Source organism: Spermophilus citellus, assembly GCF_964194105.1.
Source record: "Spermophilus citellus genome assembly, chromosome: X".
In the NCBI taxonomy this organism is placed as follows: Eukaryota; Metazoa; Chordata; class Mammalia; order Rodentia; family Sciuridae; genus Spermophilus; species Spermophilus citellus.
Genome location: NC_138190.1, coordinates 145233017 through 145304584, shown reverse-complemented (window position 1 = coordinate 145304584; position 71568 = coordinate 145233017). Strand labels below are relative to the sequence as shown.

General features: G+C 46.0%; 2 protein-coding genes across 5 annotated transcripts; both read right to left on the bottom strand.

Moving 5' to 3' along the window:
- Nucleotides 1-25759: 25759 nt before the first annotated feature.
- CNGA2 (cyclic nucleotide gated channel subunit alpha 2) lies at nucleotides 25760-31488 on the bottom strand (the record flags this gene model as incomplete). Its single annotated transcript, XM_081277929.1, has 6 exons — nucleotides 31362-31488; nucleotides 31065-31157; nucleotides 30277-30447; nucleotides 29069-29176; nucleotides 27452-27558; nucleotides 25760-27162 (listed from the first exon to the last, which is right to left on the bottom strand). Exons 1-6 carry the CDS (start codon nucleotides 31463-31465, stop codon nucleotides 25760-25762), a joined length of 1986 nt encoding a protein of 661 aa, XP_081134055.1. The 5' UTR covers nucleotides 31466-31488.
- Nucleotides 31489-42759: 11271 nt separating this feature from the next.
- PRRG3 (proline rich and Gla domain 3) lies at nucleotides 42760-70815 on the bottom strand. Of its 4 annotated transcripts, XM_081276449.1 has the most exons (6): nucleotides 70293-70413; nucleotides 67403-67441; nucleotides 66234-66394; nucleotides 65631-65818; nucleotides 44140-44218; nucleotides 42760-43273 (listed from the first exon to the last, which is right to left on the bottom strand). In XM_081276449.1, the coding sequence occupies exons 2-6, from the start codon at nucleotides 67407-67409 to the stop codon at nucleotides 43142-43144; spliced, it is 567 nt and encodes a 188-aa protein (XP_081132575.1). In that variant the 5' UTR covers nucleotides 67410-67441; nucleotides 70293-70413; the 3' UTR covers nucleotides 42760-43141. The 4 variants fall into 4 exon arrangements, with proteins under 4 accessions (XP_081132575.1, XP_081132573.1, XP_081132572.1 ...); XM_081276447.1 differs by lacking the exons at nucleotides 42760-43273; nucleotides 44140-44218; nucleotides 70293-70413 and adding an exon at nucleotides 70560-70815 and having other exon boundaries at nucleotides 60278-65818; XM_081276446.1 differs by lacking the exons at nucleotides 42760-43273; nucleotides 44140-44218 and having other exon boundaries at nucleotides 60278-65818; nucleotides 70293-70405.
- Between the last annotated feature and the right edge of the window lie 753 nt (nucleotides 70816-71568).

The following is a 71568-nucleotide window of genomic DNA, read 5'->3' as shown; positions in this document are numbered from 1 at the left end:
GGTCCTGGATTCTTCTAGGCATGAAGCAATCTGACTGAGAACTTACTTTGTGTCAAACCTTGATCTAGACTCCAGCTTGAACTGCTAGGAAAGGTGAGGAAGACAGGGTTATAGGAGAAATATTGAGGATAGCATCTTCATAATGACATTAGTGTCTGTTTTAGTCAGCTTTTTCACTGCTGTGACTAAAAGACCTGACAAGAACAATTTCAGAGGAGGAAAGTTTTATTTGGGGACTCACGATCTCAGAGGTGTCAGTCCATAGACAGTCAGCTGCATTCCCTGAGGCTCCAGGTGAAGCTGAATATCATGGTGAAAGAGTGTGGCAGAAGGAATCAGCTCACATGATGATCAAGTTAAGGGTCTCCATTCTCCCCCAAACCTTCTTGCATTGTCTCACACATGAGCTTTTTGGGAACACCTCACATCAGACCATAGTGTTCATATAAGTAGAAACATCAGGGTTTAGGTGCTTGTTCTCTCTCTCTCTTTCGCTGTCTTTCTCTCCCCAATCCTCCCTCCTTTCCTGTTTTGTCAGCATGGGAGGACACAGGAAGAAAACCTATAAGCCAGAAAGGAAGCTCTCATCAGAAGCTGATCATGTTGGCACCTTGCTATTAGACTTTTCAACCTCTAGAACCATAAAATGAATGTTTGTTGCTTCAGTTACTCTGTCTATGGTACTTTGTTTTAGCAGCCCGAGTCTAATAAGACACCACCCCTGATTGGAAGCCAAAGCAGTGACATTGCCCAGCTCATCAGCAGCTCTGTGGACTACATGTGAATAGAAATATTAACCTCATTCTCCCAGGGAAGAAACTGAGGCCCCAAAAGCAACCTCCCTTGGTCAAGGCCTCATATCAACTAAGCCCAGAGCTGACTCAAACCCATTACTCTTAAATCCAAGTCATTTAATAGCCTAGTCCTGCCTCTCAAAGTGCAGATCAGGAACCACTGATTTTGAATACCCCGCAGAGGCTCTTAACCAAGCAGAATCTGGTAGGCTCCATCTCAGGCTTACTAAACGACTATCATATAGTAAACCCATGAATCTGTATTTGAACTGGCTGCCCTGTGGCTGTCAGGCTTCCTAAATATTAGAGAAGCTGCCATAATAAAAAGACCACAGACTTGATGCCTTAAACAAGAGAAATTGATTTTTCTCATTGTTCTACAGTCTAGAAGGTTGAGAGCAAGATGGCAGCAGGATTGTTTTCTGTAAGGTCTATGCCTTTTTCTTTATAGGGATAAAATGTTGATCCCTGGCTTCGGGTGGGCTGATCCAGGACTCTCTGCTCCCTCTTTAAATATTTTCCAGCCCAATTAAAGCCTTTGGCAACCCACAGAAAGCTGGGGCCCACTCTCCCTTCCATGATGGTGGGTATATACATGGGTGATGTGTGGTATGTAACATGGTGACTTGTGACAAAAAGTTCTTGAAATCCTCAAATGTTCAAGTCAGCTTCATCTATGTGTCTCTAAGAGCCTTAATTACCAAAACCAAGTGGAAGGCACACTTCCAGAGGCAGAAAACACACATCCATCACTCAGGCTCAGTGCCAACACAGTGAATACTGTCTTTCATTCCCTGCAGTGAAGAAAACCATCAGGAATCATCATCTCATGCCAGCTAATGTCTAGGATGAATGCATGGGGACAGCCCATCCTCTACTATACCCCATGCTTTTGGCATATAGTTGCAGAAGGGTGGTGCCTATGAGGCCTGGCATGAAAACTCCACAAGCTCCACCCAATAGGCCCTTTCAGCACTCCTCTTAGTCATATCTGAAATGCCAGCCACGCCAAAGTTCCAGGAACTAAAGAACTTGGCTCTCCCAGCTCCACTTCCTGGTTTCCCAGAGCTGCTGCACTAACAGTCTCATTTCCCAGTGCTCCTGGACGTGAAAGCATATGTGTGCACAAGCCCTGAGCATCCAGGCAGCCCTGAGACAGGACACAAGCTGGAAGCACAGTTTCAAAGAGGGGCCATGGACTGACTTTGAGAAGCAGAATGTGAGCTGCTGCACTTTGCTTGCTAGGCTGCCAGAGCTCCTGACTCCTGCTGGCTGAGGGAAGGTGGGAGGCCTGAAGGGGACTCTCCAGCAGTAACAGGGGTGGAAGGGAGGTAATGAGTATAAATGTAGCTCTACCAGATATGAGGCAGAGAGAAGGGGATGAAAATGTAATCTAAAGCAGGGACCCCTTATGCTGCCTGAAGCCACTCAGTTTGTTCATTCTGAGGTTGTTTGCAGACCTGCTGCTTGATCCAGACATAAGTCTTCTTTTTACCCTGAGAATGGAGGCAGAAAGTGGATTTATAAGGTCTCAGCTCCAGAGCACAAGCCTCTTCTGCAGAGGGCTTACTTATGCCCATGGGGCCCGCCCCAGCCAAGCAATTCTCAGCAGGCAGGAGCTGAGCTGATCCAGCAGCCAGGAAAGCAGCTGCTATAATACCACCCCAAGAACACAGCTGTGTTTCCCAAGTGGGTATGATATCATCCCGCGGGCATCTGGGATGGGATTTGAGAGCCCCCCTCCATCCTGCCTTTGCCTTATTTATGTGCACATCTGTGATCTTCACTTAACTGAGAGCCCCTCCAGCCAGCAATTGAAACCAATTCCTGTTTCTATCACACCCGCCCCACAGCCCACACCCCAGAACCTGGCTCTCACTTTATGATGGCTTGATATCTGAAAGGGAGCCCAGGAATCCAGGAAATCTCCGAAGATGAAGTGTGAAGTCAGCACTGTAGATGTAGGTCAGGAGGTCACTAATTCTTGGACAGGAAGTCTTTCCCCTGGGACACAGTTGTTTGCTGGGGCTGGGGCTAGGGCTGGGGGTGGTGTGAGAACTATATGATTTATAATCCAAAGGAGAACAGTTACTGGCTTCCTTCATCCACAAGGGATGCACAAGATTTTCTGAGGAAATATTAGGCTCTCCATAATGCTCCCACACCCATTTGGGCCTTGCCATTGGCTTTCCTCCTCCTCCTCCTCCTCCTCCTCCTTCTCCTCCTCCTCCTCCTCCTCCTCCTCCTCCTTCCCCCTTCTCCCCCCTCCTCCCCCCTCTTCTTCCTCCCCCTCCTCTACCTCCTGCCCCCCTCCTCTTCCTCTTCCTCATATGTATTGACTTTCTCCATTTTACCAGTAATATATGCTCATTAAGGAACATTGGAAACATTCCATATAAGAGAAAAAAGTAGAAAATGTCATCCACATTCCAAACACCCAAAGATAGCCAGGGTTAATATTTTGAAGTATTTTCTTCCAATATTTCCTTAATCTTTCTGAGAAGTAATGTTTTGTACATGTTTGCTTTATTTCTATTGCTTAGTGACAACTGACACAGAGGTGAAGAAGAGAGAGCAGAATAAGACAATGTAAATGTCAGGAGAGCTGCATTTGAGTCCCAGCTGCTCTGCTGATATGCTATGTGGTGCTGAGCATGGGCTGACCCTCTCTAGGCTTCAGTTTTCCCGTCCATATGATGGGGTATTGGATTAGATGGGTTCAGAGCATTTTTTCCAACTTAATGATCCTTCAGATTCACCAGGGAGTAGGAATGCTTCAAGGAAAGAGTGTTATTTGTACTGAAAAGCTCTGTTAATAGGTTTGGAAAAGAACATTCTAAGTTACCTCTGGTGATAGTTTTAGGAGAGGACAGACTGAATGGAAGAAAAGGTAAGTGCAAAGATAAAAATATTAAAAGACATAAGCTGTTCTTGGTGGACAGACTCTGTAGGATTGAGGTTTTATGAAATGACAGTGGGAGATACAAATGGGACCAAACACTAGATTCCTGGAATTGCTTCAAGGGAAGTTCCTCTGGGTCCAAGATGGTTCCCAAGAAGAGGGGGTCTGTGAGCCTCTAGTTTAGACTCTGGCAGTTACATGAGAAGCAGCAGACAAAGCCAGCTGTTGTCCATGCCAGTATGAGATGTCAAGGCAGGCAGCACTGGCCGTCCAAGCTGAGATGCGGGCTTGCAGAATCTAGGAAGGCTACAGTCGGGAGCCTAAGCATTCCATCCATTACAAGCATGGTACAAATGTGAGGGTAAAACATTCAAAGTACCCAGAATGAGAGAGAAAGAGTGGAAGCCCTGATAACAAAATAACTACAAAAAAGAAAGAAAAAGCACAAAAACAATGAACCAATGACCTACACATAAGTCCCAAGCTAATCCGGACACACTGGCAGATGAAGATAGAGATGTTTAAAGAAACAATATTCCAATGAAAGTAGGTGACTGGAGTAAGGCTCTGGGCATTCCCTCACCTACTTATTCACCAAGCATCTCTCTGGGGCCATGAATAGTCAGCCCTATGCAAGGCTGCTAGCCAAGCTCTTGATCCCCCCTGCCAAGACACAAATTTGTGAGATAAGCATATCAGAAACAGTGGAATATTGCCCTGAACTTTTTCCAATTTAAATAAGCAGTAACACAAGCCTCAGTATTCAAAAAGTTTGGCTTCTCACAAACATTATTAACTGGATTGAAGAAAATGTAGTCTGTATTTTTATTTATACAGAATACTTCGTTATTACAAAATATAATAAGAGAATTTCAGAGTTGAACTTGAAAGTCATTAAACCTCAAATGTTATTACCATGATTCAAATAGGCAAGCAAAAATATTTATTAACTCACTGTTCCTAAAAAGAGGCAGTTTTCTAAATGCAACTGGGGCCCCACACACCCATCTCCTACTTTTTGCCATTAAACCCCTAGGAGTGTTAAAGCCTCCCAAAGTATTACATTAAGTTATATTCCCAGAAAATCTCCCAGGATTTTCTATTTAGCTGGACAACCTTCCATATATGATTGGATAATTTGGGGGCATAGTTTGTTTGGCATGTCTGGAAGCTCTTTTCACCTATGAGGTGTTTGCTATGGCTCCTGGCTCACTTGCCTTTCCTTTTGTATAATAGCACAGAAGGAAGAAGAAGAAATGTTGGAACACATCAAAAATGTCCTGTGGCATTTTTTTCCTGAATCCTGTCACACCGTTTAGGTGGCTTCTGAAACTTTAACCTGTGTCCCTACATACAGAGAATTCTAGGATCCAGAAGCAGCTTCAAGTCTACTTCTCACATACCTACCATGAAAGACAGAATGTGATTCACCCATGACCCGCCCACCCACGTGTTTTGTGTCAACTAATCCCAAGAAAAATCAGTTACATCATTTGAAACTTTATTGGTGGCCATTTGGTTGTCCTTCCTCAACAGATTTGGAGTCTTTTTGGATGACTCTGATACCTGAGCATGTGATGGTGGTTATAGGGCCCAGAAATGGCCCAGGTAGTGGCAGTGGTGGTATTAGTAACAGCAGTGGTAAAAATGGGAAGGTTGGATGTGGCCCTGCCTATGTGGGTCAGTAGGGGGACATCTGCTTATCCCAGAAGGTCCTCAGTCCTGTCCCTAGACTGATGCCCTGCCTGCCTGCTTGCTGTCTCCCTCTTCTAAAATGCAGAGCCACAGAGCAGCACCAGCTTTTCACAGTGATAGTAAAGGCACCTTCATTATTATCTTCCTTCATTATTCATTTGGCCACGATGAGGGCTTCCCTGTTAACACAGGCTACGAATCTCCCCTTGCCTCTGTCTATAGCTATCGCTGTGCTGGCAGTTCAAACTGCAGATTAAATATCTATCATCATGCTGATAAATGGCTTCTGCAGTAGGGGTAGAAATGCCAAGCCACCTTAGAGCAGCCAGTGACTGCATATCCAGCCAGGCCATTCCAATACAGGGAGCTCAGGCCCAGGAGAAATCAGTTTGAGATCTGTGGCAATGTGCCCAAGCTCACCTCTGGCTCATCAGTTGCACAGGTCATCTCAAGAGAAAGGATAGTAGGGAAGTCCACCGAGGCCCTGTGCTAGCCAGCAGCTCTAGCACAGCTACCTCCACAACTCCTTTTGTTAATCCCAGCAAAAACAGGAGCTCTCAACACAGAGTCAGTGAGTCACAGGTGCAAAGTATAGGGTGGGGGCCCATGGCTCCTCTATCCCATGCCCCAAGCCAGTGGATGAGAGCAGTGGGCAGCCCGTGAAGAGGGACACTGACAAGCAGGCTCCATGTCTGTGCATTACTACAGTGTCTCTAGTAACCAAACTCACTTCAAGCACAGTGGGATGAATTCGCCAGTAAAATTAAAGAGTGCAGAGGCTCAGGCTGTATCTTGACAGCTTCATCTCGAGGGGCCCACTGTGACTCTCTTGCTTTGTGAGGGATTCCAGACTACCTCTAAAATTCTTGCTGCTTTGTAAGAGAAGAGACAGATACAGGTTTGTGAAGCTCCTGGGACCTCATTCTTTCCGAAACTAATTGGCAACTTCATCTCCAAGGCTTTTGCATCATTGCAATCTGGCCATTCTCACCCCTGGTGAATCATATCTCCTTGAGGGAGGTTCCCTTATGTCTCTGCTGCCTATGGGGCCACCAAATGCCACTGTGGTTCTGGTGACAAGCAGGAGGTGGATGCTGCAAACACCATGGTGCCAATGATATAAGGTCATGGCTCAGTTCCAGGCACAGTGTTGAGAATGGCTCCCAAAGGGTTCCATGTCCCTTCCCAGATTGATCCAGCTCTCCTGAAGACACATGTCCTCCATCTGTAGAACAAGGGAACTGCTAACAGGGGCAATACTCTGTGCAAAATTTTTTCTTCTTTCAGTGCAGGTCTTACCAATGCATGGCTCAGGGGTCATCTTATCGCCATAGGAAATTCTCTGACAAGGAAGTTGTTTGTTGACAGGATCTGGGTCTTCTTTAGGTCTTGAGGAAAGGTTATCAATGAATGAATGAATGAATGACCAACTAACAAAACAAATGAATAATCAAGAGTGTAAGGGGAAAAAGGCTTCTTGGACCCTAAAGACTACAACTGTCAGATCTTTAACTAGTACCTCTGGTTATCTGGTAATGTTTCCTTGGACTCACAGGAAGAATGTCCTCATAAGGCATCCCTGGCTGTTTGAGGGATCAGAGGTCACAGGAGACACTCTTTTTTAAATACTGACCAAGTCAAAACTTCTGATAGCTAAACATTTCCTCTAACTTGCTTTAAACTGATGGCTAATCTTAGAGTTTCCTTCTGGGGCTTACAGTAGATAAGCCACCATCCCTTCTCTCCAGGACAGATTTTCAAAGACTCCAAGAGAATATGCTCTCCTTCATGCTGAACAGTCACTGCACATATTTGTCCACTTTACCCATCCTGGTAGTTTTCTTTGCAAGTACCATACTTAGCCCTGTGGCAGTGAGTTCTGGAGTCACAGTGCACACTGGACCCCTTTTGAACTTCAGGATCAACCAAACTAGGAATTATTCTTCTGAGGTTTTTCAGAGTCTAAGCTCTTAAATCACAGACATAGATTTATTTAAAAAAAAACATAATGGCTTTGTATGAGACCCTTAAAATGCTATCTTATTGAGTTGGGTTAGAGGGCTATAACTAACCATGGCTATATCCTTCTCCCCAAAGCTCTGGCATTTGCAAATTTGGCTTTTTATGTTTTCACCTGAATCACTTATAGAAATGCAGGACTGATCAAGATGAAGGATAGAGTGCTGAGATGTGTCACATTAGACCTCTATTGAATGCTGAAAGCCAGTTCTCAATGTGCACTCTTCTGGAGTCATTGCTCAGGTAGTTGAGCATGTACCCAATGGTACAACCATTGAGCTCATATTTCTGAGGTCATTAAAATCTTGGATAGATAGCTACCAGTAGGGATTCTGAAAACACTGAGATTCCTAGAATGTTACAATTAGAAGGATTTTTGGTAATTAACTGTCCCTTTTCTTCGTTGAACAGGGAAGACAAAATCCCAGAGAGAGAAAGGGTTCTCATAGCCACCAAGGTAGCAAAATAGAATTACCTAGCTCTCCAGACCTTGCTGCAGGTTTCATTCACAAAGGGCAATGAGTATTGCCATAATCACCCAGAATATGTGAAGCTTCTTTCCAGTTGACATTAAAAATAAAAGCAAAAACATGCCATTCCACAATCTCTTCTCTAGTATAGTTGGTGGAGAGAGCCAGAAGGTATCCTTCCTTTTTATTCTAGTTGGCATTCAGTGTCACCTGGCTTCATGTACAATATCCTGGATGCTGCAACAGTGACCCTGATAATACAGGTGGGTGCACAATGACTTCTAATTATTGGTGGTGGGCTCTAAAGGAGCTTCCAGTGGCCCAGAGGAAGTCTAGACTATGGGTCATGTTGGGGACAAAACCCTCAGCAGATACTCAAATGGCCATTAGTTATTTTGAGCTTCCTTCTGAGGGAGAGAAGCCTCTGCGCCTACCTTTTGCATACTTTTCACAGATTGGGCCCCAATGGAAGAAAATGGATAGTTATAAAAACTTGCCAGTGAATTTTTTAAAAAATTGTTTGTAAAGAGAGAGAGATAGAGAGAATTTTAATATTTATTTGTTAGTTTTGGCGGACACAACATCTTTGTTTGTATGTGGTGCTGAGGATCGAACCTGGGCCGCACGCATGCCAGGCGAGCGCGCTACCGCTTGAGCCACATCCCCAGCCCAACCAGCGAACTTCTTAACCGGCTGACAAAATTGTTTTTTACTCGACTTCCCTTGGTATTTTGGTTTTGCTTTTTTTCCCACTTAACTTTCAACTTAAGAGCCCATGCATTCCCTTTAACTGGAAGGAAGAAGTAATTTATCAGAAGCTGAGCAAGCTGGCCCACCAACAGTACAGTGGGGCCTTTGAAACTTTCCCATGGGCATCATCCCTGACTTCCAAGGCTTTTGGTCTCTACCTGAGGCTCTGTGGCTCGCCCTGTCTTTGTCTGTTTGTCTTCTCTCGTTGTTTTGGTTTACTTCTCTCTCTCTCTCTCTCTCTCTCTCTCTCTCTCTCTCTCTCTCTCTCTTTCTCCTCTTTCATCTCTGTTCCTTTGTCTCTATCTCACTCTGCTTCCCTCTTTCCTCTTTCTGGTCCCTTTCATTCTGGCCCTGAAACCCAGAGATTCCAGAAGCACTGAGAATTTTCCTCCAAACTTATAGTTATGAACCTTGTCTTCAATTGTCTAAGTTTGAACAATGACTGTTATTAGAACATCTGGTGTTGAAGATTTAGCACAGGCTTTACTTGGAGCAAAAAAAAAATGACTCCTAGGCTTCAGAAAATGTAGAACAGGAAAGGAGAACTGTTGGAACTCCCTGGGGCTTCTCCTGGTGTGTGAAAATGCAACTGAGCATTTTGAAGGTGGCTTATAGTGAACAATGCCTGAGGCCAGATGAAGAAGGCAGAATCTTCATTTCCAGACAGATTTCTCCTAGCAAATCTGTTCCTTCAGTCTGCATTGCTCTACAAATTATGACAAAGTCTTTCAGCTTAGAGCCAGAGGCCTCCCCTGCACTCCATCTTTACCTCCTTCATTGCCACACATATGCCTTCTTCTTCCATGTCTTTGGCCCTTTGCACGTGTTGTTTTTTCACCTTGAATCCCCTTTCCTCCTATACTACCCAACCACCAAGACTGGGTAAAACGTGCTTATCTCCTAAGCCAAAATTGAAAGTGTCCTCAAATATTCAGCCACTTAACGACTATTTGTTGAGCATCTATTCTATGCCAGATACTTATCTAGCTACTGGAGGCCCAGTTTTGAACAGGGCAGACTCTGGGAGCTGGTAGCTTTAATTAATCAGGAAACAATACCAATAATTGCATAATGACATCTTAGCTATGAGTCATGTAAGGGAGAAATTGACCTAGTCTGGGAGGTTGGGAAAGCCTTTGTTATGCAGAGGTAGTTTGTAACTGAAACATAAATAGGAAGGATTATTTACCTTTCAGCCTGGCATAAGGAGGTAGTGTATATAGTTCTGGAAGAGGAAGGGAGTCAGTGGAACAAGAACATAACACAGGAGGAGCGGAGAAAGGTAGAAGATGAAGTCAAGAGGAGGGTAGGGTTTGAAGACCAGCCAATAGAGTTTGCTTTTATTCACTGAAGAAGAGTTGATATTTTACTCATCATAAAATGAAAACCACTATAATGTTCCAAGCAGGATTTAAAAGCTTTGTGAAGATCCCCCTGACTCCTATATATGAGATAGATTTGGATAACAGGGCAAGAACAGAGGCAGAAGACCATTTGTAAGGCTACTGCAGTCATCCAGGTAAAAGGTGGTAGCAGCTAGGACCAGGGTTGTGGTAGGAAAGATGAGGAAAAGGACATTTAAGAATTAGAGTTGACTTGACCAGTGAAGCTCCACATCATGTTCAACTACAAGAATGGGATCCTAATTAGAATCAGTTATGTTTCATGTATATATAAAATGCCAAAATATAATCTACTGTCATGCATATCTAAAAAGAACAAATAAAAATAATTTAAAAGTAATTAGAGTTGATATAATGTAAACTATACCAGGAAATGGAAGGGGTGTGGACAGTAGAGATAGTTATTGAGTGTAGAATCCAAGAGAGAAGGTCTTGAGTATGTTTTGGAGCAATTTGAATAGAACATTGCCACATAAGCTAACAGTCTTCAGTGCAGTAGAAGACACACTGTGTTCTATTCCCCATCCATGTATATTACTTCACCCCTGCTCAAACCCTATAAAGTAGATGGTGATGATATTTTACACGTGTGAGGTAATGGAATGTCAGAAATATTAAGCAATTGCCTGAGGAGAGGTCTGGGCCAGAGCTGGAAAGTAGATGACCTGACCTAGGAATAGGTCACCATGACACCTTGCCTTTAGATTCCCAGCCCTTGTACAATCATTAGTCTAACAATTATTCAGGAAGATCACACTGGGGTAGGGTCAACATGTAGGCCCAGGAGTCAGTCAGTCAGTCAGTCTGTCTGTCTGTCTGTCTGTCTCTCTCTCTCTCTCTCTCTCTCTCTCTCTCACACACACACACACACACACACACACACACTCACTCACACACACACACACACACACACACACACACACACATGTTCTTGTTCTATTTCTCTGGTGGAACCCTTTATGTAGTTAGGTGATACAGAAATAGAAGATTTATTGTAAAGAATTGACTTAATTAAGGGGCTAGCTAGGCAAGTCCAAAATCCATAAAACAAACCCTCAGGAAGGACAAGTTGGAACTCTAAAATAGAAGCAGATGCTTTTGTCACAGGTAGAATTTCTTCTTCCTCACAGAAACCTCAACTGACTGGTTGAGGCCCACACACCTTATCCAGCACCATCTCCTTTACTTAAAATTCAGCTCATTGTAGATGTTAACCACAGCTACAAAATACCTTTACAATAACACATAGACTCCTGCTTGATTGAATATTTTGGAACTATAGTCTGGCTAAGTTGACACATTAAAGTGTCAATTGATCACAGGCACCCACAATAGGAACATTAAAGAGTTTTCATTAAACAGGTATTGAGTGCGCACCAGGCCCTGAGTGTACAATAGTAAACATGCCAGATGATAAATCCTGACAACTCAGCCTGACCAAATCTTTGGTGATTGTGTCCCATTAGGAATTTTTACCTTCTATCTTTCCATTGATGTGAGACTTGTGTGTAACTCCAGAGTTGAAGCCATTTGTGATTTGTTCCTGAACTCCCTGCCTCCCTTCAGAGCTCAGCATGGAAACTGGCAGCTAGAAAATGCTTAATATGTGTTAATACAATGAAGTGAAGTGTTTGTGATCATAAGAGAATGCTTTTATGCTGCAAAGATCAGTCATACTAGGTATCTTAGCCAACATCCTTTTCTGAATCATGGAATCTTTTGAGTAGGACAGCCCCCCAGTAATCATTTCTTCTATTACTTTGACTTGAAATGGCCAATTTTCCTCAATACCACCTTCCCTTGGCCTGACCTGGGAGTCTTTATGCAGCTGTTCTTCTGTGGTCACACCCACCAGTAAGCCCTTCCACCCTCTGGATAATAGCCCCAGGAACATGTCCAGAGAACTTTGGCCTCTGATTTGGGAATTCCATTTTGGAGACCAGAAGGAACCCTTTTAGCCCAGGCCAGATTTTTCTAAAATAATACTGTTTGATTCAGTACTCAGAGCACAGAATGGAAAGACCTGGGCCCATTAAACAAAAAACTCTCCATGGATCATAGCTGCACTGGTGTCCTGACCCCCTGAGGAAATTGTGTAAGCCATCACCTCAAAAGGGAGCAGGAAACTGGGGAGCCAAGACAAGCAGAGGACAAACTAACCTCAGTTGGTGAAACAAGCACAGAAGGAGTAGCTCTTTGATCAGAGTCTGAGCAAAAGGAGGGTTTTCTGTTCTGCAGCCAACTCAATGCTGATGCCATGAGCTTGAGAATATAGTAATTAAGAAGATAGCATCAAAGGAACAAAAGCCATACAATTATTGAGAACACAAATAAATAAATGTTGATACGGATGTGGGGGAAATGTACACTCATATACATTGTTAGTGGGACTGAAAATTGGTGCAACCACTCTGGAAAGCACTATGGAGATTCCTGAGAAATCTAAGAATGGAACAACCATATGACCCAGATATTCCACTCTTTGGTATATTCCACTCTTTGGTATACATCCAAAACATCTAAAACCAGCATACTATAGTGATTCAGGCACATCAGGGTTTATAGCAGCACAATTCACAATGGCCAAGCTATGGAGCCTACCTAGGGGCCCTTCAAAAGATGAATGGATAAAGATCATATGGTATAGACAAGCAATGGAATATTACTCAACTATAAAGAAGAATGGAATTATGGCAATTTCTGGTATGGATGGAACTGGAGATGATCATGCTAAGTGAAATAAGCCAGTTCCAAAAAGTCAAATATTATATGCAAATAAAAAAATATATGTGGGAATTAAAAAAACAAAAAGAGAGAGAAATGAAAAAAAGAGTCAAAGCGAATTTCATCAAAATAGAGGAAAGATCATTAAAGTAGATAAAGGGGATTAATGAGGAGAAAGGAGGAATGGGACAAAAAGGGAAGAACAGTGAAATAAATCTGACCAAAGTCTCATATGTATATGCATGGATGAGGCATGATGGGTCCTGGCATCAGGTGTATTCACAGGATAGTAATTAAAAAAAATGTAAACTGTAAATGAATTGAAGAGGGGTCAGTGGAGTAGAGGGAAGGGCACAGGAGGAAGATGCTGGGAGTTCTGGGGGCTGATCTGGAGTGGGTTATGTGCCATGTTTTTGTGATAATATCAGTTTGTTCCCTGGTGTTGCATATAAGTAAAAAGAATAAATGAAATAAAAAATATATAAAAAGAATAAAGGCCTTAAAATAGCTATCAATTCATATAGAAGAAGAACAAAGAGGAAGACTTGTAATATCAGATATGAAGTTATAATACAAATCTGCAGTCATTTAAGAATTATAGTATGTACTGGTACAGGGAGAAAATTATGGCAAATGAAAATAATAAGCAGTATAATAGTATATACACATACATACATATATATACATGTACACACATACATATGATATATATATATATATATATATATATATATATATATATATACACACATATATATGCATACATATGTTGGAATCACAGATCAATCAAGAAAGGAATTGTTTTTGAATAAATAATGCTGAGAAAAATGGCTAGATCCCCATATTGCACCATATATAAATTGTGATTTCTGAGGAATTCAAAGCCCAAACAAAAAAAAAAGTAAAAACAAAGACATTGAGATAAAATATTTTTTAAAAAATGTGACCTTGAAAAGACAAGTATCGGACCTATACTAAAACCTTCAAATCATAAGGATTGATAGATCTAACCAAAATGATAAATTTCTGTTCACAAAATTATAACATAACAGTAAAAAGATAAATAACAGCTGAATAGTTTTGTTATGTTTACAAATGAGAAGGGATCAGTTAGCAAGAAGACAGGAGTCTAAATTAAGAAAGAATATAATAAGCAGTTTTCTTTAGAGGTCCTCTTTCCATCATCCCCAGCAGAATGGTGAAGCTAAATAAAAAACTAAGCAGTAGTTTGAAGTAAGTAGATGTATGTGCAACATGGACTGATCTCAAAATTATAGTTCTGATTTCTTTCTTTTTTTTGAAAATAAGAAACAGAACAAGATTTATAGCACAATAACATTTATGCAAATTAAAAACACATACCAAAAAACAACAATTTTATAAGAACACATACATATTCAGGGATTCATCTCAAATGGATGAAAGTGAGTGTGCATGGAGGGGGTGGAAAGGTGTGGGGACCTGGGATAAATGGGGAGAAAAAATTGAATGAGGGAGAGGCCTTGTACATATTGTGGGTGAGGCTGTCAGCCAGCACTAAAGTGAGGAGTAGATTTAATTCAACCCAATACCTAAAGTCCACAAATGTTTTAATGGCATGCTTTTCTTAATGAAGAGCAAAGGGAATGGGAAGTGGCTGCTTAAAAGGCATAGATTTTCCTTTTGGGGTGATAGAAATGTTATAGATTTAGACAGTGGTGATGGTTATATAACATTTTGAATATATTAAATGCCATTGAAATGTACATTTTAAAATATTGAAATGGTATGTTTCATGTTATGTGGATTTTACCTCAATATAAATAGAAAGAAGGAGAGAGAGAGAGTAGCTGACCAGTCAGGATTCCTCAGAACACAGCCTGATTCCCTCAACCCTGTCTCTAGTCTATTAGCCCTTGAGACCAACTTCCTCTCTGCAGTATAAGGTCCTCTTGGTCCTTATATGCAAAGCTATGCAAAGCTGTCATAGACAAACAGTGCCCAGGACTGAGGGCTGGAGGTTTGCTTATCAGACCCATGTCTGCCCATGCCTCCCTGGGTAGCTAGTTCTGGCCCTGTTTACCTCACAGATCCATTGTGATGATCAAATGCATTGATAGATGAGAAAGAGCTCACTGCCCGACAAAGTACTGCTCTGTGTGAAGGATTATTGGAGATATTTATGACCAAGCTGAATTGCTCACAAGGCAATTTTCTCTCCCTTATTCCTTCCTGACATGGCAGCCAATTTCCATTCCAGTGACTTGGGATTTTGAGGAGGCAATATTGCAATCCTTCCCCTCTTTCCTAGGCTTGCCAAAAATTCTATCATTCTTCCTGATGTCAAATTAAAACAACTGAGAGTCATGCAGTGTGTGGGTGGGGTGAGTTCAGAGCCTGTTACTCAGACACGGATGGCTACTCAAAGCTTGTTTCTTCCCAGAGTCCCGGGTTGGCAGCACACATGTGTAGGGTCCTTTCCATGCACCTACCAGACTGCATGCCCAGTGGCCTTCATCCTCACTCTTCCCAGAGATGCCTACACAGGGGCCAGCTCTGGCAAGGGTAGGATAGTTCCAGGCTGCAGGGCAAGATGATGGGTAGCATCAGGACATTTCTTTTTGGAGGCGCTACCAGTAGTTCTTTTTATGCATGGAGGTCCCTGAAGTGACCTAGTTGGTTCCACTCAGTCTCAGGTCTCAGGTCCACTCCAAGGTCTTGTTTCTCAAGTTCAACACCTTTGATTGGGGTTCATAGTCATGGCTAGAGTTAGTACTATGAACATTCCAATATATATGCATTTTGTTCCTTCATGAATCAGGCATCACACATGATATATGTGTGTTTTCCTATCTAATGCCCTTGAAACAGGTGACTGTTTTCACAGGGAGCCTTCTCACCTCTCTCCTCCTCTTTGTCAATGTTGCTGACCAAAGATAAACAGATTTTACTGTGTGTCTCCTCTGCTTTCAAACATGGCAAAGGACAACCTAACAGAATGCAAATGCCTCCACTTGGCTTTCATGGGTGCTTCAGTCAGCTTTTTCACTATTCTGACCAAAGGACCTGACAAGAACAATTTAGAGGAGGAAAAGTTAATTAGGTTCATGGTTTCAGAGGTCTCATATCATAGTCAGCTGACTCTTGTTCCGGACCCGAAGTGAGGCAAAACATTGCGGCAGAAGAATGTGGTGGAGAAAAACAGTTCAGGACATGGCACCAAGAAGCACAGAGAGGGCTCTGCTCACCAGGGACAAAAGAGAAACCCAGAGGCATATTCTCAGTGACCTACCTCCTCCAGCCATACTCTACCTTCTTTCAATTACTACCCAGTTAGTCCATTCAAGTGCACCAATGCACTGGGTGGGTTAAGGCTCTCATAACCCAATCATTTCACCTCTAAGCCTTCTTGCATTGTCTCACACATGAGATTTTGGGGAGACACCTCATTTCTAAACCAAAACAGTGGATTTACAAGATCACACCTCTGACTGCTTTTCCCTTTTTTTCTCCTTCCTTCTTCCTTTAGCCCTACAAAGCTCTCACCACTCTTCTGAATACACCAGTCTTGATTCTTACCTCACATTCCATATGCATGTTGTTTCTCTTACCAGAAATTCCATCCTGGTTCTCTGCCTAGAAAAGTACTCATCTTTCCACAGCTAGCCTCATTCTCCAGAGTCCCTACAGCACACATTTCCAGTATGGCTCTCATAATTCTCAGCATAGGGAGCAGGGCCCCAGTGATCTGCTACCAGGTTTGTCTTTCCAGGTATTAAATGTTGGACTGTCTTGAGAGGCAGATAAGCCTTTCCATCTGTCCTCACTCTGTTACCATGTGTCACCCGGATGGGAGCCCAGATGTCTTCCTTCCCCCCATCTTTTATTCCTCCCCTTTTTCCTTATATCCCTTATATTTTTCCTTTTTACCTCCTTGTTGTCATTTCTCCCTCCTTTCTTACTCAGAGCAGGTCCCAGTCTTACTTCTCCTCCAAATCCCTCAGTCCCAGGTCCACATTGAAGCCGTATGGCAGAAGTAAGGCAGAACCAAATAGTGTGTGTGGCAATGATCTCCCAGCTGGCCACTTACCATAGTGCCTACTCTTTGTTAATAGAGGAAAAACCTGCAAGTGTGGCTTTGCAGGACCACTAGACCCAAACCCAGGATCTTCCTGGATCAGCTTATGGTCACTATGAAATATTCACTCTTAAAATAGCAGACAGTATATTAAGCAGTATATCAATCAAAATTATTCAATACACAGCAAGATTTGAAAATAGACCAAAAAATAATGTTTCATCCAGCTCCAACTCAAAATCCTCAAATGTCACTAATCAGTGAGTATTCCATCTGGCTGTGATATTATCTCTGCAACCGGGTAAAAATCCCACCAGAAAGTAGTGTTTCAGGCCTGTGGTAGCTCAGCTGGGGACTACTGCTATCAGCTTGGATCTAAGGAGCAACTTTGGTGTCACATACCAGTGGTTACCAACATTTGGAATGGCCCTCTCAACAGTACCTTTCTGTAGACAATACCTGAAGCTGTCCTGTGCCACAGACTCTCAACCCTCAGCACATTTAGGCAGTCATTACCTTCACTGCCTTGTTTTGGGGCCAAGAAAAACTAATTTCTGTTCCACATGCTCATAACTGAAAAGGAAGAGCAAGACCATGCCTGCAAAAATGACCTGTGTTTCTGGGACTCTTTGCAGGCTAGGCTCCTCTTCCCAGACTCTTTGTTCCTCTACTGGCACACTGGTCCACATCTGCATCAAACTTGTTTATTTCCTGAACCCACTGCTGTTATGGACACAGGATTGTTTCTTAAAGAGTTCTGTGTTTATTTTATAGGCATACTAGGAAACACAGACCCATCTGCACATGTTAAAAATCAAGAACCACACTGAGCCCCTCATTCTTTCAGCAAATATTTATTGGCATCTACTCTGAGCCAGGCACTGAAAAAGGACAAGGCGTAAAAACAAAAGGTAACTTGATCAAGCAGGGCTGGAAGGGATCTCTGCACTCGCCTGAATCAGCAGGGGGCTTTTAAAAATCACAATGGGGAACCCCAGCCTTTGTAAAAGAGGGGACAAAATGAGGAGACACGGGCCTTGGTTTGGGGGGCCTGGAATAAGGAAGTGTATCCCAAATTGTTCCACCATTTTGAGAGGAGCCTCCAGCCCAGCTGCTCTTTCTAAGCACATTGCATATCCTGATGCTCGGAGATGAAATCGATCTGCAGAGGTGAGTCACAGGCAGACAGCCAGCGCAGTCACAGAGCCCTTGTCTGCATTCCCAATTTGCCTGCTCAGGTTGTCGCCTTGTTAATGCTATTTACCAAGCCCAGTGCCCACAATGCCTGTCTCCAGCCCCTGCTAGAGCCCTCCAGCCATTGTCCCTGTATGTCTGTCATATCTTGTCATTGCTTTTCTGAATCCAACAGGTCTGGGCAGCTTGTCTACAGATCTGCCTGCTCACACTTGTGTCCCCAGAAGCCAGGAAGGCCACCTAGAATCCCCAGACCTACCCCCTCCCAGAACTGATCCCGATCGTGATGTCTAATAGCTATACCCCTCTTCTCTTTCCTAGGTGAAGAAAAGGAACAGCTTCAACAACAGCTCTGTAGCATGGCATTCTGCTGCTCACACATGTGTCTAGAGTCCCTGGCAGTGAGAGAAGCGGGCAAGGTGCCAGGCTCCATAGAAGATGTGGGGATAGGGAGATCTGGGGAAGACACCCAGAGAGTTTCCTCCTGTATCCATGTCCTGTATCCATAGCTCCCATTCTCAAATTCCTTTTTACCTGAGGTCTTAGAGTGCACCCTCCCTGAAGTTCAGGTTGCACAAGAGAGCCCCTTCATCTGGGAGGATGGGCAAGGATTTGGAAAGCCTGGAGGGTCAGCTCCACTCATGGCGCACGAGCGCCCCCATTGTATTCTGAGCCTGGAGGTGGAACTGCATCAAGAAAGCTGTCTACAGCCTGAGGCAGCCTGCCCACCCACAGCAAGCCAGACCATGTTCCAGGCTGCTGCTAGCACCCACCTTAAGTATCTGCCCATCCTACCTCCTTAGTCTCTTAAGGCCTAAATCCTAAAAGCTGTGCCCCCTGCAGCATTGGACAGACCAGTTGAATATCTTGGTGATACTAGAGCAGTTCCAACCTCCCCAGAGCCAGAGTGTTCCAGAATGCCAGATCAGAAGCGCTCATTATACAGATCAGAAAACAGAGGCTTCAAAGACAAGGCAGTTCCTTGTTCACAGAAAATTCTAGGTATTTGTATAATCTCACCATGGTTCCATTCTAACTCAAGTCCTAAAGCCCCTGTAATCACTCGCTTCACCCTAGTGGACCAGATACAAGTGTTAGGCTATGCCCTAGGCACTCAGACCCTCAAGAATCAGAGGGTTGCCTATGGTTCCTAGGGATGCCTAGTCCTCTGGTTAGCCTCTGATTCTATCACTCCGGGAAGAAGTTGGAAAGGCCTGGATGTGGCACAAACCCAGGCTATGAAATCAAGTTGGCATTTAAATGACCTAACAACAAATTGCTCAATTTAATTTGCTTACTCAATCCAATAAAGGAGAAACAAGAAAACCCATCTAATTAAAAACATTGATCCATAGAAACTGGCAACTCCAAAGGCCTTGCTGGAAGTTAGCACTTCAACAAACTTGAGTGATGCAAGGGTATGAGTTGAGATAAGACAAAAATCTATTCTCCTCCTGCCCCCAGGAGGGCTGTAAATGGCCCTGAGAAACTCCTCACTTAAAATAAGCAGGAAACTGTTCCCATAAGGGAAAGCAATTTGTTCAGTTCAACCAGTGAGGAGAAGTTAATTCCAGGATATGTGAAACTCAACAAAGAATCAGGCTCCTGCTCCACTCCATCCTTACTCTTCAACACCCTTGCTTAATTGGCTTCATGGACCCAGCACCTCATCTTGTTTGCCCTGCCAACAACTCTGCACACTTCAAGACCTGGGGCAAACATTAGGTTCTCAGGGACAAATCTGTCCATGGGGAGAAAAGTAGCAGCTTGCTCAGACCCTGCTCAGAGCGCTGCCTAGTTTGAGTCATGTGGATTGGCAGTAGGTTGAGAGTGCTGGAAAGGAACAAGGCCTCACCAAACTTGGAGGAATCAAAGACAAGATGGTTTCACTGAATATAATGTCCCCTTCCCCAACTTTTCTACTATGCTCTGTGCTAGGTTTCCAGGAATCAAAATTTCCAACTCCTCAGTAAATGAAGATGTGGCAGACCCGCTTAGATTATGGGGCTCCTACCAGGCCCTCCATGAGCATGGCCCTCGTCCCAGCCACAGTGCCAAGCCCCTTTTGGACCCATGCTTAGCAAACCTTTTATCTAGAAATGCATCTTCATTGCCTTCCCCACTGGGCTTAGCTATAGCTGGCTTGGTGTTGGGCCCTAAATCAAGGCTAGATTGTCCTTCCAGGGAAATGTCTGCCTCAGAGAGAAGCAAAATCACCTAGTATTTGGCAGCTCAGTCTCCCTGCCAGGGGGAAGGTGACCTGCAATTGAACCCACAGCTAGTATGACACACCATTCCTCCTGCTGGGACCAGATGGCACCCCATGCCTGCCTACCCCAGCTTCCTGTTCAGGTTGAGAAGCTCTTTTTTCAGCAGAGCTCTCTACAAGCACACACGCATGCACACACGCACACACACACACAGACACACACACGCGCGGCCTTCCCCTGCAAGTAATTTGGCTACAGGTAGGCAAAATCAATCACACAGACCTGTCCCCAAGGAAGAGGGGGGAAATCCACAAATAAGCATGAGTGTTGGGACAAAACTATATACCTGCTTTTAGAAGACCAAAGAAAACTTCAGGGAAGATGTAATATTAGAGGTGAATTTGAAGGATGAGAGGCATGTTGCAGGCTAGAGCTTAGGGGAAAGAACTAGGAATAGCTGAGTTTCTTGTGGGCTGGCTCCTGGTGGGTTATGGAATGCCAAAGAATCACAAACAGCTGCAACATACCCAGGGCCATGAGAACAAGCAGTGATGTGAGGTTGGGATGCAACCTAAGGTTTTCTTTGAGACTAGGGAGGGTGATCAGTACTTATGAGGGGAATCAAAATGGGAGATGAGATAGCATATCATGAAGAGGATGTTCTGAAGACCAGGAGCCAGACACAGCAAGATAGAGAGGACAACAACTGTGAGGCTGCCAAGACAAGAGAAAAATCTGTGTATGCAAGAAATCAAAGGGAGCTGGAGAAAAGCATCGTGAAGGGAAAAGCCATTGCCATTGAGCAAGACCTGGGGACCACAGGCAGGAGTTTGAATTTTAGCATAAGAACAATAGAAAAACACCAGAAGTTTTTAAGCTGAGGAGGGATGGAATATGATTCTTGTGTTTTCAACACTCTGGTGGCCAAGTGGAGAATGATTTGCAAACGAGAAGAAAGACTGGAGCCAGGCTATCACTCTGTAGCTGTTCAGGGAAAGAGTCAGTGGTGACCTGGGCCACAGCAGGGCCAGTGGCGGTGGGAGATATCCATGGATTCTGACCCCACTTTGAAAGTTAAGCATATGATATTTTCTCACTGATTGGATATGAGAGATAAAGGGAAGAGGCTTCTGTGATTTTAGCCTGAGTAACTAGGAATTTTGTGCCATTACCAACATGAAGAAGATGTTGGGGAGAGGAGTAATTAAGAGTTGAGTTAGGCTCATGTTAAGTTGGAAATACCACTGTGGTGTGGAATAGACATTTGGAAACACACTACCATCTGGGTGCTACTTTCATGCACCATTGGAACAATTATTTACATCATCATTTTCTTTAAATCAATCTTAAATAGGTTGACTTTTTTTTTTCTTAAGCTTAATGCTAAGCAATACTATCCATACCAATCAAGAGTTTTGAGAACTACTAGTATTTATTTTCTAAATATATGTTAAAATAAGTACTGATACAGTCATAGTGTTCAGGTCCCCTTTAAATTCAATTCTGGCATTTTGTGCTTCCCCATCCTCCAGCAGGGTCTGTGTACCTAGCATGCACGGGGTCCAACTGGGCATTTGGCCTTCAAACTCAGGAAAATCTGAGGAAATTCGAAGGAACTACAGTGGTGCATTGTAGAAGAGAGACTGGTCCAACAGTTCTATAAACCCCTGTGGAACAGCCACCTAACCGCCCCCACAGGCTCTGCTCAGTCCACTGCTTGAAGGGTGGTGGGCGGTTCACAAAGGAGAATCCACCCTACCCACTTTTCTGAGGTCCATGCGCCCTCTGGTGGCTGGGTTCCTTCTTGTTTGTGCCTTAAGGACTTGTTTCCAGGATATGGAGGGGGGAGGGGTATACATGTCTTAATCTCCCTCGGAGGGAGGGAGTGGTCAGACTAGCTTTAAGCTCCAGATCAAAGAATATATAAATATTGCTAAGGCTTGGACTCAAACTATGCTGGGATGGGGGTGTGGTGGGCGGGAACCAGGGCTTTTGTTTTGTACAGAAGGTTACAAATGCAGAGAAAAGCAATTTGATGACCACATACAAATAGGGCAATTTACCTTTGGTGAGTATTTTCAGAGGAAAATAAAAAACATTCCAATTTTAACATTTTTTTTAATTAAGAGCAGAGAACATCAGGCTGTGCTGAATAAATACAGCACATAATGGAAAATGTACTTCACTTCTTATATTACAGCCAGTTACAGGAGAGAGGCGGGGGCGTCGACCAGCCACAGACAGGAGAGAGTCATGCTCTTACAGAGAGAACAACAGGGAGGGGGTGGGTGGGGGTTGGTCAGAAACAGACACTGTCTAGGCTGACGCACAGGTGCTCACATGTACAACCACATCATGTTCACACAGATGAACAAACACCACACACAGGCATGCAGCCACACACACACACACACACACACACACAACACAGATTCTCTCACACAAACTTAAGAGAAAATGGACATTCAAGGTACAACAAAAAGTTGTGGGAGATTGTGCCCAGCAATGCTGGGGAAAGGGAATCTTGGGGCGCGGGAGGGGCGGAGGAGAGCCAAACCCTATAGTACATGTATTGAACCAGTGGGGTCCCCATGTGACCCAGAGGGGCCACCTGCTTTGCTATAGGGATACCAGCAAAGACTAGATTCAAGATTCAATATCCACTCCATGATGTGGGCTGGAGGTGAACACCTATTGGGACTGGGCTGCAGGTGAACCAGGCTCCAGGGAGAAATATTACAGATTTCTTGCTAAAACTAAGGCAAGCATTTTCAATTTTCTGGCCCTAGTGCTATCCTATTTCTGAAAAAATAGCATCTTGTCCAGGTTCCAACAATTGGTGAAAACTGAACTTCTTAGTGAACCCTAGCAACAAGTACCTTGGCAAGCAGCTGGCTGGGTCTCCAAGGATTTTTTCTATTGGCTGTGCCTCTCTTGAGGTGGAGGGGCTTAGGAGTCTTTTCTTCCATCCTAATACCCAAAGGGTATCACACAGCACTGTCCCATCATAAATACCATTTTCCTGTTGTTGCCACCCTCAGGTATCAGGACCTGGACCTGGGTAATGTTACAGATCCTTCCAGGTGAGGTTTCCCCTGGTAAGACTTATTATTGTAAGCTAGGAAAGAAGCCAAGAAATCATGTTAAATTTCAAAGTCTGACTAGAAGAATTAATTCACATAAAAATGAGTAGTGACACCCAAAGCCCAAGAAACAAGAAAAAAAACTAGACAAATTGGGCTGCAACAAAATTAGAAATTTCTATGCATCAAAGAACACAATCAACAGAGTGAAAGACAGCCAATAGAAAGGGGGAATATTTTCAAATCTTATCTGATAAAAGGTTAATATCTATAATGTATTAAGAACTCCTACAACTTGACAACTCAATTAAAAATGGCCAAAGAACTTGAATAGACATTTCTTCAAAGAAAACGTACAAATGACCAAGCATGTGAAATACTCTCAAAAATCACAACTCATTAGAGAAATTCCACTCAAAACCACAATTAAGACATAGTCTCGTACAGATTATGAGGACTACTGTCCAAAAAAAAGAAAATAAGAAATGTTGGTGAAGATATGGAGAAATTGGAAGAAAGTGTATGCTGTTGATGGGAATGTAAAATGGTGCAACCGCTGTGGAAAATGGCATGGAAGTTCCTCAAAAAATTATTAATAAAATTATCATATGATCCAGTAACTACACTTCTGGGTTAATATACAAAAAAAGTAAAAATGGGGTCTCAAAGAAATATTTGTGCACCCATGTTCAGAGCAAGAGTATTCAAATAGCCAAAGGGTGAAAACAACCCAGGTGATCATCAACATGTGAATGAATAAACAAATGACATATTTGTACAGTGAAATAATATTCACTTTTAAAAAAGGAAGGAGATTCTGAGATACATTACAACGTAGATGAATCTTGAAGACCTTATGCTAATTGAAATAGGCCAGACACCAAGGACAAATACTCTATGATTGCACATATATGAGGTTACTAGAGTGATTAAATTAATAGATAGTAGAATGGTGAATACCAGGATCTGGGACAGGGAGGAGAAAGGAGTTATTTAATGGGTACAAAGTTTTAGTTTGCAAGTTGAAAGAGTTTTGGAGATTGATTTCATGACAATGTGAATCTACTTGTCACTATTGAATTATACATATAAAAGTCATCAAGATGGTTAGAGTTATGTGCATTTTATCACAATAAATGAAGGAGTGAATATTATGTATGGACATGAAAGCATGAGAGTCCACAGCTAGATCTTCTTGCCCACTGATCAGTATTTGTCTCTCAGACTGCTGAAATCTAGTAATACCAGATCAAATACCTGCTTCTCCAGAAGATCCTCCCCAGCTCCCCAGATAAAACCATGTTTCTCTCAAAATACAGATGCTGGCAGATGGAAGCAGAGTAGTTTGGGTTAGTTGTGCTCATTCATTCATTCCCACTCACTCTGTTTGCTCACTACTCCAGTGAATAAACATCTCAGAACCTCTACTCTATGCAAGGCACATCATCAAGGCTGCAGACAGCATTGAGGGAGACTGTCTTGGCCTTGCCCTCAAAGGGCCCATAGTCTGGAGGGGAAACCACATCCATTAAAACCAATCACAGAGACTGGCAGGGGAGTGGGTACAGGCAAGGGGGTTCTCCAGAGAGCTGGCACCCAGCTTGAGTCCTAAAAGACAAGTAGGGGTTACAGGCAGGGGAGGATTTCAGTGGGCATGCCAGGCAGAAGGCGTCTGGACAACAGCAAAGAAATGTGAATAAAAGGGAAGAACAGGAAAAGAATGTGGAGAAAAGAGCTGAGCAATAACCACAAATAGTTGAAAGGAATTTATTAACTTTAAGTGCTGCTAAAGCACATATGAACTAGAGTATCCCTCCCACCACCAGCCTTCAAGTCTTCTTTTGAAATGCTCTCCATAGAGGGGTGATGACTAGAGCTGCCAGCCACCTCCTTCTCCAGGTGGCATTGCTCACTGGATGATTGTCAGTTGCCTCACTCCTCACTCCCTTTCCTGGAATGGACCAGAAACCAGAAGCATCATCATCTCCTGGTCCAGAGAGGACTTCAGAGATGCCACTCTTGGCTGGCAGAGAGACAGGCTAATCAAAAGAGCAGAGTGGCTACATACAAACGAGCTAGAGAGGGGTAAGAGAGCAGCAGAGAGCATGCCATTCTTTGGATGGGCTTCTTCAGAGCAGATCATTGTCCACACCTCCAGTCCCAGGACAGACTCCTAAAGGACAGTTCAGCTGCTGCTCTCTTCATTCCTCAGACTTGGGCAGGCTGAAGCTCCTGGAAATGCAGCCAACATGGTCTCTACTGTCCACAAGCTTGACTGTTAGCTACACTCAGAGGGGTACCCCTGGATGTTTAGACCAAAATCATGAGCTTTGAAGAGGCTTTGGGGAGAATTCAGAGGGCAAGAGATGTAATGCATATGAATCTGGAAATCTAGACAGCTCTTCTACCTCCTGGGGTCAAGGCAAGGAAGGCTGCAGAGGCCATTGGGCTCGCACCCTCATGGCTCCTCAGCAGTAGCTGGCTCTGGGCTGGTCACACCATCTGACAGGTAATCCTCCTCATTTTGTTTCATCTTGGTCTCCAGAACTGTGATGCGCTGCTTGAGCTTCTGCTGGGCCCCTGTGTACTCAGCCAGCAGGCGGGCAAAGCGCGTATACAAGGTCTCCATGTTGGTCTCCAGTTGCTCTAGCTTTTCCTGCACATCCACCTCCATACTGGCTGCCACCTCATTCTCATCCAGCAGCCCCTCCTTCATCAGGATCTCCCGACCTCTCTCCTCCAAAACCTTCTTGGCGTCAGGGTACTCAGTGACAGCTTCCATGAGATCATCCTTGGACAAACAGAAGAGATCTGAGTAGCCCAGGCTGCGGATATTGGCCGTGCGCCGATTGCCCATTTTGCTGCCCTTAATGTTAAGGATACTGATCTCTCCAAAGCAGCTCCCAGCAGATAGTAGAGCATACTGAGTCACACCATCATCAGCCACCACCGCTAACTTGCCCTCCTTGATGATGTACATCTCCTTGCCAATATCCCCCTTACGGCAAATGTAATCCCCGGGGCTGAAGACCTGAGGGCGAAGCTTCAGTACCAGCTCTACCAGCAGGCCAGCTTCACAATCCTGGAAGATGCGCACTTTCTTGAGTGTGGAAAGGTGGACATTGATGGCTATCTCAGCCCTGAGCTTAGCTGGCAGATTCTTGAGAACTTCCCGCTCATCCACTGACTTCTTATTGGTCCACAGGTAGTCAAACCACTTAATGACCTTGGCTTCCATCTCCTTGCTGACCTTGCGGAACTGCATGTAGTGTTTGACAGCATCAATCTTGGCCTGAAACTCTGCCCTGGTGGCATTCATGTTGGAGATCATGGAGCCCACATTTCCCACGATGGTGGCGAAGATGAGGACTCCAATCAGGAAGTCAAAGATGACAAATAAGTACTCCTCATCCTTTACAGGGGGAGGTGTCTCCCCAATGGTGGTGAGGGTCAGTGTGGACCAGTAAAGACAGTAGATGTATTCCCTAGCCAGGTAGCCATATTCAGGGTCAGTGATATTGGGATAGACCCAGGTGTCAACCCCAAAGCCAATGGACTTGGAGATGGCATAGTAGATGCATGCATTCCAGTGGATGATGACCAAAATGTAGAGCACCAGGTTGCTGATACGAAAGATGTTGGGGTAGCTGGTGCGAGTCTCAGTGCGATCAAAGAACTCAAACATACGGGCAAAGTGCAGTAGGCGGTTGAAGCGCACCTCAGGACTATGGATGCCCACAGCAAAATAGATGAGGTCTGTGGGGATGATGGAAGCCACATCCAGCTTGAATTGCAGGGTGTGGATGTAGTTGTCTCGCAGTTTCTTGGTATCTTTGACCAGCAGCCCCTGCTCTAGGAAACCTAACAGACGTACAAGCCAGTATGTCACCTCTTCCCTCAGATCTGTTCCTCCTTATAGGATAATGATAAGCAAACTAGTCATTTATCCCTTCATCCCAAGGAGAGATATAGCTCACATGGTAGGCTGTCCAGAAAGACCCAAGAGAGCACCCCCGGTCAATCACCAACCAGGGTTCCAGCCAAGCATTTGAGTCCAACACCATGTCTAGTAGATTTCTTCAAAATTTGGACTCAGGCCTTTGGACTTAGGTGTCATACTGCCACCTGTGCTTCCCAGATGCTTACTCACCTGTGCGTAATCGGATGAAAAGGTCTGCAATGTAAACCAGATCTGAGAAGTAGTCCAGTACCAGCCACACCAGGAAGTAACCTCTCTGTAGGTCACTGAAGCAGGCTCTGTGAAAGAACAAGGCTGGCTTCACCCTCAGAGCCAGTTGAGGTCTCCTGGAAGCCCCAAGCTGAATGTCTATTTGTTCAAGGCTTGAGAGGGCCACAAGGGGCACTGATAAGTCACAGTCAGCCTGGTGCCAAGGAGACACTGGCAAGTGACTTCTACCCCAAACCTTATCATTATGTAGATATCACTGTGTGTGCATCACTACTGACCATTAATTGCCTACCTCACACATTAGACTGTGAGCTTCAGGAGGGCAGAGACTTCCTCCATCATCACTGCCAGTCCTATGCCTAGCCTGGGGCACCGGAATTCAAGTGTCAGTTGAATGGTGTCAGTGGAATGAATGAATATGTCATTGGAAGAGCAAATTACAGCACACAGTTGAATAAATTCCATCTTCATCACTTCAACATACACCTACTGAGCACCCAACACAGAACACTGGCCAGCCAAGTATGGGTAAGCCCAAGTGAGCTAGGGTTAGGGTAGAAGAAGTATGATTGGAAAAAATTTGGAAGCTGCAGGAGCTATGTAGGGTAAATTATGGATGGGGCCGGGCCTAGGAAAGGGCCTGGGGATAGGGAAATTTAGGGGATAGAATCCAGGATGGTGATCCCAAGAGTGTACTAGGAATGGTAACATTTAGAATCAAATTCCAGCCTCTTTTTCACAAGGCTGCAGAACCACCAGTGCCTGCCATTGTCATGGCTTTCATCCACACTAGGCCATCCCAACACTTTGCACTTATTCCTTCTGCCCACAATGTTCTCTCTGCCAAGAATAGAATCTAAATAGCTGATTGCCTCCCACTAATGAGATCTCAGCTATAGTCTCACCTTCCCTGAGAGGCCCACCCTGACTGTTAGATCTCTAGCAACTTTCTGCCATAAGTTCCTGGAATCATCTTGGTCACTTCTTTTGTTTCATATTGGAAATTTCTGTCCTCCAGTAGCCTAAGAGTTCCAAGGGAGGGATACCATGCCTGTCTTGCTCTCCACATTATCCCCATCATTGAGCCCAGAGCATGGCACCCAATAAGTGCTCAGTCAAAACCTTTCTGAATGACTGAAGTGGGAGCAGAAAGGAGTGAGGAATGCTGCCAGGCCACGTTCAAAAGGCTTTGAAGGCCATTCTTAGGGCTTGAACTTTGTCCTGTGGGCAATAGGGAATTGAAATGTTTTTTGAGGAGGGAGTAGTATCACCAAATCCCAGTTTCTAAGAATCACATTAGTTACAAGTGTGGTAGATACAAGAAATAGATATGGCTGCTGCAGGTGTCCCAGGAAGAGAAGAAAGTGGGGCTAACACCTTTAAGACTCCCTCTGAAGGGAACATGGGCTATCAAGGTATAGAGAGGTGTTTTTGGCAGCCAGAGAATCTGGAAGGAAAGTTGGCTTGGTATGAACACTGTCTTACGCTGGGATTGGCTGGGACCTGTGTGCTCTCAATCCCAGGGCCTGTGGATTGCTCTACTTTTGGCTACCCTCTTCCAGACCCCTCCCTACTCACCTGGCCACCAGCAGGCACCAGTTGTACAGGACAGGCATGGCAATGACAAAGAGCCAGCGGTAATACCAGTCCCCAGCTGGGTCCAAGACAAATAGTTCAAATTTCTTTCTAAGGAAACAAACAAAGGCCAGGCTTGAGGACCAGCTCCCCCAAGGAGACAGCACTACATGTTCTGGAAGCTTAGGGACCCCCAAGAATCACTGCTTAAAGGAATATGTGGATGAGGGGTAAATTGGCTTGGGGCCCCATTTTTCAGGGACCCAAAACCTGGTACCATACATCTGACAGGTGTGAGACACTCCCCTTTCTGGATGTAGGGTGGCCCATTGGCTCTGAAGCTCTCTGGAAGCCCCTTGCCCAGAAGGCACATCAAGGGGCAGAGTTTTGGGTAGAGAAGAGCGTCAGGGTCTGGGGAGGGATAACCACAGGTTGGTAATGCAAGCTTATCCCACTGTTCCTATATCCCTCCCAGCAAAAGAGACAAACTCCAGGCAAGTGAGAACTACATGCTTCTTGCCCACCCTACTCTTTCTTTTTGCTCCCCAGCCTCTAGCCTCCAAATCACTTTTCCAGATGCTATGCCATATTTTGGCAAGAGCCCTTTTCCTTCACTGACCAGAGGTGGGGAATGTTAGCTTGGCCAGACATCCACAGTGGCCTACTCCTTCCTCAAAGAGTAGACCCTCCATCTCTGCCTTCTCCACCCTGTCACTTTCTCCTGCTCAGCCATCAGAGCCTTCCCCCTCAGGTTCCTACATGGTCTCTTCCAATACATACTTCCTTGCCCAGAGTAGAGCTGCAGTGGGCCTGCCCTCAGCAGCGCTCTCTGATTGCATCCTCCTCAGCATTTACCAACTGCTGGAAGTGAGGCTGGAAGTGGCATGCCCCTGGCTGAACCCCCTCCCTGCCCACATTCACTTTATGAGCAGCAAGAGGACATCTGATAGAAGGTCAGCTAAGGTGAAAAAAGACAGTAGATGTTCCCATAGCAAATAGACCACGGGCTATTGGAGAGGCTGTAGGTAGGGACAACAGAAATGTTCTGGAGTTAAAAGCATAGCAGGTCATTTCTGTCCATCCCTTTCCCTGTTATGACAGGGCTTGACATAGTCCCTGGTCTGCCCCTGGCAGTGGCATTAGAAACCACACTGAGTTCTGCAATTGTGTGTTTGGGAGCCCTTTGAGCCCCACAGGCTGGACAGTTGTACTTGGTGCCCTTTCCCTCGCCGTCTTTGTCGCCTTTGCCATCCCCCTGCTGTGTCGTCACGGTCTGGAGTTCAGGCCCACGGAAGCGCTCGAGGAATGAATCAGGCCTCGCTTCCTCCTCCCTGAAATTCCTGTTGGCCCAATCTCTGATGACCCCCACCAGGCGGACGATCCTAGAGGTGAGGGAGAGAGAGCATGAGACTGAGAGCTCACTGTTTCAGCAGGGGGAAAATCGGGGGGACATGGGAGATGAAGAGGGAAACCTGGAAACAGACCAGGCCATGATTTCCTGTGTGCTAAGAACTGGGACATAGGCCAGCATTGAGGGAAGGGTCTGGGACTCAGGCATGATTCAAATACATCCTGTGGGGATGGGTGCCTAGGAAGATTTCCAATAGAAGGTGCCATCTCATTTGATTGTGCAGAACAAAAAGCAGGTCTTCAATGCAAAATGGAGGTTGTGTTAATGTCAGGACAGGTCAGGATGGGGGTTGTCTCGGGCTTCCTGATTTCCTTATAGAGCCTACTGGTCTGGGGTAGTGACCTCAGGGCCCTCTACCGAGGCCCCTCAACAGTGAGAGATACCTCCCCGCAAAGTTCAGACTGTGAAGTGTGAAGGGAGGCCTCCTCTGGTCTCTCCCATCTTGTCTCACAGGAGCTTTGGTGTTGCTCAGGTCTCTAGTGTCTGATAGAAGGCTTAGAGGAGTTAAGAGAAGGAGGGCCATTGTAATTACCCTGACAAGCCCCATGGACAGAAGGGGGAACAGCAGGTTAGGGTGGGGGGAATCACCTTTGGAAGCCACCCCTTCCCCGTCGTGGAGTGTCCAACTCCGCCAGCCTCTGCAATTCAGAGGAGGTATCATCATCAGCCGCAGACTGTGGCCTGTAGAGAAAGCGACAGAGTTGACCCAGTGTTCTCTGGGTGTGTGACTTGTGTTGCCTCCTAGGACATGCCTGGAACTCTTATATTCCCTTGCAAAGGAATCCTAAAGCCAAAGATAGCTTGCTCTACAACAATGGTGCAGGCATGATGGGGAGTAGCAACCTCTGGACCATCTGTGAAATCACCCAGCCTCAGCAGACTCACCTGCTACTGGTCCTGCAGTCATCTTTGCCATTGGCCTTGATGGCAGGGGGTTCATGATGGTTATTGGCTGTAGCACTCTTCACACCATTGGATTTTTCAGTCATTCTCCATGTACAACCAGGGCTCTTACCTGCCAGGGATATGACCAAGGGAGGTCATAGAGGATTCTCGTACCCATATGGAGCAGGAGAGCTATAGGCAAGCAGGGTGAGAATAGAACCAGGGCCCGGCTGGCTTTGATAATTCCTGTGTTAATAAAGTCACTATGGCAAAGGAAACAAAACCATATTCTGTAGTTGAGCACTATTTTCATTTTAAATAACATATCGTGTGGAGGAGTATAGTCCTTTTCTTGACACTTGGAGCCTGGCACTGAGGCAATGCAGAGTCCCACTGCTCCATACTGCCACAGCAGGACTTAGGAGTATCGAGGTTTGCTCCTACACTGGTGACTTGAGCACAGGAAGATGCATTCACAAAATAAATTGAGAAGGAGTAGCCCAGGATGGAAGCATCCAGAAGAGAGACAGTATGTCTTGTCATAGAGTCAGGGAGGCTGGAATATAAGATCCTCAGAACAGCTGTCCCATGCTGGGGCTCATCAGTGTGCCACACCAGATGTGAACAGGAATGGTTATCACATCCCCCAGATTTACCAAGGCAGCTACGACTAGATTCACAGCCCCAAAGCTCTTCCAGGACTCCACCATTCCCCACCCCCAGCTACTTGTTCCAGCTTCTGAAGCTGTCACCATGGCAATGGTAGGCACGTCAAGCAGCCTCAGAGATGCTCGCCTGGTGCTCTCTGTGGGACTCTGGCAGCAGCATGCTAATGAGGGCACCTGAGGGAAACAAACCAGCCTCTGCACGTCCCTGTTTGGACCTTGGAGGCAGTAGACCGTGGAGACAGAAAGTTCCAGGCAATGCAAACAAAGGCAGGGCCACTTACACTGAACAGTTTCAGGGCTGGCCTCCTGGAAAAGGTGATTTTAAAGTCCAAGCTTTAAGTTCAAGAGGAGCTGGAACACAGGGCCAGGCCATCTCTGGGGTACATCACCTTCTATGCTGCTGTCACCAAAACAAATTCCTCTTCCTTGATCTTGTGCTCTCTCTGCCAGAAATAGGACATCCGTTCCCCTGGCTGCCTGGCTGTCTTCTGCCTTGCCTAACTGACAGCCCATTGATTTTCAACTCCTCAATAAATCTTGTCTAGTCCTAGGGCTTCAAGTGCCTGATCAAGTTTCCAGGCCAGGAATCCCTTCCAGGCTCCCAACACATATCTCCTGCTGCTTGCTGGACATCCCCTTTGAGACAACTCAAACCCTCAAACCCAACATAGGTAAAACTGAACTTGACACCTTCACCCATAAGTCAGTTTCTCTTCCAATTTACCCATGTTATAAAGGGGCCTACCCTCTTCCCAGTCACTCAAGTCAGAAATCTACAGGTCAAGAACAGCTCTTTACTTACTGCATTACATCCAAGCAACCTCTTTCCTGAGTTGTTTGTGCCCTGCAAAGTGTCAAGCATCTCTCTCACTATTGCCTTCTATTTACAAGGCCTTGACCTGGTCTCTAGCATTCACTGTGGCTGCCTGGGTCTGATAAAGGAGACTCTGTTTGGCTCAGCACTCCCTGGACTAAATGGGGTCCATGGATACCCTCACGGTCTATGAGGGAGTTAAAGCTGTCAAGGGGATAAGCCTACTCCTCCATATCATGAAACCAGAGAAGAGGGCTGACGGAAGCCTTCTGAGGAGCTGCAACGATGACATATAGCCCAACCAGCTGACTGCATGGAGGAAATGGAGGGCAGGCCAAGAGATATGGGATACACAAGGAAAAAGTTCCCAGGGAAAGGAGTTTCAGGAAAAAAAAAAGACTTCTACAGGGCCAATGCCCACCTGACCCCTATGACAGGGAGATAAAAGCGGCTTGGGAGGCCTGATACTTCCTCTCTGAGATGAGAGTATGACTAAGGCTTACCAGTGACCTTATCAAGAACAGCACCAAGGAGTGGTGGTAAAAGAAGATAGATTTCATAGGGTCCCATAGTATGGAGTAGGGAGTGAGGAACAAGAGATAGAGCATGTAACTAATTCTTTCTAGAAACTTGACTGAGAAAGGCTAGAGATAGAGTGGGATCTGGAGGAGGATGGGAGATTGAAAACAGTTCTCTGTGTTGCTGTTTTTACTAATTTACAACAAGAAGATAATAAAGCAAGTTTAAATGTTTTAAGGACAGATTTGATAGAAAATGAAAGTGTTTGTGCTTTTGACCAACCCCAGTTGAGGGTGGAGCCTGTGAGAGGTGGGAGTAAAATGGGTTGGTTCAAGTACCAGAGGAAGTACAAAAAGTGTTATTAAAAATCCTAAGACCAGAGGGAAGCAGGTGTTCAATATTTTAGATGCTAGTAGGGATACAGTGAGAGGCCATTGAAAGATTCACTTTTATAAAAGCCCAGCTTTGTAAGTGAAATAGGAGGGGTTTCTACTTTCAGAAGTACCAGGCAGAAGCCTTCATAGGAGGCCAGAAATTTTGCAATAGGTGTTCTGGGGATGGACAGGGGAAAACCAAATAAACATAAGGGCAAAAGCAGGCTTGCTGAGAAAGGTAAAAAGCCATGTGGTTGTCACAGAGAACAGAGATGGGCAGGAAATTCTAGTTGAAGAGTGGGATCCTCAAGGAATGTGGCTTTTAAAATCAGAGGAAGATAATGCCGATGTCATAAAAAGCACAACTTCAGTCATGTTGTACTCATAGGCCTCGTTTTTCTTCATCCACAAGCTGAGTAACAGCACAGGATATTATAAAAAAGTGAGTCTGGAATGAGGAGTGCTCAAACCCTGCAAGGAAGCATTTTAAGGACAACTCATTCAGACTATGGGTAGAGATAAGGCCAGAGAGAAAAGGGACATGGGAGTCAGACAGCCAAGACTGAAAGTTCCAGTTCACTGCTCACTCAAATGCTCCATGCCCACGCTGAAGGCACCAATTGTATGCCACGTGTTGGGTGGGTGCTGCCTTTAGAGTTGTAAGTCTGGCAGGGTGTCAAACTTTAGGGTGAATCCAAGATTCAAAGACACAAACAGAAACACAATCCATCCTGAGAGTCATTTGCATTTCCATTCTGTTTCTCTGCAGCATCTGACAGTTTCTTGAAATAATGAGCTCTACTTTCCCAGTTAGATATCCTACTTATCAACCACATTTTAGCATTCTCTGAAGAAGCTTCCTTCTCTTTTCTAACACTAAAGCTTAGAGTGTCCTGAACACAGTTCTTGAATGATCCAGATCATTTACTTGTCTTTTCTCTCGAGTAGATGCTGGTGACTTACAAACTTGGAACACCAGCTCAATCTCTCCTGTGAACTCTAGTTTGCCTCCCTGGCAAAGCCACTTGGGTTATGAATAGGCTCCTCAGGCTCAGTATGTCCAAAACCAAGCTCTTGATCTTCCCCTCCAACCATACCCTCCACAGTCACCTACATCTCAGTCAAGTAATGCTATTCTCCCTGTTATTTCATTCTAAACCTTACTGTTATCCTGACTCCTCTTTTTTCACACTCCACCCACTCTACATATGCAAAGAATATGGGCTTTACCTTGAACACATGTCCTATATCTAATGGTTTCTCACTATCTCTATCATTGCCATCTTCAATCCAAACTACCATCTTTTCTCAGTGCCTTGAGATAGTACATGCTCAATAAATGAGTTTTGGATGAATATTGTATGAGTGGTCCCTACATTTTTCCCAGTCCATGACTACTTCTCTTTCTACTTTCATTCCTCAGCTTAAGCCCTTACTATATCAATTAGGTGATTTTAAAGGAAGATACAGTACTTCTCTTCTAGGCTAATATGGAGCAACAAGGATTGAATATATCCTCCATAATGAAATAAGAAAACTTAGAAACAATAATTTTCAAGTTTCTAAGTAATAGGAAACAAAGGTCAGTAATCCTCAGGAGACAAAAGAGCTGAAGCCCTGCAATTGCCCCAGATTATTACCTGTCAGAGTTTCCAGGCCATAGCGCCAAGAGAGTAAATGCAGGTAAAGCCTGTCAGTTTCCCTGGGTTGAGGAGACCAAAGCAGCTGGAGCCTGCAGAGGAAAGTATTGGAGAGGAGAGAGCTACACAGAGAGAACTCCAGAACGAGGGTCCCTGTCAAGTATTCAGCTAAGTGCTTAGCAATGAGGAAGATATTCCTGGTCAAGGAATGAACCATTCCTCAAAATTAGACATTATATCCCTCACCTTTCACACAAGGTCTGATGCCAGCAGCCCAATTGGAAAACCTAATGATTGGTGGGATATTGGGTAGAGTACCCAGAAGGATCTTTCCTCAGTAGTGACAGATAATTAGTATTTAGACTGAGGACTCTATAGTCCTATTGAAAAATCTTAAAAGCAAGACAAAAAAGAACAAAATACTTTTCAAGGAACTTAACCGAATCCCAGAATAAGACTCAAGAATGTTCTTAGAAATACCAAAATGTCCAGCTTTCAATAATATAAATTTCACAATATGTGGCATCTACTTAAAACTTAGGCATGCAAATAATTTCTCCATAATGAGGAGAAAGCCGTTTGTGAAATAAAAAGCACAGTTGTCCCTCAGTATCCCCAGGATGGTTGGTTTTAGGACCATGAATGACAAAATTCACTAATACTCAAGTCCTTTATATAAAATTACAAAGCACCATATTTGCATATAACCTATGCACATCCTATCATATTTTTAAAATAATCTCTAGATTACTTATAATATTGAATATAATGAAATGCTATATAAGTAATTGCTAAGCTGTATTGTTTAGGTAATTATAGCAGGAAAAATTCTGCACATATTTAGTGCACACACAATTTTCTTAAAAATTTTCAATCCATGGTTGGTTGAATCTGTAGATGCTGAGCTCATGGAGACAGAGGATCAACTGTTCATTGGATTGATGGAAGATCAGATAGTGTAAAAGAGATTAATGAACTTACAGACAACATAATAAAAGTGCCCAAAATGAGACACAGAAAAAAAGGATACAGAAAAAAAAAAAAAGAGCAAAGCATCATTGAGCTGTGAGGCAACTTCAATGGCTTAATATGAGTGTAATCAAAGTTTCCAAAGGAGAGGAAATAGAAGAGATATTTGAAGATATAATAGCCAAAATTTCCCCAAACTTAATCATACTATAAATCCACAGATATAAGAAGCTCAATGACACAGAAGCATAAAAAAATGAAAACTACACCAAGACACATAATAATGAAACTGCCCAAATCCATTGTTAATAGGAAAAACTTAAAAATAGCCATTGAAATGAGGCATATTATGCACTGAGCCACAAAATTAAGGATGGCATCATGTGCCTGAAATTAAGAATGGGAGGAAAGTCTCTCTGCTAAGCTTCAGGCTTTCCTTCCAACTTCCACCTGGATGTTTCTCTCAGGTTGTTATTGGACAACCACAGCTCATCTTGTCCCAAGTCACAATGAATTCATTACCACCATCAGCCTTATGATGGTTAGACATTTGTGACTGACCAGAACTTCAAGCCCTCAGCTGCTAGCCCTCAGGATGGCTTGGCATTCAAATTCTCTCTGAAGAGCATGCCTTATCTTATTCTTCTTATCCACAGCTTCCTAGACCTGGAGTGAAATTTGTGTTCGGACTTTGCTTCCCTTCCTGCCAGCACCCCCACACACACACAGGGTGTATTCTGCCTGAGGACAAGTCAGCATCTGTTCTGTGGTGCACAGCATACACAGCACTGGAGCTGGTACCTGGAAAATACTGCATGCTGTTGAGGAAGGAAGAAGAAGGATAAAGGGAAAGAGGGAGCAGGGAAGAAGGATTAGAGGAGTGAGGGAAGTAAGGAAGGGGTAGAAAGAAAGATAAGGATGGAGGGAGAAAGACATAAGGAAGGCCTAGAACTTGGTGAGGTTCTGAAGAATATCAGAAGACAGAGTTCTAAAAAGGGGATTTTCAAGCCCAAAGCAATAGGTAGGGGAGACCAGCTGCAGTAGGTCTTCCAGGAGGGACATGAGACCCTCTAGGTGGCCAGATGCCTTAACTTCTTGTACAATCTAGGTTCAAGTTAACACCAGGCTAAGCCAAAGATTTTATACAATGTTTGCACAAGGATCTCTTTTATGATTGACAGCCTAGAGATGGAGATTGCAAGTCCTAGCTAGAAGTTAGTCCCCTAGATATTCACTCTGGCCATTGCAGAGAAAAAAGTCGTAGGCTTCTAGTGTGTCATTGACATCATGGGTAGTGGAAAAGCTGGGAAGCAGGGAGGTGGGATGACAGATAGAAAGCAACAAGAGGAAGGAAGAGGCATCCCTGACAGGCACCTAGAACCTCAGGGGCAGAATCTCATTCACTGAGTAGCTACCTGGTGCTAAACACTTATCATAAGTCAACTTATTTAATCTCCATGACAATCCGACAAGGCTGACATCATTATCATCCCCCATTGCACAGATTCACATAGAAGCAATCTGGTTCTAGTGCAACAGCCAACCACAGTCCAGCTGGAAGGCAAATGGAGCTTGGGTGTGAGGGCCAAAGGGAGAATTAGGGTCAGAACTGTACCAGCATGCTCTCGGGCTGAGTTTTGATTATAGAACTGAAGCTGCTGACTGTCTTTGTTCCCCAGACCTAGAAAGGACAGTTGTATGGGGCTCAGCTGTGGGAAGAAAAACTGCAGGAGCTAAAGATGGGCAACTTCAGACTGGGTAGGGAGAAGTACTTGGTGGCAAGCCCCTGATGCTGAGCTACCTTTGGCACACAGTAGGTGCTTGATATGTATTTGGCAAGTGAATGGATGAATGGATTATTGAATGAATGAATGAATGAACTCCCTGAACTTGCTCTGTACTTTTCCAAATTCACACCTTACCTCATGTTCACTATTCCTTACTTCATTTGTATAAGGATTTAGCATCCCTTGACAATGAACTCAAGATTTACTTGGCTTTTTTTCTACCACAGTTGGTCTCAGTTTGAAGCCCAGTCCAAGCTCTCAGTTTCCCTCTCTTTGGAGAGGGCAACCACTGACAAGTGGTGGTGAGGGGCAGCTGGAGGAAGCCCCGCCAGGAAAAAGAAGGAGCCCAGGGTCCTAGCTGCTATCAGAAGGCCTAGAGATGAGGCTTCTGTAATATTATCTGTCTCCTGTAGTTATATTCTAACACAGAAGGGGTGTCCACATGTTGTTCAGGATTCAAACTTGGAGGCCAAAATAGGATACTGGGTCTGCAACAGCCTTGAGAGTTTGTCCTGCCCCAAGCCTGCTACTTGGCTCAAAATCTTCCCTCAACCTGAACCTCCAAGGGCTTCACTAACAATGCATTTTCCAAAATGGCAGAGAGGCTGGCTCCCAAGTCTGAGGAGCCTGGAGTGTGTGCCCCCCTCCGAAGATCTCCTGAGGAGGCCAGGTTGCAGTTCAACAGGCCAAAATCCAAGGCTGCAGTCCAAACAGGGTTTCTGAGAGAAGCACCACATAATGCCTCCCCTACTTCCATGGCTTCTTATATGTAAAGGGCTATGGAGTTCCAAGTGACCCAGTCTCCATGCTCTGAGGTTAGGTTAGGTCAACAGTGTCCCCTTACTCTCCTAGAGAGACATGCCTAACCAGGCAGTCCCTAGATCCCTGTGCTCTGAGCCTTCTCCAGCCACCCTCCCTGCAACATTCCTGGAAGGAGACAAAGGCTCAGGTGCCTCAGGTTAAGATTGGTGTGGCACTGCTACTGCACACCTAAAGCTCTCAGCATTCCATTGGCCTGCTTTGATTAGGGACAAAATTTCTCCATACCTGCATTTTCCTCAGCCCCTTAAGCAGGCCATATATACAAGAGCCCATGTCAAAACTGGTTCTAGGATCCACACATTTCCAATGTGCTCCAGCCCTGACATATACAGAGGATACCAGTCTGTAACCACAAGAAGATGTCAGCTCAGTGCCAGCCACTTTCCTCACCAATCAGATGACTTCAGAGGCAGGGAGTCCTGGGGCCGCAGTCAGCATCCATCCATCCGACCACACAGCCTCCAATCAGAGAGAAGCCCTTGGGGGCTCCTGAGCACCTGAAGCCAGAAGAGACCTTCTACTTCTGTCCTCCAGGCAGTGGGGGTCACCCAGCCCCTGATGATACAGCTGGTAGCTTCCCAGTTACAGGGCCATTTCACCTTGCCTGATACCAGCAGGGAAAGCTGGCAGAAACCCAGAAGAGTTCATGGTCAGAGTTCAGGTGAGCTCAAGACTCTGGCCTACAGTGCCACAGGCCCAGTGGAGAAGCTTGCCTACTGGTGGGCCCAGGCTGTTGGCAGTCAGGGCTGGATGCTGGGCTGCCTTGCTGTGGAAGCTGTGTGTCTGCCCAGATCCAGGAGCTGGCCCCTCCCAAGGTCCCCAAGGGATCCATCCTTGCATGGAGCATGCTCAGGGCTTTGCCTCTGGAGACTAGAGGCTGCCATGCACCTGCTTTGGAGTGTTGGCACAGTCCAAGCCAGCCCACCTGACTGGAGTCCAAACCAGAAAGAATCTGTGAAAGATGAGGATCCCAAGGTGAGGCCAGCCTGAGGGTCAAATCCAGCCCTCCCTCTAAGATTCCTTGGACTTGGCCTCAAAGAAGGATAGAGTTGGGGAAGGAAAAGAGGCAAGAGATCCTGGAGCAGTAAATCTTTGACTCCTTTTCAAGAGGCCTGATATTTCAGGCTGGTCCTAGGTGTACCAGAGCCCCTCCCTACGCCTTCATGACCCCTCCTCACAAGATCACTTTCCCCAACTGCTTTCCCCCAGCTGCTGGGAGGCCAACTGAAATGGAAGAACTGGAATATTAAGTTTCAGCCTCTGCCCAGCTTGGTAGGCAGGGCTTGACCAGAGGTATATACTTTCTACACCTGCTCAGATGGCTTGGAAGATAAGCTCCTCCCTCAGGGAGCTGTGCAGAGAGGTCTAAGTGAAAAAGCATGGAACACATACAGTGCATTTAATCCACATGGTACAACACAGAGTTTGCATGGTACACACCGTAATACTGTCTCTGTGCCCCTTAATGAACCCTGCAGAGGGGTCCTTAAGGACAGAGTGATAGAGTGTTGGTCTAGCATGTGGAAGAGGCCCTGGGTTCAATTTAAGTTTTGTTTTAAAAAGAAAGAGGAGGAGGAGGAGGAGGAGGAGGAGGAGGAGGAGGAGGAGAAGGAGGAGGGGGAGGAGAAACCCAGCAGAGAGGCCCAGTGTCCATCTCCCAGGCTGCCATAGAGGCCATCAAGAGCACTTCTGGCTGAACTTCCCCTCAGGAGGTCTCTGAGGCCTTCTTGGTGGGGCAGGCAGTCAACTTGAAAGCATGGCTAGGAAGTGAGCCCCAGGCCATGCCAGGAGCCCACCCAGTGTCCACATTTCAGGCAGGTCAGAGAGGCAGGCAGAGCCCAGTCAAGGGCTCCATCTGAGCTCACCTAGCTCAGGAGGTGTTTCTCCATGGGGGCCACCGTGCTGTTTGTTTGCAACTCAACTAAATTGCTCCCAAAGGGGAAACTTTATTTCACAACATATTTTCAATCTGAGACTTTCCGCAAACAGGGCTATGTCTGCGCAGGTACACGCATAGCTGGGCCCAGAGGGCAGACCCAGCCTGTCTCTGTCTCTGCTACAGTCAGGTCTTCCTCAGAGTTTCCTGGTGGGCAGAAGAAAGGAGTGGCCTTAAGGGGACCATGTGAGGGCAAGCATCTTTTCCTCCTTAGCTTCTAACCTCTCTGCTCCCCTTAAATGTTTCCATGGAACCAAAGGCAGTGGGTATACTGAGATGTGGGCAGGAAGAGCCACATGCTACCTCTGTCTGAACAGCTGGGATGCTCCATCTCCCTGCTTCTTTTAATATTCCTCTGTGTCTTGGACCATGGTCTGTCCTCAGGCTCTAAAGGGTAGAAGGATGGCCTTCAAGAGGGTCTCTCAGCCTTGCTTCTGGCCCTCAAGCAATTCCTGGGTCTCCAGGGCCCATTTGGAAGGGACAGGGAACACCCTTGGCCCTCATGGGCTCTCTTGGATCTCCTAATAAAAATTACTTATTTTGGGATGTTGCTGTCTCCCTATTCAGCAGAGGGATTTCTTCTGGCACCCCACTACCCCCTCTGCTCTGGGGCCAGAGAGAAAATCTACCAACTGTTTCTTCGCTAAGTGTCATTGTCTCAACTTTCAGCAGGGCCAAGGCTCCAGGGGCCACATATATGGTGTCTCATAGGGCTCACAGGAGATCCTGCATCCTGTCAGAAGTACTGCAGTCCAGAAGAGGGAGAAACCTACCGAGGATCAGAGAGAGGCAGGGTCCTGGCAGAAAAGGTGCTGAAACTCAAGCCTCTTCTTTCACCCACTCTCTCCCTCTTTCCTTTCTTCCCTCCTTCTCTATCTCTGTCTTTGTCCCTCTCCTTCCCTCCAATATTTCCCCCTCTGTGCTCTCCCTCTTTCCTTCCATTCTTCTCCACCCTCATATGCACAGATGGTTATGTTCATCTCATATCTAGTGACACACTCTCCACCTTTATAGATACAGAGAAACCTCAACGGACTTGGGGAACAGAGAAAGGTCCATTTAGTCATAAAGCCAATGAGAAAGCCCTGGGTCTCCATCTCTACACAGATGTGTATTGATCCCTGAGCCCCAGGGAAATTGGCAGCAGCTCTCCCACAAGGCTCCAGCAACCTGGCACACCTGCACCATGGGTGACCCTGTCCTAAATGTATTTCATGAGGCTGTGGGTCCAGGAAACATCCAAGGGGAGCAGAAGGTCTAGAAGCTAAGGAGGCAAAGATGCTTACCCTCACGTAATCCCCTTAAGGCCACTCTTTTCTTCTGCCCACCAGGAAACTCCAGCATTCAGAACCGTGTCAGGACTTCATCCCCCCAAAAATCCATAGGTGGCAAGCTACTTTGTAGACGAGAACTCAGGAAAACCCATCCAAGACCTTGCTCTGTTCCTATCATGCTAGACAAGCCCAGGGACATGTTTCCCCTCTCTGGAACTCAGTTTCTTCCTGGGTAAATGGAGCAGCTTCTGGTCCCTTCCAGGAGCTTAGCTGTGATTCTGTGATCAAGTCTGGGCAACACCTGGGCCAACATGCCCTACAGAACTGCTTCCCTGCACATACCCGTTGGCACAATAACAACAAGAAGGTCTTTATAAAGCCTGGCCATTAAAGAAACCCTCTACTGGGCTGGGGACACTGAGGGCTGGGAAGGGAAAGGGGAGGAGGGCAACAGGGTCCCTGGGACATTGTCAGCAGCCAAGTTCCAGCCACAGGGCCTTTCACTAGAGAGATTTTTACCCAGTTCACCTTCCCACTACTGGCGCAAATGAGTCATGTATATAAGAACCTCAAGCACCAGGTTTCGCTGTTGCCATTAGAATTTTATTGAGCATGTTCTTTGTGTGGAGTCCTGCACACTAATGGAAGAACAGGGGAGAAAGCCGAAGCAAACCTTGCCACAGAGGTTGGAACAGAACAGGCAGGAAGCTGGAGCCAGTGAGGCAAGGCCCAGGGAGCCCTCACAAGCAAGCAGGCAGTGCCTGCCACTGGTGCTGCTGGAGGGGCGGATGCCACTCTCTCCTCTCCCTCCAAGATGGCACATCTCAGCTCATGCAGACTTCCTCCGGCTTCCAGCAGCTAGAACCTCCCTGATCCTACCTAGAGGCTGGAAGGAGGCTGGGACAAGGCAGCTCTGGGAGAAAAGGGACGAGGGGAGGGAGCAGAGGCTCTGGCTGTGCTGAAGTGCCTGTGAAGCATCACTGGCGCATCCATAGCCACAGGTTGGTGATGCAGGCAGACACCAGCATGGTGAAGAACACAGCCTCCCTGTGCCGCCAGGTGGCGCCCTGGTCCTCGAGGGCACGCAGGCGTCCAGTGATCATGTGCAGCTATAGAGGGACCAAAAGTAGAGCTGGTGAACAAGGCTCTTGCAGAAAGCCAGAGGCTTGCCAGTGGGGGCAGAGGGGAGTGTGAAGTTAAAACAAGAAGTAGTTTTGCTACCCTTTAGCAGGCCCAACTGCCCCTGGGTGAGAAGCAGCCAGCCTGGCATGACCTAGTAGGACCCAGGGCCAGCTTCCCCCCCTCCCTCTCTCTCTCTCTCTCTCTCTCTCTCTCTCTCTCTGTGTGTGTGTGTGTGTGTGTGTGTGTATGTATGTGTGTGTATGTGTGTGTGTGTGTGTGTGTGTGTTCACTCCAGTTCTCTTCAAGAGGCCAGCCTGCCCCCACTATAGCAGGGTGAGCTCAGGAAGAAAGTGGCTTTTCCTCCTGGGGTGGGCATGTGTGGCTGCAGTCACAGAACCAGAGAGAGGACCTCAGGGCCTGAGAAGGCCACCAGGACAGGTGCTCATCCAACCTCCTTCTCCCACTCCTGGGACTCCTTTCTAACAAAACCTGAGCTTGGTTTGCAGCTGAGGCTACCCTCTGCCGACCTCTCAGCACCACTGTCTGGCATTGCTCTGACATGCTTCTGTTTCCTGCTGCTCCCCCTTTCCTCTTCCCTGATTCCCTTGCCACAGCTCAGAGACAGAGCTTAGTCTCAAGGGTAAGCATCAAGCTGGAACAGAAGAGGCAGTGGGCCTTGGAGGAAAAGAAGAGAGCCCAGCTTTACCTCACCTCAGGGTGCTATAGGTGAAGATTGTAAGGGCTATGTGAAATCAAAGGTGTGGCTTTGCTTATAGCTCTTAAGGCTCTCTACCTCTAGGCACCATGTTGCCACCTGCACCTGCCATGTGGGTCTGGTAGGGCAAAAGCTCACCTGTCTTCTCATGATTTCCATCTCCAGTCCATTGAGCTCTTCCAGGCCAATCTCTGCTGCCATACCTGCATCTGAGTTGCTGAGGGAAAAGCGAAACACAGAGAGTCAAGAGTTTCTGATGGCACTAAGGAGGCCCTAGCAGAGAGGAAATCCAGGAGAGGAAGCAGGCCAGGAACTTCTTGAATAGTGACTCTAGCAGCCTGTGGTAAAGAGGGCCCGAAGGCTGGAAGTCAGCCTAGTCCAGGCTGCCAAAGAGTGAATGTAGGTTTCCAAAGGCCAGGAGGCAACAGAACCCCAATATTTCAAACAACCACACTCCTTCCTGGCCAGGCTGCTCACTAGGCTCTCTGCCCATACTGGTCCTCGCCTGGAGCACTCAAGGTGCAGCTCTTACCGTTCATAATGGAACCTCATGCCTTGCAAGCTGCCTGGATATTCTTGGGGATGGGCACTGCCATGCACTGTCTCTCGTGACATTCTGGGCTTCTGCAGCTGGTGCCCCTACAAGAAAGAATGGTCACTCCAAGTCATCTGCTCGTTCCACCTAAGCAGCTTCCCCACACTTTGCCAAGATCTGATGGTGTATCCCAAGTGGGTCATGTGGTGCTTGACCCTCTGGAACCAAGGACAAGCCACTTTAGACCACTGAGAAAACCTGGGCACCCCTATCTGCACCATTTTCCTCAGAAGCCCTGGCCTTGAAGGCTGTGGTGAGGGAAGAGAGTTACAGTGTCCTCTGCCAGAACTTCTATAGGCAAACATTACCTGAGAATCCAAACAACTTACTAAAGGTGAACGTGAATTGAGGCCTGGCAAGGTGCCTTCACTCCCAAGGACACATGGGAAGAAAGGGAGCTAAGGCCAGCACTCTGGCTACTGGGAAGCCACAGATTCCCTCCCTAAGTGAGGCCAGCCATTCCTGGAGCTTTCATTTTCATCCATCTGCTAATGACTCCCCAAGTGCATGTTTGAGGTCAAGGTTATCTGATGGCTTTGAAGAGCATTGTGGGGTGAAGAAGCAGAATGTGGCTTTTGGTGGCAGGCTTTCCCTGGGCTCAATCATAGCTGCAGGTTTCCACACTTTTTCTGCCTGCTAGGGACCCTGCCACCTTCTAAACCCTTACCAATAGCAAGTCATTGAATCCTTATCACAACCTCATGAAACAGGTGTTATTATTTTATTTTGAAAGATGAAGAAACTGAATCACAGAGAGATTAAGCAAGTTGCCCAAGTCACACAACTAGTAAGTAATAGAGCAATAATCTGAGCCTAGGACACTGTTCTCCAGAGATTGTGCTCTTAGCCATTACACTATATGCCTCTCATACTGCTTCCTCTTAAGATTTCACTAAGCAACAGTGAAAGCACTAAAACCATACAATCCCATGAGAAAGATAACAACAGGAAGTGAAAGAGCTTAACAAAACTTTGAATGCAGAAAGTGCCCACGGAGGAAACCAGCAGACAAGAAGTCCTGGGCGTGCATGGGAAACAGATGGGGCACTGCCAACTGGAGAGGCTGGCTGGCAGTACCCAGGCCTGGAGGCTGCAAGGACAACTGGTGGGGGGTGTCTCAAGAACAGAGGTGGAAAATAGGAACATTAAATAAAGTTCTATGTATGAAACAGTCATCTACCCTTCTCCCTCCACTTGGCTGGCAACAAGACACTCATCCCCAAGCCAAAACCTGAACCAAATGAACAGGAAGCCTGGGGTGTCAGTGCCACAAAATAAAACTCTCTTTGTCTTGGCACTTGCCCTGCTGCAGTACAACCTACCACTTGGCAGGCCTCAGCCAGCTGTGCCAAGGTCTGGGCTAGCACTTCTGTTAGCCTCATTCTTAGAAATGAACAGACAACTGCAGCTCACCTATCACCTTGGAAAGATCTGCTCTTAGGTAACAACATTAAAATGAAAGTGAGGCCATTTCCATGAAAAGAGTTTTCTTAGGAGCTTTTCTACTAGGTTCCATTTGTTGCAATAATTCAAAATGTATTTTTTTTCGAAAGGAGTGCACAGATACTGCAGTGACTTTTTGGGAACAGTTGTTTATATTAATAATATTTGATCTTCTTAAGAAACTTCAAAATAGCACGAAAATGACACTGAGTGTGAGAGAAACCCCAGGACTACAAAGTAGATTTGCTTACAGTCATCTTCTTAAAGAATCTCCAGACTACCCCTGTGATTTTCCTATAGAGTGGAATCAGGAAAGCAAAAAGAAAATTTTGAGGAATTTGAAGGCAAAGTAAATATGAGTGATTGGTGGCCAGATGTTCTGTTTGAGGCAATGTAGTTTATCAATACATCAATATAATAGCAATTAATTTAACAATATCTTCTGTTTGATACCTTGTATTGTGACCACTTCATGTGATGGCTATAACTGTTCTAAAAGTTATTTGTATTTTTTTGTTTGTTTTTAAAAAATATTTTTTGGTTGTAGATGGACACAAAATCTTTATTATTTATTTTTATGTGGTGCTGAGTATCAAACCCCGGGCCTCACATGTGCTAGATGAGCACTCTACAACTAAGCTACACAGCCCAAGCCCCTGTATTGTTTTTTTATTTTATTTTTTTAGTTGTAGTTGGATACACTATCTTTATTTTATTTATTTTTTTTATGTGGTGCTGAAGATCAAACCCAGTGCCTCGCACATGTTTGGCAAGCATTTTACCACTGAGCCACAATCCCAGCCCCTTGTTTATAATTTTTAATTTTAGAACTACTTTTTGGGTATACATTATAAAATATAAGATATATATAGAGAGATAGATAGATATAAATATATAGATATATATGGGTTGGGGCTGTAGCTCAGTAAAAAAGTATTTGTCTCACATGTGTGAGGCACTGGATTCAATTCTTAGCATCAGATAAAAATAAAGATACTGTATGTTCATCTAGAACTAATTTTTTTTTAAAAAAGTTATATATTATATATATTACATATGTGTGTGTGTGTGTGTGTGTGTGTGTATATATGATTAAGACTAGGAAATTCTATTAATTGAAACACATGCCAACTTCCTTGTTAATTATATCAAAAATTGTTATTCTTATTTTCCTTATGTTCCTTAAACATGTTTTTAAACATGTTCCTTATGTTTTTAAGGAACACTACTTTCCTCCCCAAATCAGCAGGATAGTATTATTAGTTTTTTTTACCTTACATATTGGGATTTTCCCAGAGGCACCAACCATTGTATTAATCATCATATTCTAAAGTAAGCAGATGAATGAATGAATAGGATTAATAAATTAGAGTTCTTAATTCTAGAGTTCTAAATTGCATTTCTAATTCTAAAGCATTGCCCTCCTCTAGCCCTATGGCTAAATGTTCACTAATCCTGCTATTATATCCCCTTCAGTCTCAGTATCATGAGTGGCTTCCTAAAGCCTGGATTCCTGGAGCAACTTAATTTGGCTTCAGTTTTTAGACCCAGAAAGCCAATTTAATATTTCTAACTTATTTTTTGTTTCAGAAGATCACTGACCTGGAAGGCCCTTTTCTTGTTATTCACCAGAGCTTTAATCATTTCAGCCTAGTAATCCTTTACCTAGAAACCAAATTACCCTCTTTGCAAACTTGATGCCTCTCTCAGTAACTTTTTTAAATGCATTTTTTAGTTTTTGTTGGACCTTTATTTTATTTATTTATTTATTTTTATGTGGTGCTGAGGATCAAACCCAGGGCCTCACACATGCCAGGCAAGTGCTCTACCACTTAGCCACAACCCCAGCCCCCTCAGTAACTTTTATTAAAGTATAACCACTTACACTTTTTGAAAGCATTCCCTCACTCATCCAAATATAGCTGACAGGATTGGTTAGAAACTTAACCAATCCCATAGCTATATCCTATAACAGTCATGGCTCCTTCCTCTGAAAAATGGCTGCCTTTTTTTGCAACAATGTAGCTGCCATTTTTCTAGAATATTCCTCACCCCACAGATTTGTTTGTGAAAAGATTGGCTACAGAATTCCAAGACTCAGGAAATGCCCTAGAACAGTCAGTTTTCACTCCCTCTCCAACCTTGTTGTCTTCCCAGTAATCTTTGCAACACTGTAACAAAACCATTTTTCTAAACTTCCTCACACAAGGAGAATATAGCTTAGAAAACTGAAGGCAAAACTTGATTCTTTGTAACAATCAGTTCTCCCTTTCCTTCAACCTGATTGCCTTTTTCTAGTAACTCTTGCTACTGTATAGCAACAATTTTTCTAAAACTTTCCCTCACCCACAGTGAAAATGCCAGGACTCCCCTTCCTCCATGGATACCAAAATCAGTGGATGCTCAAGCCCTGTATATAAAATGATGTAATTGCATAAATCCTATGTACATCATCCTGCATAATTTGAATCATCTCCACATAATTTCTAAAACCAAATACAATGTAAATGCTGTGTAAATAGTCCTTGTATTGTTTAGGGAATAATGACAAAAAAGCCTTTGTGTTCAGTACAGATGCTTTTTTCTCCAAATATTTTCCATCCATTGTTGGTTAAATCCACAGATGCAGGATCTGTGGATATGGTGGGCCAACTTTTGGCCCTTCTTTATTTATAATGGTCAGGCAGAAGCCTCTATAACCAGTACTGAAAACCCCAACCCAGTCACCATGTGTCCAAGATCCCAGACAGTACCAATTTTTTGGGCCGGGTAGCACCCATAGTCCAAACTGTTTGGCTTGCAGAAGAACCAGAAGCCTTTGGTTCCAACTTCTGTCGCCTCTGGGGAGCACCTAGTGACCAGGATCCATGCTCCATCATTTCTAGAGAGAAGAACAGAGACCCTCAAGAACACCCATAGAAGTTATACTGGGGCTTCCTGGGTGTTAAGACATACCAGAAAGAAGACAGTGCCCCCAAAGTTCTTAAGATTCACTCAAGACCCATTCACCACTACTGATCCCAGACCTGTTTATTCATCTGTTCAAAAGTTCAATAACGATATACCGAAGGCCAAGTTCTGGCCTAGGTTACTAGACAGAGTAAGCAAAGAGCAAGACGCAAGATCCCAGACATCAATGAACCATCTGCTTGTGTATAAGAGTGAGTGGGAAGTACACAACACAAAACAACCCATCAGTACAAATTCACTCCATAAACGACAAAACAGGTAACATGGTGGAAAGAAAAAGCAAGTTCTAGAAAAGTAGGAGTCAGCACTGATACAGAGACTGGAAACAGATCTGAAAAGAACCAAACATGGGGAATTGAGAACTGAGGAAAAGAGCAGACCAAGGGAACAGGGAGCACAGAGGCTGTGAGGAGAAACAGCTTGAGATGTTTTAAGAACAAACATAACTGCAGGGGCGGGGGGGGGGGGGGTTTGGAAGGGAACTTGCGCACTGGAAAAACATTGCCAGAGCAGAGAATATGTTAAGGAGGCCCTGAATGCATCTTCTACATTGCATGATTTGGATTTGACTAAAAGACAAGAGAGGATTCAGAGACAGAATTAATCGATTTATTTTAAAAAATTAAGCCCTACAAATATTTTGCAATAGACACAGCGGTGCCTAAAATGGAAGGAGTCAGAGAAACCATACATGTTGTTTGCACCCTCCTCCCTCTTGGGCTACAAAAGACTTATATCATCATCTATTTATCACTTTTCCCACAGTTCTCTGTAACCAACACAAACACTCCAAAACCCAGACATGACATCTAAGCATGCATGCATGCAAACACACACACATATATGCACAAAAGGACACCCAGAGGCACATGTACCTTCTCCAACACCCACGAGCACAAGTGTAGATGAATGCCTACATGGTCTATATATGCTAGGGGACATTTTAAAGGATCCTCACCTGCTATCACCAGTTGCTCTTGAGTTTTCCCATGGCTTCCAGGCCCCACTTCTTCAGCTATGCACATTTCTATCTCCTCCTTCTTGCTAGGGGGCCCTCCTGCCATCACCACCAGTTACTCACTTGAAGCTATGGCTAAAGATTCACAGGGTTCAGGGCACAGAGGAAGCGCCTGGAGAATCACCTCTTCGAGGGGCAAGAACTCAAGGAAGATATACCCTGACAAGGCGGGTGGAGCCAGACTCCCTTCCTGGGTTCAGACCTTGGACTAGGCACTTGATGTTCCTACTGTACCTTGTTGCCTCTGCTATGTCCTTCTTTGTTGCTACTTTGTAAGCAATTTAAGGGAAGAGATACAGCTCAGGGCCTTTGCTTATGAGAACTGCTCTGGTTCAACAACCTTTGATTTGGCTGGTTGGGGGACTACTGGGGTTCAACCTCCATCATTTCTAAAAAGAGGCAGAGACTGGAACAGGATCTGACAGTCAGTCAGTGGCCAAAGCAGGGTCAAGTCCCAAGTGTATCATGGCTTCTGTTAGTCCAGCTGTGGCCAATAATCCAGGCCATATCACTCCATCAGAAGGGATTCTCTGTAGAACACACCACGTCCTGCCTCCCCCAGTCTGAAGTTCCTGGGCAAGGGAGATGCCCTTGCCCTGATTTGAGTTAGCCTGGTCAGGAACTATGAGATCCAAGGGCAAAAAAAGAGTGGGGGGAACTACTGTAGCCACGGGAGCCTAGGCCCTTCAATCTTGGTTTAAGTCTCAATTCTCTCTCAGTTTCCCTACAAGTAGATTGCACCAGTACATATTTTTTAGGTGTCACCTCAGCCAGGCTCTAGTCCCCAGTGAGCCCATCGGATACAACTCTAGGCATTGCTATGAAGGTATTTTGTAATTATGGTTAGCATCTATAATCAATTGACTTTAAGCAAAAGAGATTGCCCTCAATAAGCTGGTGGACCATGACCAATCATATGAAGTTGTTAAATACAAAAGCTGAGGTTTCCCTAAGGAAGAGGAAATCCTACCTCAGGATTTCAGTTTCCATTCCTACCAAAGTTTCCAGCTTGTTCTACAGATTTCAGACCCACTGTCACATGCGTCAATTGTTTTACATCTATCTGTATATGCTTATGCATCTAGGCATACATACATCCTGTTGGTTCCATTTCCTCCGATTGATACAACTACCAACGGTCAAGGCTGGGCTCCAGGGAACAATTCCAGACCTCCTGAGGGAAGGGGAGGCTATCTGTAAAAGGAATCAAGCACAGCTGGGGTGAGGTGGGAAAAGGAGGAGGAAGCAGGCAGAAGAGGAAGGGAAGGAAGGAAGAGAGGGAGAAAGGAAAGGAAAAGAAAAGGGAAGGGCCAAGATCAGCTGAGGGAGGGTAGCAGGTTCAAGGGTTACCTCCCCTCCTGTCCAGTGCGGAGCTCTGACATAGGCTCTGCCTGCATTCCTAGGGGCCCAAAGAAGCTCCTCTCTTTCCACTCAAGCTGAGCAGCTGCAGTGAAACCTGAGCTTTCTGGAAAGCCACCTAAGGAGCAGAGAAGCTGAAATTTGTGTGCACTAGGATTCAGAAGTCCAAGAAGCTGGAGCCATATGTTTCTGCCCAGCCAGGATCGCCAGATTGAGCAAATAAAACTACAGGACACTAAGTAAACTTGAACTTCAGATAAACAAATCATTTTAGTGCCATTATTATGATCCCTGCAACATTTGGGACATACTTACACTTAAAAAAAATGTATTCATAACTTATCTGACATTCAATAACTCAATATCTTGTATTTTATCTGGGAATCCTATGCCCTTGCATCCTCCCTATGACCTCAAGATTTAACCTTGGGTAAATCTTTTTCTTCTTTGCGTTTCATTTTCCCTGATGGTCAATGGACTAATGGTCCTCTCTAGAAAGTAGCTAGATTGAGAGAGATTTATAAGTCAGCAGAGCAGAACAGTACTGGCACTGGCTAGGCACAGCACCTTGATCTACTGATTCCAAACCACATTTTCCTCTGGCTGCCAACTGGCCTTGACTCACTGGGACTTTGTGGGAACAGAAACACTGTGCCCAAGTGCATGTGGAGGCATTGCCCCTGGTGGCATAGGAACCCTCTACCTATGCCAAGCAAAGAGAATTGAGAGACTTCCTTCCCAGCCCCTGAGCCCCCTATGCCACCCAATAGCATGCTGCCCCTCATGCATTGGGTGCCAAGGAAGGTTGGGAGGTGAGAGAGTATTTGCTATGGTGTGACTTTGGACTTGTACCTTAGTATGTTTCTAACATGTTAACCTTTACATAATTACTTCTATATCATAATTTCCTTTGGAAATAGGCCTAAACTTGCAATCCCAATATTCTTTTTAAAATATGTTGTTAGTTTTACATGGTCACAATACCTTTATTTTATTTATTATTCATGTTTATGTGGCACTGAGGATGGAACCCAGTGCTTCATACATGCTAGGCAGGTACTCTGCCACTGAGTCACAACCTCAGCTCCTGCAATCCCAACATTCTGAGAAGCCTCTACTGTGTGGTGTGCTAATCTTGGGATCCTGAAGGGCAGGGCATGGAGAGAGATCTAACAAGTCTTACATGGTCTCTGCATCCAGGAGGAGGTCCATGGCCAAGTGTGTATGGTGGACTTCAGAGACCAACACTCCAATGGCAGGCTTCCAGAGGTAAAGGCCAGCAAGCTCTTCTCACTTCTATGTTAGACAGATATCTCTGGGAAGAGGGATCTTGAGTACATCTGACTCATATGCGTGACTGTATGGTTGCAGCATGCAGAGATCTTATACAAATGAAATCTTATGCCTGAGGTACGTGCTGTCCTCCAACTTCCACTCTAAGTAAGCAGTGTGCCTTGGGGATCTCCCCATGTCAAAACAGATCAAATTTCTCCAAACCCAAGGGCAGCTGCTTCCTTCTGCTGGTCTTTTATTGACCTCCTTATGGACATTTTTGAGTTCCTAGAACATCTCGCTTTCATAAACAGTGTAGCCAAGTGCTTCTGGACACACTTCTTGCACATATGTGCACATGTGTTCTGGCCAGCAGGTGTTTAGAAGTGGTTAGAGAGGTTCTGGCATGTGGGTTGATGATTTTGAGTTGTATTGACAAAACACCATCCAAGGGACCCACCAAAGTAAAGTAAATGCTTATTCCCTCACAGCCTTATCTACAGAAGACATTATGGAACTTTTTTTAAAAAAACATCATTATGATGGATGAAAAATGATATCTATCTCATTGTGGCTTTAATTTACATTGCTTTAATTATGAATAAACTGGAACAATTTTTCATTTGTTTATTGATCTTCTGTAATTCTTTCTGGTAAACTGTCTGCTGGAGGGCTTGGATCTTTATTAAAATAAGATTTGTTTTATTAACAGAGAGGGATGGGGGTGAAAGCTCTCCCTCCCTTTAAGCCATGCATCTCCAAAGGAAACATCTTTTTTCCTAAGGTGATCTTGAGCACAGCCTCCAATGGGAATAAAACACATTCATTTAATTGCATGCAAGTTTTGGCTGAAACCTAGAGGGCATCCAGCATCCCCATAGAGCAGGCATCCAACTCAACACAGGCTACTGCCTGCTTGTCTGCGAGTCTACCCTTGTGTCTGTCTTTCTCTCTACCTGCCCTCTGTCTACCTGGTCCCGTATCTCCAACAATGCCTCCTGATTACTGGCCTCTTCCAGCTACTTAGCCAGCCAAGCAGTCTGCTCAGACTAGCAATGTTCTCTCCCTGTTCCCACCTCCCTAGCCAGACACAGTTGGAGGCAGCAGATGCCCAGGCTTGGGGTCAGTGCTCTACAAAGTGACTCCTGTCCCTGGTAGATCTTGGTAAGGAGTTTCTTCTGCTCTGAGCCTCAGTTTCCTATTTTCATATGGAAGGTTGAGCTTAAACTCAGTTTCAAGCTGTGTCTCATGGCTTCAAGGAGGTGTACTGAGGGCTTCCTGAGCTGTGTAGCAGACCCTAGCTTAGCCTCTCTTCATGCGCAGCTATCTGCTCTTACCACTTTCTTCTATTGGGTTTCTGTTTAAGAAGTCAGACACTAGTGCGGCAATATGTATAAACATGGCTGTATAGTCAATGTGATCCTGCAAACTGTACACGTGGGAATAATAAGAATTCATGCCCCATTTGAAACAAATGTATGATATATGATATGTCAAGATCAATGTAATGTTTTGAGCAACTAATAAATTTCTAATGTTTAAAAATAAATAAATAAAAGGAAGTGAGTATTTTTTCTAAAAAAAAAAGAAAGAAAGAAAGAATTATAGACTATAGACTAAGCTGGATCTTAGGAATAAGTTTCCCATGATGAGAAATAAAATCAATAATAAATGTGATTTTTAAGAAAAAAAAAGAAGTCATCCAAACTAAAATTCCCAAAAGCAAGTCCAATCTGGGTGTGGTGGTGCACATCTGTAATCCCAGCAGCTTGAGAGGTTGAGGCAGGAAGGTCCCAAGTCTGGGCCAGCCTCAGCAACTTAGACCCTGTCTCAAAATAAAAATTAAAATGGGCTGGGGATGTGGCCTAGTGGTTAAGCATCCTTAGGTTCAATCCCTGGTATAAAAAAATGCAGGTCCAAAAGCTTTTGGGGACAATAATCTCCTGCTTTTAAGCCCTGCCTTCAGCCCACTCTCAGACAGCCACAGCCTCAAACCCAAGTGAGTTAGCCCACCATCTGGATCCTGCAGGCAGCTAGGAGCTTCCTTTCAGCTGGTTAATGAAGCTTGTGGACCTATAAACAATTCTACTTCCTGCTCCTGGAAGCAGCTGGTACTGAGGTCATCCCTGGAGTCCCAGGGCCCCCACCCCTGCCAGAAAGGAAGGGGAAGGGGGACTAGCATAGCCTTAACAAGACAGGAAGGACAGACAGAGGAACATGGGGTCAAGTTGCAGGGACTGTAGCTGACCCAGGGAAGGAAGGCCACCTTGTGAGTACAGGGAGGGAAATAAAAGTGACAGAGTCACATAGAGCAGCCATTAGGATGTCCCTGATTTCCATGGAGACAAGGTCACCTTGATTTATAGTTTTCTGTCTCCATATGTGGGCTCCTTTCATTTAACATGGCTATTCTGAATCAAGACTCACCAAGCAACGTTCAGTCTTAATCATAATTAGCACAACAATGAGACAGGAAGGAAGTCCATGGGTCTGTGGAGACAGTAGTAAGGCTTTGTGTGGTGGTCACGTCTGCTTCTTTTAGAATCTGGCAGGTATTTGCTGGGACTTTGTCAACCTAAGGAGGAGAGGCCAAAGAAATACTTGGCCCAACCACTGTCCTTGGTCCCTGTAACATTTCACTGCACACCTCTAGGAACATCTGGCTAGCTCTCTTGGAGGCATGGGTTAATAGAAATACCTTCTCTGCCTGGGACAGAGACCCTGGTATTTGGCTTATACCCCAGCAGAGGGGACAAAGTTGCCAGTTCTGAAGTTGTTAAGTGGCTCCCAGGTCTTCGGGGCTTATGACCAGAGGCAATTCTGCTGCATCTCTGGGGCTCTTCAGAATAGCACTTAAGGAGTCCTCCTGGGGAGGGGGTTGTTTCAGCCACACCAGAGGAGCCATCAAGGCTAGGGCAATGGTTGCTGGTACACTGCCCCAGGGGTAACCCAGGGACAAAGAGGAGCCCTGAAAATATGAGGCTAGGAGACAAGGAGATCACTTCCTAGAGTAACCAGCTGTTTGCTACTTTTTCTTTCTCCTCCTTTCATTTCAGCTGGCCCAAGAATCCTTCCCCCAAAAGCTGGGAGCAGATCCAGAGATCAGAAAGGCTTCAGTCACCTGCTTATATACAGTACCCCAGCATCCAAATCCCCTGAGAGACGAGGGCACTTAGCCACAAAATCCAAGGTACTGTTGGAGCCAGTGGAGAAGAACTTCTTCCCTGAATCCCGGGAAGGGAGTTGGAAGGTGACCTTGCAGAATCCTGGGCCTTGGCCACGTGGTGACTCCTCAGATGGAAATGCATCTGCTTTTAATTGTTTCCATGGCCAGTGACTGAAATGTGATGTGTATGTGAAAATCAGGATAATCAGAGGCCACAGGAAAATAGCCAACAATGATGAGGAGGTGGAAAAAGTGGTACAAAGTCTCAGACACTGACCAGCTCAAAAATGTAAACAGCAGCTGCCCCCGCTGAGCTGGAAAAAGAAGTTGGAGGAGAGGAGAAAAGAAGGCCCAAAGTGAGAAATGTAGCTGGGAGTGAGGGTAAAGTGGGCCAGATTGCCCCAGCTCACTGATGGGGCAGCAAACCAAGGTCATTGTATGAATGAACAATCCAGGTTCTTTGCTAGGCTCACAGGAAGACTCAGGGAGGAGCTGGCTCAAGAAAGTTTAAGCAAATATGTCTTGAATCCACTCTACTCTGGCCTGCCCTTCACTCTTGGAAGACAGACTCCAGCAGACAGTTTGTATCTGAACACCCTGCTGGCAAACAGTGTGCATCAGGGATGGTGGGGTGCACCAGAACCCCAATTTGGCCATCCATCATTCTTAGCCATTGGTTTAACTCCTAAATCCTTGCTTATTAGCTGTGTGACTTTTAGTGTCTTGGCCTCTCTGTGTTGCTATGATCCTGTCTCAAAAAGAATGTGAAGCACTTGGTTCCTGGAACAGAGTTAGGGCTTGAAGCACGTGGACTGCTAGGATTTTTACATAGTACAAAGGATGGCCTGTCTGTTCGCCCATGTGACAGTCCTTTCTCAGTCCCTGAAAGTGTCATCTTCACCCTGCACACTGTCTCCAGTTTTCCACCTCCAGACATCCTGCCACTCATTCTAGTCTGGGTTTCTCAACAATTCAGCTGATACTAACCTTTGCCAACCAAACAACTCTTCTTTGGTATCCAGGATGCCCCGCTTTCACAGTCCCTCCGTGCTTATCTGGCTTGTTTCCTGGGCCCTTGGGCCCATACTCATACTCATACTCTATGGTTGTTTCTGGTAACATGTTCAACTCTGGTCTCTCCTGCTCCAGCCTAGGTTTTTCTTCTCAGCTCTCCTCAAACACCCTCCACACAACATGCCTGACATGTCCCAAAACAAACCTGAGGTCTTTTGCTCCCCTCAATCTGCTCCCCCTCTATAGTGATCCTTCCTACCAAATGGCCACACCATCTACCCCACTGCCTAAATCCCCAATCCTGAGGATTATCTGGGACTCCTCCCTATCTTCTCCCAAGACAATCAATCAATCACCTTACATGGTTTTGCCTCCTATTAGAATTCAGTGTTCCTTCTGGCATGATCCAAAGATCCCCAAGAGGGGCTGGGGTTGTGACTCAGTGGTAGAGCACTTGCCTAGCATGTGTGAGGCACTGGGTTCAATTCTCAGCACCACATAAAATATAAAAATAAATAAAATAAAGGTATTGTGTCCATCTCCCACTAAAAATATATATGTTAAAAAATAAAACAAGGATCCCCAACAGAGGAATCAACTGGAGAATTTAGTAATAATGCCATATCCATGGTCCCAAGCTGGTGGGGTATCTGGATTTTTATTTTAAACCATCAAATGTTCCTGTTGCTTACCAAAGTTTGAGCAAAATCGGTCTCACCAATCTATTTTGGTCTCCTCTTGCCACCACTTGTTATCTGGATGATTGCACTAACCTGAGCTACGTGACAGGTAGATGGGTGATTCCTGCACCCATTCTCCACATGGCAAACCAGCAGACCTGACTATGTTCTCTAGCTCTTTAAAGGATCCGTCAGTGGCCTCCTATTATCACTAGGGTAAACATGGCAGTTCTGAGTATGGCTGAAAGGGTTGTGCATAAGCTGACTTCCCTCTACTTGGCCAATCTCATCTTGTGCAGAACTTTCCCCTCATGCTGCTCTGGCTTCCTGTTTCCTCAACAAAATTATGGGCTCAGGCCTTTACACATGCTGTCCTTTTGCCAGATTTAGTTGTCTCCCATGCTCTTTGCCTGGCTGAGGTATGTGCATTCATCCTGCATTTGAGTTGGCCATGGCTCCTGCAGTCAGCTTTCTCCAGAGGCCTCCATAACCAACCCCACTGGTCTTTCCCTATCAGCAAGTTCAATGTGCACCATTATGATGATTCCTTTCAGGCCTCCCTCCTCCCAGCTCTGTGTAGCTCCAGGTAGCTGGGATGCTACCACATACCTTTCTGGAGGCCCAAAGGCCCATCATGTTAGTAAGGAAACAGAAGAATCTAGGGCAGCATGGAGGGGGATTTTGTGTAAGATGAGATTGACCAAGTAGAGAGAAGTCAGCCCATGCAGGGCACTTGTGGTGCTGCAGGCTGACAGACCCCAGTTATCTCCTGTCAGTCCCAGGACCCTGAGGCATCAATACTGACTGGCCCACCCACTTAGGCTCCTGTGATTTAGTGCAACCACCCTGCTATGGAATGTTGCCCAGTCTCTAATTTTATAGCACACAAATTCTGGTGAAACTGAATCAATCATAGTTTGAGTTCTTCAGAAAAATTGTTGAAAGTCACTGTTATTAGAGCTGCTGGTCTTGTGATGATTCCCCCAAACAACATATTTTATCTATAAAAATAATCTGAGTGGTACAAACATTTTGTCTATTTTTTCTGGCACTGGGATGTCACAGCACCTTCCATAGAGGGACCCTGGGGAAACCATCCTGAAGCTTCCACTCTCCCAACCCTACTGACCCTATGAGGACCTTTGACAATTGTCTCAGGTCCTTCCAGCTATGGTAGGGATGAAGCTTCTCTAGAGCCTGGTTTGAGACTGGCAAGGTGCCTGTCTTTGCCAGCATCTCAGTGAAGTCATTCTGTCCACCCCTATCAGTTTTGCAGAGGGCATAAGATATACAAAGTTTGGGGGATATGGCACTAAAACAGCCCCTTCCATAAATGGTGTTCTAGGTTGAATAATTGTGCTCCCCCCAATAAATTATATGTTGAAGTCTAGTGTTTGGATCTATAATTTTTTTGTACCTGGGATTGAACTCAGGCACTTGAACACTAGGACACTGAACCATATCCCTAGCCCAATTTTGTATTTTATTTAGACACAAGGTCTCACTAAGTTGCTTAATGCCTCACTTTTGCCAAAGCACTTCCCACTGTCCGTTCATTGCCCTCAAGCCCATTTGCTATGACAGTTTTGCCATAGGCAGAATGAGCAGAGAGGGAAAGGGTGAGAAGAGGGTCTTCACCTTTCCTAAGCCTACCCCTAAAGCAAAGGCTTTGCTTATCACCTCATTCCCTGTCTCTGCTTCCCTACTATCACTTCATTAAGATCCTGACCCTGATTTGTCTTCACCCTCAAGATATAAGCAATCAAAGTATATTGGTTCTGGAACCTGTGGCCTCATGGTATAGTGGTAGATAAGAAGGAGATGATCAATGCCTTGGTTGCTGTCCCAAGGGAGACTTTGGAAGCCAGGAGCCTCATTATCTATTAGCTTCCTTGCATGGGCTAGCCTGTAACCCTAAGTCACCACCTAGAACACTGGTATCTGGAAAAAGAGACCTAGGTTTAAAATCTGCATTCACAATCTGACCCAATCTGTGTGCTGGGGTACAGTTGATGGGCCCTCATTTGACTTCTCATTATCTTCAGAAGGTTGGCTTCACTCAACTAAGCCAGTCTGAGATAAGAATGAAACCCAAGGTCTCCAGCTGCCATTTCTGGCATTTAGCCTCTACATACAATTGTCTATGTGGCCCCAGAATCCATTACCTTTGTTCTACTGCTGCCAGGGCCTGCCCCATTAAAGGGCAGCTTGCTGTCATTGCTGGGAAGGCTGGGGATGTGGCAGAGTGCTTGATTAACATGCATGAGACCCTGGGTTTGATCCTCAGCACCAAAAATACTGTCTCCAATAACTTCCATTACTGGGGGTTGGCACAACCCCATGGCTTTATCTTGCTACACACCAATGGCTGGCAGTCTTTGGGGCAAGACCAGATTCCTTTCATATGGATGCTGAGATATCATTGCCCTCTGAGTTGTCCCTGACCCTTGCCATCCTCAGAACTCAGGAACCAGCTGGGGAAAAGCCTAAGTATTGTGTCCCATCCACAAAGGACAAAGGAAGACTCCTTCCCACCCCTCCTCCAGCATCTTTCTAGCAAGGGACAACTCTGTTAGTAAACAATGACTAAGTAACAAGGAAGTTGTCAATCAAGATCTGTGACAGATCTTACTAACTTCATCCCAGGGGCGATGGGGAAGATCATTGGACAAAACATGGGGCCAAGGTATGGGACCTGGAGCACCTTTGCTTCCTTCTCCTAAACTGTTTTCTGCTATGTCATCATCTACAATCTATCTTTTGGAAAACCACACTTGCCTGCCAGCCATCCATACTCTATGGAAGTTTGGAAGTCATCAGGGATACAAGATGGACAAGGAGAAGATGCAAGTGGATGTTGTTTGCTCTTTATTTTTATTCTTTATCTTCTTGTACAGAAAGAGACAAAAGTTAACAGCAAAGCTCGACAATCATAAAAAGCAAGAAAGCGAGAGCAATAGAGGTCAGAAGCAAGTTTTTTCATTGCCCCCAGGATCTAATGAAATCCTGACATATTACTGAATACACAGATTTCCCAGCTGACATAGGTCAACACATGAATATGAGCTCAATTTAAAGTGGTACCAAAATTAATCCATTTCACAGTAATCATTTCTATAAGCTCAGTTGCACATACCAGGGTTTCCACTGTCACAAATTCACAATTACAGAGTGAAATAGCAGGTGTGTTGAGGCCTGGGAAAGTGGCATCTGTGAAAGGAGACAGATTGGGAGGCAAAAGCAGCTAGGGTACTGGTCCCATTCTGGGTATCTGTGTTAATGCTTGGCTGGGGGCAGGAGAAGGGCAGGCACTGTTCAGCGGTCAGATAGCAGTACAGTGAAACAACTGTTGAGCGTTGAGCCCAAGGGGGTGTGCTGTTTGGATATCTTTGTGAGAGAAATTCCTGCTAGAGAGAGAGAGACTCACCGCCCACAGCCTGTGAAAGGAAAAGCTCCCGAAGTTTAAATATTTGGGGGCAAATGATGGGAGCAGCCAGTCTGCAAGCACAACATCTGCTTTACAGAATACTTAGAAAGACATATACTTGTGTTTAAAATTGCAGTCAAGTTCACAAACTATGTTATTCAGAGGATAAATACAAGAGTGGAGTGAAAGGCTGAAATTTCCCACAATGGAGAGAGAACAAGGGATCACCCTGCACAGAAGGAACCTTACAGACGAGAAATGCTGAACCCCAAAGCTGAAGGCACGGTGAAGGGATCCTTAATATCTTGAGCCTTTCCTTTGAAAAGGGGACTCACTTTAAACTGGATTCCTCTTACACAGAAGACCCTGGAAATTGACCAACGGGAAGTATCTTTTTAAATATTTTTATGTAGCAGGAATTGCAGCTATCGTGAATTATCTCAAATTGTGATTTTCTCTAAGTTCTGAATTATAGTGGGCTTCAAATTAATGGGCTTTTACAGTAGCTGCAAGCAGTCTGATTACAGTACTTTTAAATTAGCTAATTATACTGATTAGTATTAGTAGACTTCAGTGGGGGAGTGTGTGCTTGTTTCTGAATCAGAGAAGCCCTGAAATGGAGCTTCATCCCTTGTCAAGCTGAAAAGCAGTTCAGCCTTGACCGTGAGTGGACACACAGGAGCCAGAGCATATACATTGTTCTAGAAAGAGCCTTGGTGATTCAGAGAGCCTCTCTCCATCATCTTGCTCTCACTTGGACAAAAGAACAATCTAGAGGCAGTGCTTTTTTTTTCTCATGGGATACAAGTTGGTTGTCAAAAAAATCTACTCTGGCTGGGGGCTGGGAATCTCCATGCACTTGGAGAAGGGAAGCATCTGGCTCCAACTACTTAACAAAAAGACACTTTCCTGTCCTGAATTCTGAATTCCTCCAATGAGCTACCAAAAAAGACAATGTCCATCAAATCAGGCACATTCCTGTTTTCCAAAGCACCCTAAAGATTTCACACTAATGGCAGTGGGATTGGCAAGTAGAAAGGAGGCCTTGGCCTCCTGGGTCCAACTGCTCAGCACTGCGTCTCCCTCAGCCAGGGCACAACGCAGCTGTGCAGGGGATGTGCATGCGCTAGGCACCTGTGCACCCCACTCTTTCTCTTGTGCTTTCATTTTGAAAACTCAAGGTGATGGGCAATGGGGAAGGGACAGGATTGCAATTCTTGTTTTAAAAAGTGTTAAAAAGTTTTTGGTTGAAAATGAGTGACAGTCATATTTCAAGGAACTTTTTAAAGCCTTTTCTTTTTTTAATGAAAAATATCTAAGTAACTAGCCCCACCATTCCCAAAGTCAATTGTCACACATCTTTCCACACACACACACACACACACACACACACACAAAGAATATCCAGGAGTACTGAGAATTCCTTCAGCTTCTGATGCCCACAGAACAGAGCCAAGGCAGGGGCACCATGCCAAAAGAGTGTAAGTGGGGGACCCACAGAGTGAAACACCTTCATTTTCTTCCAAAGCCTTTTGTTGGGGGACAAAAAGTGATGACTTTGGGTGGGGGCTCCAACAGTTAATCTTGGTTTTCCTCACTCAGGGCCCTGTCAAGGCTGCCCAGCCCTAGGAGGGGACATTCCTTCTTTCAGACCGGATCCCTCCTGGTACAAATATAGCCGCACACCGGCTATTGTTTCAGATAAGCAATGAGAAAAGGCAACGTGCATACGTGTATACACACACACACACTCATACACAAGTCCAAAAACAACAAAAATGTGGCTACTGAAGTGTTAGCATTGTATCAAATCAACATTCATACAAAGACAGTTTGAAAAGATATGTACAGGGCATTCGTAAAAGCCAAGTGTGCACCGCAAGGAGTTCTACCCACTGTGCATACTCTACAGTCTTTTTTCTTCTACTATATGCTGCAAAAACCATCCCAGAGGCTTTGGCACAACCCCACCTGGAAAAATTCTGTGAAGCACCTGAACCAGAGACCACAGGCTTTAAAGAATTGCCTCTGGCTCTCCCTGCGGTCTGTCCTCAGCCCAAGGAACACCTGCTGCCCTCCACAGGCCAGTCTCCAGGCTTCTGCTTCCTACTCTCTCTGTTGGCCACCACTCAGCCTCAAGATACTGGGCTCAACAGATGCCATGGGAAGTGGGCATTCCTTGGCATAATCCCTCTGGCTCTGGTGAGCGGAGCCTATGCCTGGTTCTCTGCTACCTGGTAGGGGGAAGGGAGACACATTGGGCTAGGTCTCTTTTCACATACTCCTAGGTCACTCTTGGGCACCTGCTTGAGAAAATCCTGGGAAAACTGGGGCTGGCCCCAGACTTTCTGGATTTCTCCAGGTCCTCCAACATGGCTGAATGGAATTGGCCCCAGTTTCCATCATTGAAAAAGTAAGGGACCTTTCAGGCCAAAAGTCCCTTCATGAGGAAGGGCAGGAGTGCAATGCTAGTGGTCCAGGGAAGGGAAAGAGGAAGGTAGGCAAGTGGGAATGCCACCTGGTCAGCATCTCTGGCATTAGAGAACACTGAGGAGAGGGCAGAGGATACAAAAAGGGTCATCTGGCTGGAGATTCCTCAGGTTGAGACTCAACATCAGAGGCAGAAAGGCCCTCAGAAAATCTTACATATTTCTAGAAGAATCCCCCTAAGGGCAAGCCTCACTGGCTCAATGGTGCTTCAAGCATTAGCTTAGTCAACCTCCTGAGGCTGTGAGGAAGAAGGAAGGATGGGAAAACATACCCACAGGATCACATTAGCCAAGCTGTCAGCCTCCTGACTTTGACCATGTCCTGGGACTTTCCCCAGGACTGAATGGGGCCTCCAGAAATCATCTGTGGCCCCAAGGCAAGGCTGTATGCAGGGAATGAGTCCCGGGATGTCTGCCTTGGAGAGCTGTTTAGACAAGGAAGCTTGTTATCAGTGGGCTTTAAATTGCTGCAGTTGCCAATAGACCCTTGCTCTGCACTCTTTTGGGCCCCAAAAAATTTGCTACATTTTTTAAAGCACCACAGAGGAAAAATGATTTGGCACTGCAGCCAGGAGGATGGTGAGGAGGTGGAGAGAGATGGTATCAACAATGCCTTTTGCATGGTTACTGGCACAGTTACAAAGCAGGTCACCTTGCCCAGTTGCTGCCCAAAGCCTCACCATAAATGGACCAGCACCTAGCCATGGCAGAGCAAACCCTGGATGGGCCTTCAACCCCAGGTCATGGGCTCCCACACAAATAAATTTTGAAAAAGACACACTTTGGGATCTTCTCCTCAGGTGGGCACCATCATTAAGGAGAAATCATCAATCTGAAGTTCAAGTTCAATGCATCTATTCACAAAAAGGGAAGTATCCTAAAATTTCAAAGCCAGAGAGCTCCATGCTGAGGAGGCCAATCTCATGGGTTTAATTGTCCTGTGGATTAATCAACCACACCAGGAGAAGACTTCAGCTACGGGACCCAGCCTGCAGCCCAGTCCTTTAGGAGGGCATGAACTCTACAGGCAGGGTCAGGAGTATCAGTTTTCCCCAGGACAAAGTGCTTCTGGGCTGCAAGTGGGCTCAGGCCTATGGGTAGTGGTTTTAACAGAGCTGGTATACAGGTCTGGGGAGATCAAGCACACCAGAAAAGGGTGGCACAGTTCTTGCGGGCCCCTTGGTCAATCTGCAGGGAGTAGCTCTGCTACCCAGCCCCCTGCCCTGCATCCTTCACACAGACCTGGTCAGGAGGGTGGGGGTGGAGTCACAGAACTGTGCAACTGACTTCCCTAGGCCTCATAAGAATGGCCTGGGTGCTATTGTTTTGTTTGTTATTCATCTTTGTTATTACATGTTTTGTAATTACATGATTTGTTTTGTTGTTGCTAAATCCTTGTCCCATCCTTACAACGTAAGAGAGGACAGAAAGCACAGAACTGTTGAGGAAGACTGGTGCTGTGGGGCTGGCTTCTCTCCCTCACCTCTGGGCCCATACACAGGTCTCCAGCCAGCCCCCCAGCTCTAGCCACAATCAACACAATGGACTGATTCCTTTGGCATCAAGAGAAGCCAGTCCCTGATGGGAGGACAGGACAGTGGGGGTTTGGGAGGTTTGGGAAGAGCTGGGCTCTCAGGTGTGTAGCTCTTCCCAGGGGGCTTTGCCTTATGTGTGTTCCTGACCCCCATCCTCCCCACCTGTCTCTGACAACTGACTTCCTAAAAATCCACGGTTAGGGAATTATTTGGCAACAAGGAGGCTAAGGCTGTTTTGTGGTGGCACAGTCTTTCAAAAGTTGAAAAGAAAACAGGAGGCCTCAGAAAGAGGCTTTCACACAGGCCAGAACAAGTGACCTACTACTTGTCTGCACCAGGGCTGGCAGCCACTATCTCCTCATATTTGGGGGGTGGATCACTGTAAGAGACACTGGCCTCCTCACTGCTGCCCTCCTGGGGTGCGGTCACCTCCTCGTAGGAGGGAGGAGGAGTGGCACTGGACAGCCTGGAGAGAGAGAGCTCAGGGAGGTAGAGAGTGCTCTCAAGCCGGACTGTGGCTCTGCCCCCTCGGCCAGACCCCAGCACCACCTGTTGGGTGCTCCCAGCCTCACGGTGACCAGAGGACTCTCCCTGGCTATGCACAGTGCCGCGATACACCATGACCCGGGGGAGGCTGTGCCCGGTGCGACTGGCTAGGTACCGGTTCTGAGCATAGGAGGGGTGATGACGAGTTGCTTTCTGCAGCTGGCACCTCCAGATGATGAACAAAGCGATGACAATCAGCAACGCTACTCCTAGAAGGGGCACAACCACATACATGGCATCCGAACTCTGGGAGGGGTCTCGGACTGAGTAGACAGCATTGGGGTACCCCTTCCAGAACTCCATCTGCAAAAGAAGACGGGCTACTCACAATTGGGAAAGGTGGATGTAAGGAGATGCTCACCAAGTGCTCATGCTACACATAGACCCCAGTGGCCTTCAGCAAGCCTCAGCTTAGGCTGGGCAGGACCTGGGGCTCTTTCCCACCATTCCTCTTCTGACTACCCTGGAAGATTCATCAGAGAGAGGCTGTAGAATGGACCAAGCACAAAAGACAAGGCTGCCATGTGAGAAGGCCCTTCCAAAATCAGGCAATGGAACTGGAAGGGCATTTGATCTGTTCCTCTCTGACCCCAGTGGATATGCTAAGCTGGGGTGGCTTTTGTTCCTTGCTTCTGACCCAGCCCAGGTATCCAGGTCTGTTATTGTTGTTCCTGGGTCTACTTTTACCCCCAGAACCCAGCCCCAAGGTTGTACATGCCGTTTTCTCTTTGTTCTCAAACACCTCCTTGACTTCCTCATAGCTGCAGATCTCTTCCATGCACTCTCGCTCAATGGTGCCCTGGCGCAGCTCCTCCAGGAACTCGTTGGCACGAGGGAATCGTTTCAGGACAGAATGTGCATTCTTGGCCTCCAGAAACACTGAGGAGAGAGTGGTACTGAGGACTGCAATGGGTGTACCCAGGCTAGCTTGGGGACAGAGGCACAATTAGGGCGGGAAACAAGGCAAAACCAGCAACCACATGCCAGGCTTCCTCCACCCAGAGGGTGGGTTGCTCTTTGCAAAAGGGGTAAAAGGGATGACTGTCTACAATGCCATGCTATTCCTATCTAGACTCCAAGGGTCCTGGCAGGGTTCAAGCCCCTGTTAATACACAGAAAAATGAGAACCAACAGAAAGAACAGTTTATGGTGCATGGGAGCAAGAAAGAATGCAAGTTCTGAGTTCTGTAGCCATCCATGAATAAATAAACAGGATCTGCATTTACGTCTTTGACACTGATGCTGGTGGGACTCCTACTGGTAATCACACAGGACTCCACCAGGAAGGCATCCATTTGCCTGAACTGGCTGCCTGTGCCATCAGGTCACCTGGCATGAGTAGTTTTACTTGGGACATTCTAGTACAAAGCCAGGCTTGAACCTGAGAGTACATCCTGGAATGGAGGCTTGGGGTCTACATGGAGAGTCTAAGCATTAGTAGATCTGGCACATACCCTTCCTGAAAAACTGCCATTAAGTGGTAACCACATATATTCCAAAAGAACAAACCCAGCTACAGTTGGATGACTGGCATGAAATGAGCTATGTATCTCCAAAGCTGAAGTTTTGGAGGATGAAATAAGAGGTAACATTTGCTCCTGGTGTTCACCCAGAGGTGGGACACCTCTTAGTTTCCCCTCCTCTAGGCCTCATGGCCTGTCACATTAGTGTGTTACAAAGGCCTGGTAAGTGCACATCTCCAAGTAACACATGCTCCAGAAATCAGCCTCAGGGTGAAGAGAAGCTGCTGCTCAGCCAATTGGACAAGAGCCACAGGGCCACCTAGGGAGAGGAAAGCTGAGAAGGACTTGAAAAATGAACATGTTCTTCTCCCATGAGTCCCTAGGCAGGGCTGAAACCCATTCTGCTGGGTCAGGAGAAACTCACCTGCCATGATGCTCCCTCAGGCTTTAGTTTCTCACTCGCCTGGCAAGAGAGAAAAGCAGAGTTGTGGTGAAATCACACCTTCATATCTTTGGGGAACCCCCTCCCTGCCCTGGAATGGGACACCCCACACTGACCTGGTCAAAAGATCAAAGCAGCACATCATGAGGTGCAGCACCCTCCATGCCCTCCACTCATACCTCCCGTTGTTCTCATTCTCCCCCAGGCTCTTCTCCAGAGCTTCCCAGGGACCCAACAGAGCCCAAAGCAAACCTTTCAGCTATTTCCCCCAGGAACACATAAGGGTTGACCTTTTTCTTTAAAAAGGAAAACTCCTACAAGCTAAAGCTCTTTCCTTCCTCACCCCCTCAATGAATCTTTGTGCCTTCACACTGGAAAGGACCTCAGAGACAGATAAGGAAATGAAGCCCAGAGAAAAGGGGGAGGGGGAGATAGGGCAAGGTTAAACAAATGAACCACAACAGAGACAAGACCTGAATTCAGGTCCCAGATGCCTTTAATGATAAGCACATTCCTTGAAAACCAAACTTAAGACAACAACAACCATCTCCAATGTCCCTCAGTAACCATCTGCAGACACCTGTTCTGCATGGTCAGATCCCCCACCTACAACACAGTCATATTCTTACAATCCCAAAACAAGATAACCTGCTCGGTTCATTTTCCCCATTCAGGGAGGCAAGATAACTGGGCTGTTCTGGAAGCAGGCATCTCTCAGTCTCTTTGTGTTAAAGTCCACTGAAGCAGAGTACCAAGAAATGGATTTAAACAATCAAAACTGAGACAAAGGGCTGCAATAGAGCTCAGGGATAGAGCACTTGCTTAGCATGTGCAAGGTCCTGTGTTCCATCCTCAACACACACATGTGCATGCAAACACACCCACACCTACACACACACACACACACAAATACCCCTGAGATACTAACTAGAAGAGTTGCCTCTAACATGAACTAGCATCTCACAGCCTCCTCTCATTTTCTCCTAAGGAGTTATCTGGCCAATATGTAAACCATGGGCACAGTGTACCAGTCTCCTGCCCCTCCTTGCAACACACATTCCCATGCACTCATCCACCATATTCTGGAGCACTGGACAGGCCATCCACATCTGGGAGCAATCATCCCCACTGTTCCCCTCCCCAAGCAGAAGCTCATGTTTTATGACTAACGGGATGCAAGACATGTGAGCTGTGTAACCCATTATGCTACCCTTTTTTGCCTAGGCTGCCAGGAAGTTCAGTGTTAACACTAATAGTCCAGCACATGCGCCCTGGGGCCCCAGCTGTTAGGCACATATGCTTCTCTCCTACAAGTTGGTGTGGTTTTCTATTTATGTTTCCAGAATCCTATTGTACATTTACACTGTGGCTTCTAATCCTCTTGGCAAACAGGTAGGACAGAAAGCATGGATAAATTCACAATGAAAGGAAAAACAACAAATCTAACATCCATCTGTGGTATCACCATGTCAAGGGGCTTTCTCTATTGAATCTTGCAACAATCTCACCAAAGACTCTTGACATATGAATGTGAATTTGCCAAAACATGCGCCTACCATTTTGTGACAGTTGTCACTTAATGTTTATAATGGTAAAGATGGGACATTATCTCAAAATTCTGCCTTCATTATGGATATCCAAAGCCCATGTCTTGAGGTGTGGGGATATCAAGCCTGACAGCAAGGTCTTTTGGTTGAAGGAAAATGGAACCGTTGTGTCAGTGTTTGAAAAGAATGAGCAAAGGCTTCACTAATAAGGGAAGAAAGAAAAATATGCTTCATTGCTTATGGAAGGGAACTGCAATGTTTTTACTTTTTTTTTTAAATGGAAAAATTACATAATAGCATACATACAGCCAGCTACCTTTTGTCCCAAACACATAGACTTTGGTGCATGCACACCCACACATATCACGGACCCAAGTGTAGGTTATTCTGGCACCTGCAGAAGTCATTAGTTCATTTCTAAGCTTCAAAGGAGCCAAGATCTCCCCAAAACAGCTCACATGGCATTGCCCACTGCATTAGCAATTCTGTAGCCACCATCACTGCTACTGCAGCCTGCCATGAGGCCTCCCCCCCCTCCCTCCCCAAAATTTAGCGCCTGCTTCTTCCCCTATAAATACACCATCAATAGGCAGTTACTATGGCAACAGTGAAGAAGCGCGACAGAGAATGCTGCTGCAGTCACGCATGTATATGTCCCTCCTGCCCCTGGTGGATACTGTAAAGCTGATTGAAGGCTGAAGGAATTTTTAACCCACTCCCCACAGGAACACAGCTGAATCCTGACAGCCTGGAAAGGAAGGAAGGCACGGAGCTGGCCACCACAAAGACCCTCCTTAACCCCACCCCAGGCCAAAGCCTGTGAATCACAGCGCTCTGGGACACACAGCTCCTAAAGTCCCTCACATGGGGACTGGTGGCCACCAGAGCACCTGGTGTCCAAAGACATGGCCTCAAACCACTTCTCCAAATCTTAGCCCTATTGATTTCCACCACTCAGAACTGATCGGCAGGAAAGGGTTCTGTGATTTCCAAATCTCATGACTCATCGACCCACCCAGTGACACGGCAACTCCCAAATTATACTCAAACTCAAACTCTGGGGCCCCCGTGTCCCCTAGGACTCATGCCATCCGTGAAAGTGCCTGTCCTCGCCCACCTTTGCCCGACACCAACACCTTGGCCAATAACTACTGCTTCTGGCCCAGCAACACTCTTCTCCCGGGTCTGCTCGAGACCTCAAACGCCTTGGCCGACAGGGCCTCCAGATCCTCCCCCCTCCCCAACAGTGCCCCATGCCCAGCTCAGTGGCCCTGGACACGGAACCGTGCCCTCGGGGATGGGGCACCCAACCCAAACGGCCTCACCGTTCTCCGGGCCCAGGAGGCGGCCGCCCTGTTTGCGCACGCAGCCCGCCACCTCGCTGCTGCGCCTCTTCCAGCAGGGCCCCTGTCCCCGCCCACCTGCTCCCCGTCGGCCAAGCCCCCCAGCCCAGCCCAGCCCTCTCCTCCCTCTGTCCCTCCCAGCCCCGCTGCCCTCCCGCCGCCCCAGGCGCCCGTAGCCCTCCCGGCCAGGGCCAAAGTGCGCCTGGAGCCCCGCCCCTCGCAGCCAGGCACCCAGGCCCTGCCCATTACCTCAATACCCCCCTGCCTGCCCCTGATCTCCTCTGGGGTCTCCGCCGCTGCCCGCCCCCCACACCCCGCCGTGCCAGGTCTGCCCTCGCGCCCCAATCCTCGCGCGCCACCCTCGAACGCCACGACCGCTGTGCCCCGAACGCCAGGCCGCGATCGTCGCGCTGCACAGCGCACCAGGCCGCCAGGCCAGGAGAGGAAGGAGGGGTGGGGGCGACCAGAGCGGGCAGAGGGTTTAGGGCGGGAAGGCCGGCAAGCTGGGCCAGAGGGGCGGCGGCGCGCACCGATCACCGCGCGCCCGCGCCCCACTCCGCCGGCGCCGCCCCTGCCCCCGCCCGTGCTGCCGGGGGGGCGGGGCCTGGCCAATGGGCCTGGGGCTCTCTGAGGACCCTCAGACACTTCATTGGACAAGTTGTAACCCAGGGCGTGGGCCCTTGGAAGACCTAGTGCAGCTTTGGGCTCTGGCGGCCGCACCCAAGGCCCGCGAGCCAGGCGTCCCTGAGCAGCCCAACCCCCTCCTGTCCCCCACCCGTGCTCACCTGCCATTCTGGCTGGCCTAGCTCTGGGTGCCCGCCCAGAAGTGAGGGGCTAGTGCCGGCAGCCGGGCCCGCTTTGCTGGGATTCCACTGAGCCCACAGAAGAAAGGCTAAGTCGAGGCCAGGTTTGGCCAGTGACTAAGTGACCTTGGTTCCTCACTTACCCACCACCACACCCTGACCCTGGACAACAGGTTTCTCTGCAGTAAAATCTGAGAAATGGGGAGAATCCGGCTGCCTCCCTCTCAAGGATGAAGCTACATGAAGGAAAAAACCTTAAGGTGCCAAAAGGGGAGAGTAAGGAATTTTCTGGGCCAGCAAGGAGCACCAGGTTGGGGAGGGGGCTCCACAGGCTGCCCTGTGGGAGGTTCAGCAAGATAAGACAGGACACTAGTAGCATAGGGATGACACTAGTCCAGGAAAAAGAGCAGGACAAGATGGTTAGGAGGGACCTAAAGATCTGGGTGGTAAAACCT

Coding starts and splice junctions, on each gene's coding strand:
- PRRG3 (XM_081276447.1), bottom strand. Junction 65,819..66,233: donor TTGAGAACAAAGAGAAAACG/GCATGTACAACC, acceptor CTTCTTTTGCAG/ATGGAGTTCTGGAAGGGGTA.